The sequence below is a fragment of the Mugil cephalus genome, chromosome 23 (assembly GCF_022458985.1).
Source record: "Mugil cephalus isolate CIBA_MC_2020 chromosome 23, CIBA_Mcephalus_1.1, whole genome shotgun sequence".
In the NCBI taxonomy this organism is placed as follows: Eukaryota; Metazoa; Chordata; class Actinopteri; order Mugiliformes; family Mugilidae; genus Mugil; species Mugil cephalus.
In genome coordinates this window covers 12,897,148-12,969,236 of record NC_061792.1, presented here as the reverse complement: position 1 = coordinate 12,969,236, position 72,089 = coordinate 12,897,148, and the positions used below count along the sequence as shown (strand labels likewise).

The following is a 72,089-nucleotide window of genomic DNA, read 5'->3' as shown; positions in this document are numbered from 1 at the left end:
TATGTGAACAGATGTTACACTGAAAGAAACACTATGTCAGCAGAGACTCATGAGTGTGAACTGCCCTTCATTATTTATTATTATCATCATATATTTGTCATTATTAAATTCTAACTGGAAACTTTATGGCATTGCTGTTCGCGTAAACTCCTCCCTGAGAACTTCGATTTTAATTTTCACTTTCACTGATGTGGTGGAGTAGAAACTCTTTTCTAAGCTTTTTCTCAGCTCAAACGTCCATCTGAAGGTAAGATATGCACTTTCTAATGTTTTACTCTTTATTAATATCAGATGTCAGCAGCAAGTTTCAGCAGAAATCTGTTTGATAGTTCACATTAACTGAGTCAGAGCTGAAAGTCTAAGATCAGGACGAAGCAGGCATCAAAAAATCTAAACCAACTTCCTTGAGTTTTTACACTAGTCAGTTTCTGATGTGTCTATTTAATCATCCACCTCCTTTAGAACTGAAGAAGCTACTTGGACGAATTGTCTTCAAGAAAGTCCTCTTGTCCTTGTTTCAGTGTTTTTGGATAAATCATGACCTGGATAACTGAGAACTTTCACAGACGTATCTAGAATGTTGTTTTCTCTGGTTTTCTAAATCCATGTGTTGGTGAAACTTTGTTAGCACAGATTTTAACTTTGTTTGGTTAAAGACAATAACTACAATAAAAAGTCCTTCACTACAGGCTTCCTGACTTCATCTACTGATAATAGAAGAACACAAGCTGATGGCAGCTTCTCTGTCTCTGCGGTCTGACTTCACATGACACTGATATGAAACAGAAAATAAGAACCATTTTGATTTTGTGGGAAGTGATTCTATAACAGTTATTTGGAAACAGAAACATATGGGAAAATATCTGATGACTAAGACATGTGGACTTTCTGTTATCCTCAGTCATCAGGTTTAGAATTGATCAGTGGTTTCTGTTTCATCTCTTTATTAATGTCACAGTAGAGATTATTCTGATCAGAACATTCACTACAGAAAACACTATCATTAGAGGTGGTATATAAGTCAGTGATTAGACATATTTAAGGTCTGTACATGGACAACAACTACTTTCCATCATCTCCATGCTGCTCTTTGTAGACCAGTGGACTGTCAGTCTGTCCAACATGGATCTGATGTTTGTCTCCATGATTTCAGTCTGGTTGTCATTCAGAGAGTTTTCTGTTCCAGCTGCTGGAGGACAACATTGTCACTTTTGTGAAGAAGGAGCTGAAGAAGATTCAGATGGATCTGAGTCCAGATTAAACCCAGAATGCTTAGAGAGTCAGAGGGAGGATGAGGAGGTGTTGGAGGGTGAGGATGAAGAGCAGAGGAGGAGCAGCAGAGAGGCATTTGTGAAGATCACACTGAACTTCCCGAGAAGAATGAAGCAGGAGGAGCTGTCTGATCGTCTGGAGAACAGTAAGAGGATTTCTATGAACATTGAACCTGATGAATAAAATTAAACATTTTACTAATTTTCTCAAGACATGGAACAAGACACAGTATAAATGCTTAATGTGGGAGATGCATTTATTGATCTTATTTTTGTTTGTCCATTCAGAACATTCTACTGCAGTTTGTCAACGTGAACTTAAATCTGGGTCTGAAGGAGAATTTTCCAGTGTGTGTTTGAGGGGATTGCTAAAGCAGGAAACTCAATTCTTCTTAATGAGATCTACACAGAGCTCTACATCACAGAGGGAGAGACTGCAGAGGTCAATGATGAACATGACATCCAACAGATTGAAACGCATCCAGAAACTAGACAGACCAGAAACAATCATCAGACCAAAGACATCTTTAAAGCCTCACCTGGAAGACAGAAACCAATCAGAAGAGTGATGACAAAGGGAGTGGCTGGCATTGGGAAAACAGTCTTAACACAGAAGTTCACTCTGGACTGGGCTGAAGACAAAGCCAACCAGGACATCCACTTCACATTTCCATTGACTTTCAGAGAGCTGAATGTGTTGAAAGAGAGAAAGTTCAGCTTGGTGGAACTTGTTCATCACTTCTTCACTGAAACCAAAGAAGCAGGAATCTGCAGCTTTGAAGAGTTCCAGGTTGTGTTCATCTTTGACGGTCTGGATGAGTGTCGACTTCCTCTGGACTTCCACAACACTGAGATCCTGGATGATGTTACAGAGTCCACCTCAGTGGATGTGCTGCTGACAAAACCCGATCAGGGGGAAACTCTTCCCTCTGCTCGCCTCTGGATAACCACACACCTGCAGCAGCCAATCAGATCCCTCCTGAGTGTGTTGACATGGTGACAGAGGTCAGAGGGTTCACTGACCCCCAGAAGGAGGAGTACTTCAGAAGAGATTCAGAGATGAGGAGCAGGCCAGCAGCATCATCTCCCCACATCAAGACATCACGAAGCCTCCACATCATGTGTCACATCCCAGTCTTCTGCTGGATCTCTGCTACAGTTCTGGAGGATGTGTTGGAAACCAGAGAGAGAGGAGAGCTGCCCAAGACCCTGACTGAGATGTACATCCACTTCCTGGTGGTTCAGACCAAAGTGAAGGAGGTCAAGTATGATGGAGGATCTGAGACAGATCCACTCTGGAGTCCAGAGACCAGGGAGATGATTGAGTCTCTGGGAAAACTGGCTTTTGATCAGCTACTGAAAGGAAACCTGATCTTCTATGAATCAGACCTGACAGAGTGTGGCCATCGATATCAGAGCAGCCTCAGTGTACTCAGGAGTTTGACACAGATCTTTAAAGAGGAGAGAGGACTGTACCAGTACGCAGTGTTCTGCTTTGTCCATCTGAGTGTTCAGGAGTTTCTGGCTGCAGTCTACATGATCCCCCTGTTACACCAAAAAGGAAAACAGAGGTGCTGGAGGACTTCCTGGGACAAAACTACAATGACTCAACTCTGGATGTCTTCCTGAAGAAGGTCATGGAGAAATCCCTGCAGAGTAAAAGTGGTCACCTGGATCTGATGGTTCGCTTCCTTCATGGCGTCTGTCTGCAGTCCAACCAGAGACTGTTAAGAGGTCTGCTGGGTCAGACAGAGATCAGTCCAGAAATCATCCAGAGAGCCATCAACAACCTGAAGGAGATGAACATGTCCAACATTTCTCCTGACAGAAACATCAACATCTTCCACTGTCTGATGGAGATGAACGACCTCTCAGTTCATCAGGAGATCCAAGAGTTCCTGAAGTCAGAGAACAGATCAGAGAAGAAACTCTCTGAGATCCACTGCTCAGCTCTGGCCTACATGCTGCAGATGTCAGAGGAGGTTCTGGATGAGTTGGGACCTGAAGAAGTTCAACACATCATGGGAGGGACGGCAGAGACTGATTCCAGCTGTGAGGAACTGCAGAAAGGCTCAGTGAGTCCAGATGTGATTAATATTATAAATCAGTTTAGATTTCAGGTTTTGATGTTCACTCTGTAACATTATCACCCTATGAAACGGTGTTTATGCAAATATTACATGTGGTGGCAATCTTTTAAAGGTTTGATGGAGGCTTGATGGAGGTGACTCATGGTTTCAATAAATAAAGCACTCATTTGTTAAAGATAAAGGACAACAAAAATTCATCGCAGTTGACTTTACTCAAACAACATTCAAAAGCTTTATGTATTACTATTCTGACATCATGAGAGGTACTCTGAGTGAAAACAAATCTAAGTTTAAAAGTCTGCAGGTTAAAGAGAAACTGATGAGAATTATTGTGTCATGACAGATTTTCTGACTGTGAACTCTCAGAGAGTCACTGTGAAGTTGTGGCCTCAGCTCTGAAGTCCAACCCCTCCCATCTGAAAGAGTTGGACATGAGTTACAACAACTTCCTGCAGGATTCAGGAGTGAAGCAGCTGTGTGATGGACTGAAGAGTCCAAACTGTAGACTGGAGACTCTGAGGTCAGTTCACTCAATGTTTTTATCACATTAAACAGTTCTCTTGTCAGGATTGACAGATAGAAAATGGACCAGCAACAGTTGGTTTAAATGAAGGAGCATCATGTTGTTAATATCAGCAGGTGTCTCCTCAGTCATCGGTGGTCGGTCTGAAATCAAATCAGGACCAGTCTAGTGTTCACATGTACATTTAAAGAGTTATTGGAGTCAGGAATCATTCTTTCTGCTCATTCTCCACTGTCTGTGGAGAAACTCATCAAGTAATTTCTTCCAGTGTAGTTGTGTTAGGAAGAGACCACTTCACAGTCAGCGTGGACAGTAGGAATTCTAAGAACTCTGTAATGTTCATCTGACATGTGACTGTTGTTTGAAGACAGACTTGAAAATATGAACTTGTCCTTTAACATTTTAACGACACCAACCTACTGAGATACCAAATACAGGAAGAAGAAGGTCATGGAACCAATGAACTAATGAACAGTTTGTTTTCAACATGTGTGATTTGATATTGATCCTGTAATGAAGAGACTTGACTGAGGTCAGCAGCATGTTATTGTTGTGTGTTGACATGAATAGTTGTCTGAATGTTGTGTTGATGTTTGGATGATGTGTGTAGAAGGCTGACATGATGATGATCCACAATAACACAAGGACAAAGTCACTCTACTCATTTTAGAGAACAGCTCATTGATTAGGACGTAGTAATGTTGATCTGAACATTAAAACCTAACACATCTGATTGATTATCAATGATTTTATTAACATCTTTTATTCTTTATCCAGATTGAAGGGCTGCAGGTTGTCAAAGACCAGCCGTGATTCTCTGGTCTCAGCTCTGAAGTCCAACCCCTCCCATCTGAAACATCTGGACCTGAGTGAAAACAACCTGAGGGGTTCAGACGTGAATCATCTGTGTGGTTTTCTGAAGAATCCAGACTGTAGACTGGAGACTCTGAGGTCAGTTCACTGAATGTCTGTTACTATTGTGGATCTGATTTGTTTAATCTGAACTTTATGTTCATATACAACTTCCACCCATAAAGATTTACATTTCTTCCTGCTCATAGTGTCAGATAGGGGGTGTTGAGGTGAGAACCGAGGTGCAGGACAAATGATGAGGCATGCAGGGAATCCGGGGAAAAGTTTCTTTTTTTTTTTTTTTTAAATGAAAACAAGCAAAAAGTGCTGCATTGAGGCAGGGAGTTCCACAAAATACAAAAATCAAAAAAGAACCATGACATGGCATGGAGACAAGGACCGTGGCATGGAGAAAACATTAATGACAAGACCAGGAACAGAAGGCAGGGCTATAAATACACATGAGGGCTGAAGGATGACAAGACACAGGTGAGACAGATGAGGGCAATGACACCAGGTGAAACCAACAAACAATTAAGAGACAAGGAGGCTCAAGACAGGAAATCCAAAAACTTACAAAATAAAACAGGAAACACAACATGACACAGACAGACATGACAAAACCACAAGGAGGCACAAAAGACAGGAAACTAAGAAACTTGACAAAATAAAATAGGAAACTCCAGTAGACAACAAAGTAGTAGACAGATACAGACCATGACACATATTTTTTATTTCAAAGATTTCATTTCAAAGATGAGTGTTAGTTGAAAGTGTAGAAGGCTGACATGATGAAGATCCACAATAACACAAGGACAAAGTCACTCTTCTCATTTTAGAGAACAGCTCATTGATTAGGACGTAGTAATGTTGATCTGAACATTAAAACCTGAACACATCTGATTGATTATCAATTATTTTATTAACATATTTTATTCTTTATTCAGATTAAGGTACTGCATGTTGTCAAAGATCAGCTGTGATTATCTGGGTCTCAGCTCTGAAGTCCAACCCCTCCCATCTGAAACTTCTGACCTGAGTTACAACAACCTGCAGGATTCAGATGTGAAGCAGCTTCTTGATCTTGTGAAGATCCAGACTGTAGACTGGAGACTCTGAGGTGAGTGGAGGGTTGGAGTCAGTTCATTCTTCTTCCAGTAGTTTTGTACTAGACACAGAATCTAAAGTGTTTCCTGGAAACCTGCTGCTGTTTTCTTCAGTGATGCTGTCAGAGGAGAATGGAGACAGACTGGACAGAAAGACAGAGACAACAGTCAGACAATCAGATCATCCTGAAGCTTGTTGTGTTGATGTTTTCAGGAAATAAATGTGGATTCCAGCTGACAGCCTTACTAGATGAATAGAGACAGTGGTCCTCATTCATCAGATCTGATCTCAGAATCTTTGTTCTCTCACCTCAAAACTAAACAACTGATCAGTTTCATCTTTGTCACAGCTCTGAGATCAGTCTGACTGAAGCCTGTAAATCACAGAACCATCATTACATTTAGTAACCATGTGGTCTTTCTACAGAGCAGAACCTCTGCTGAGGTCCAGTCATCACATCTGTATCTCTGTCATTAGTTTCATCAGATATCTTCAATGTTTCTTAGTCAGCTGATGCTTCAGAAACACATGAGATGTTCATCAACACACTCAGACTCTTTATTGAAATGGAACAGCTGGAAATCCATCACTAAAGTGTTTGTGCAGTAATGAAGCGTTGATGACTCTCAGCAGTTTATTTTCCTCTGTGGACTTGAGAGAAATGTGCAGAGGAAACAGACTTGATGCTAAAAGTCTGTGCAGGTCTGTGAGCTTCCAGCTCCAACACGTTAACATGAAGCTGAAGGAAGCTGGCTGAGCTCCACAGCTGCTCTGAACAGGACTGAAGTCCCTGCTGCTCTTTATACTGGATGTGCTGCATCACTGACTGACACCTGATGAAAAGAGTCTCTGGAAACACTAAATCAACCTCCTCTCTTCTTTCTTCTTCTCTCTGTAGCTGTGAGTCATTGTTCGCAACATGGGAGAGTTTGCACAGAGAGAGGATGAGCTGAGTCCTGATGATCCAGAGGTTGAATCAGCAGCAGCTTGTGTGTAGAGAGACTCTGACTGGACCATGTTACTGGGAGGTGGAGTCAAGAGGAGAGCTTCATCCACATGTTTCTCATTTAACATCATCAACAGAGCTGAAATCAATCTATTCTAACAGAACCAACAAATAAAGTCCACTTCCTCTTGAATTATTCAGACACATAAATATATTTTTTTTGCAGTTATTATTTTCAGATGGGGCCAAAGTTCCACTAATGGCCTATATGAAGTCATGGATAAATGCATATTATTATCATTGTTGATAATTGTTATTAAATATCATGCAAAGTAAAGGTGGGAAATGTTCTTATGATTTTACTATAATGATTAATACTTTCCTGTTATCATTAGTTTAATATTTTAATGTCAGGCTTTAAGATTATGCTTATTCATCTCGTATCATCATATAACCATGTCAACACTTCAATGACAACACATAAATTTCAGGTCATCTGGCCAGAAGTGGGCAAAAGGAAAGGTCCCCAGGTTTGTTTGAATACTTTGGATTTGGTTTAATGGAATGTTTATTTGACTGGTAGACGAACTGTCCTGTGTTGTTTCTTTTGTTAGTTAATGTGTTAGTGTTTTATCTGTTCCCTTTGTGTATACTTGGCCTGATCACTACTATATAAGTCCCCTTTGTTCTCTGTTCATTAGGTCAGTTGAGTTTTGTTAGGGCAGTTGGTTTGTCAAGTTGCTTTATTATTATAGCCTGAGTTCAGTTTTGTTATTTGACCTCTTGTATGGGCGCAGAACTTATTTGTATTTTGTGAATTGTTTTTAAAATCTACCTGTGACTCCTCATGTTTTGCAGCTCGGTCCCTCACAAGGACGATGATTAAGTGAGTTAGTTTATTTCAAACGTGTACAACAAAACACACAAAATAATCATACATGAATGGACACAAGAAACATAATTAACTGTAAATGAAATGAAACAAAACATTGTATCACTTGAATAAATGGAGTAACTTAAGTGGAGCAGATGAAGCAAATAGTTAAGTATTTGTGATTATGAGAAAATAATTATAAAGAAAAGATACTATTTTTAAGGTAAATTATGTGAAATCGCATAAATTGTGTGTATTAGCCAAACGTTGTACGACTTTAGAACAAAATAACTTGAATGAATGTATTAATTAATTTACATTGATGCATTTTAGTGTTGATTCAAATGTTATTTGGAGAAAATATGAGATTCATTGTGTTTTTTAGTTATTTCGATGTAAATAAAGAATGAAAAAGTACGTAGAGGGTCACAGACTTACGTAATGACGCACTGTACGCGTTACGCAGGGGGCGTGGCCAGCGGCTGTTGTTACTGCGGCTTCATCCAAAGAGAAAAAGAAAACTGAGCGAAACAGGGCGACACTCTCCTCACAATAGTTGTGTTTTTGGTCAGTAAGCGGGTATTTTGTGACAGCACGCAGCCGAGCCGGTGAGTTTTGGTTTATTCATTCAAAGTAGCTCAAAGTGAGAGGACACATGTTCGCGGCTCCTTTTAGAAACACTGCTGCTGCTATTACGCAACTTAATCAGGAACATTTTTTGCAAACATTTATTGCTGTGTCACGTTTTTCTGCGTCCTTGCTTTATACTATGTCAATAATATCCGGTTCCACACTCATCCTGGTCCGTTCACAGTGTCATTTCTAAGAGCGTGTAGTTATATGTGGATATATTTACACATATTTCTATATATTTCTCATCCAGTTTAAACTTTTACTTTAAAAGTGGTTGTTTTCCAAACTAGGCCTTCTCTGTTGGCAGGAGGACAATGATTAAGTGATTTAGTTAAAGCAAAGGGAGTCGTTTGAATGGTCACAGCATCTTAAATGGAAAGATTTGTTAGTTTACTGCTTTATTTAGCTGTAACTTTAATAACCTAAATGTTCAGCTTCAGAAAGAAATCAATCATTTCCATTGGTAGCAGCTGTGAGGTGTTGGGTCTACAGGTTGAGCATCAGTTCAAATGAGGTGAATATAAAGGTCTGTTCTTATTCATCAATTAGTTTCTCTTTAAAATGAGCAGAAACTGGAGAAAAACTACTTTTCTGATTTCCTACAGCTGAAGGCAACATGTCCAGATCACTTCTTTTGTTCCACCAACAATTTCAAACTGGAGGAAATTCAGTTGATGAGAAAGAAAAGTAGCAGATATTCACATTTTAAAAGTTGGGACTGTTGATTTAGGCCTTGATTGGTTGTTAATCTCCTTCAGCTGAATACGTTTAGAGTGAGAGATGAAGCACTAAATCATCTCCTCTGTTCTTTCTTCTTCTCTCTCTCCAGATGTTGGCCATTGTTCTAAACAGGACGGTATGTGAGCTGAGAGAGGATGAGCTGAGTCCTGATGATCCAGAGGTTGAATCAGCAGCAGCTTGTGTGTAGAGAGACTCTGACTGGACCATGTTACTGGGAGGTGGAGTCAAGAGGAGAGCTTCATCTTCTCTAAAATAAGCCGCGAGTTCTTCAACACATACTTCAAAATAATTCTCTTTCTTTTATTTCACTGATTGTTTTAGTCATGCATTGATGTCGATGGTAGCATATTAAAATTGCTAAACGGACAATAGAACTTGCGAAAGTGCTACAGATTTAGTTTATCTTATAAAATCCTAAACTATGAGAGGAATGCGATTCGTACTGAAAAGTTGTGGAATAGCGTTAATCCGAGGTGTCACTTATGTGAAATGAAGTAGTTAAATAGAGCAGACACAGAAAATCCGCTGTAATTAGCATCAGCTAACCTAGCCTAGCCTGTGGCTCTCACTCTATCATGTCTATGGACTCACATACAGACAACGAGTGTTGCTGCCCTCTAGTGGACAGAAACTGTCATTACACGTGAAGCGTTAAGTTAATTAAAATTAAATACGGACAGTACTTCCGGTTAACATTCAAAAGTAAAAGTCGAAACACCTGTGTGCTGTAGTGAATGAAAATAAAGTACCACTTATAAATGAAACTTTTTCAAGAAGGACTGTTATTATTTTTTATATTCCATTTAAATATAAATGCTTTTAAAATAGAAAAATATTCCATGCATATTGGTACTTGAAAATAAAAATATTTGAACTATGAACTCCAGTGCAGAAAGACTATGGAAATAATTTAATTTTAAATTTAATTTTTAGTATTACATTACTATGACATGGAATTGGTGTTCACTTGATTTACACTTGTATAGATGTAATGATTGTGTGTGTAATTTCTATCTTTTCATGTGACTTTTTAAATATGTATTTACTTCAGATTGTGTTGATTGAACACTGCGTCTAAAATGCCTTGAGCATCCTGACTGTAGGGTTGAGAATGTTAAAATAATAAAAGTCAAATCTAAGAAATATATAAATAAACAATAAGATAATGTACGAATGCATAAAACTATATTTTCCCCTTTTTTCATTTTATAAAACCAAAAGTACACATATATCTCTCATGTTTGGTCTCTGTGTATTGTAAACGAAACCATATTTATAATTCTTTGATTTGTGACCATTGTGTCGGTTTATATCAGTGGTAAATAATATATATATTAAGTTTTACTTTATTTTTAAGTAGGAGATTTTATCCATGGTTGGGTCCTGAGAGACACAGTGGTGTCATTGAATTGTTGCTCTTTTTGGCAAAACTCTGCAACATTTCTATGTTAATAATTACAACAATTATGACTATGACAATGAAAACAATAAAAGATATTTATTTCACCTTGTTGGCATTTTTAATGAGCATGTATTTCCATGTCAAAGTTTCTCTTAGCCACAGCCTATAATTAGGAAAATATCAATAAATTCTCCTTGTAGTGATTATCAATTTCCTTTAGTTGGAATATTTTAATAATTTATAAATGTCCCTGAAGATAATTTCAGGTGAAAAGGCTGAATAATATTTAATTGAGAACGATGAATAAATACGATTATATATGATAATTGTGGTTGATTGATGAGGTTGTTTGTTCACTGCCCTCCGGTGGCTACAGTTTGTAACTACACCTACGTCTCTGAAGTCGTTACACCCGAAGTATTGGGGTCAATAACTGTATAGAAATGAAAAGAATATTTTAAAATTATACCAAAACATTATAGGATCAGACCTCAGCTCTAATTAATTATTCGTTACAGATCTAGTTAGATACAGTCCACGAAAAACAAATCTATAACCAGTTAATGTCCAAACACAGAGCCGTATGTTAAAGTCAGGCCCTCTTGTGGCCGTAAAGTGTAACTACAGCCAAGCTAGTAGTAGAGCTAACCATCGTCCCCATTGATACTGGCGGTGTTTTCTTTAAAATAAGGGGCCAGTTTTCAACACACAGATCAAAACAATTCAAACACATCATCAAATATCTATTTTATTTCACTGATTGTTTTGCGTTACTGTCGATATTGTTTAATTTGATGGTAGCGGATTAAATTTACCAATCGGGAACATGTAACTAGCACAAATGCTACAGCTTCAGTTTACTGTAAGACTTATTATAAAACAAGAAATATATAAATAATGAAATGCGAAACTATGAGAGGAATGCGATTCGCATTTAAAAGTTGTGGAACAGCGTTAATCCGAGGGGTCATTTATGTGAAATAAAGTAGTTAAATAGAGCAGACACAGAAAATCCGCTGTAATTAGCATCAGCTAACCTAGCCTAGCCTGTGGCTCTCACTCTATCATGTCTGTGGACTCACATACAGACAACGAGTGTTGCTGCCCTCTAGTGGACAGAAACTGTCATTACATGTGAAGTGTTAAGTTTAATATATTGCATACGGATAGTACTTCCGGTCTGTGAAATTAACCTAAAAAGTGAAATATATGCACTGATAAGAGGGAAATAACTACTCAGGATTAAAATAAACTATTCTTTACGAATGATATTTTTTCGAAGCGCTGTTATTATTTTATATTACAATTTAATATTTTAAATAAAATTCTATTAAATTAGAAAAACAATCCATATTTCTACATCAAGATAAATAATATTTGAACTATGAACTCCAGTGCATCAACACGATGGAGATAAATCATTTAATTTCATTATTACATTTTTATACAATAAACTTGGTGTTTACTTGATGCACAGATGTACAGATATAACACAGTGAAATCTGTTAAAATGATGACCAGTTGTATATAATTACTTATTCGTTTTTTAATATTTTAATATCAAGTAATACATATTTTAGTTAAGTATCTCAGACTTCAACTAAAACACAGAATCATCTCATATGTAGAAGTTCACACGTGACACTACAGGAAAATACAAACATAAAATCTACTTGTAGTCATTAATGATTTATTTTTATTTTATTTGGAAATATTTTAATAATTTATAAATGTCTCTGAAGATAAGTTCAGACGATAAAGCTGAATAATATTAAATTAAGAAGGATAAATAATAAAATTATATATGATAATTGTGGTTGATTGATGAGGTTGTTTGTTCACTGCCCTCCGGTGGCCACAGGTTGTAACTACACCTACGTCTCTGAAGTCGTTACACCCGAAGTATTGGGGTCAATAACTGTATAGAAATGAAAAGAATATTTTAAAAATTACACCAAAACATTATAGGATCAGACCTCAGCTCTAATTAATTATTCGTTACAGATCTAGTTAGATATAGTCCACGAAAAACAAATCTATAACCAGTTAATGCCCAAACACAGAGCCGTATGTTAAAGTCAGGCCCTCTTGTGGCCGTAAAGTGTAACTACAGCCAAGCTAGTAGTAGAGCTAACCATCGTCCCCATTGATACTGGCAGTGTTTTCTTTAAAACAAGGGGCCAGTTTTCAACACACAGTTCAAAATAATTCACAAACATCATCAAATATCTGTTTTATTTCACTGATTATTTTAGTCGTGCGTTGCTGTCGATATCGTTTAGTTTGATGGTAGCGGATTAAATTTACCAATCGGGAACATGTAACTAGCACAAATGCTACAGCTTCAGTTTACTGTAAGACTTATTATAAAACAAGAAATAAATAAATGCGAAACTATGAGAGGAATGCGATTCGCATTAAAACGTTGTGGAACAGCGTTAATCCGAGGGGTCATTCATGTGAAATAAAGTAGTTAAATAGAGCAGACACAGAAAATCCGCTGTAATTAGCACCAGCTAACCTAGCCTAGCATGTGGCTCTCACTCTATCATGTCTATGGACTCACATACAGACAACGAGTGTTGCTGCCCTCTAGTGGACAGAAACTGTCATTACACATGAAGTGTTAAGTTAATTAAAATTAAATACAGACAGTACTTCCGGTTAACATTTCAAAAGTAAAAGTCGAAACACCTGTGTGCTGTAGTGAGGGCCTCCTATGAAAATAAAGTACCACTTATAAATGAAACTTTTTCAAGAAGGACTGTTATTATTTTTTATATTCCATTTAAATATAAATGCTTTTAAAATAGAAAAATATTCCATGCATATTGGTACTTGAAAATAAAAATATTTGAACTATGAACTCCAGTGCAGAAAGACTATGGAAATAATTTAATTTTAAATTTAATTTTTAGTATTACATTACTATGACATGGAATTGGTGTTCACTTGATTTACACTTGTATAGATGTAACGATTGTGTGTGTAATTTCTATCTTTTCATGTGACTTTTTAAATATGTATTTACTTCAGATTGTGTTGATTGAACACTGCGTCTAAAATGCCTTGAGCATCCTGACTGTAGGTTTGAGAATGTTAAAATAATAAAAGTCAAATCTAAGAAATATATAAATAAACAATAAGATAATGTACGAATGCATAAAACTATATTTTCCCCTTTTTTCATTTTATAAAACCAAAAGTACACATATATCTCTCATGTTTGGTCTCTGTGTATTGTAAACGAAACCATATTTATAATTCTTTGATTTGTGACCATTGTGTCGGTTTATATCAGTGGTAAATAATATATATATTAAGTTTTACTTTATTTTTAAGTAGGAGAATTTATCCATGGTTGGGTCCTGAGAGACACAGTGGTGTCATTGAATAGTTGCTCTTTTTGGCAAAACTCTGCAACATTTCTATGTTCATAATTACAACAATTATGACTATGACAATGAAAACAATAAAAGATATTTATTTCACCTTGTTGGCATTTTTAATGAGCATGTATTTCCATGTCAAAGTTTCTCTTAGCCGCAGCCTATAATTAGGAAAATATGAATAAATTCTACTTGTAGTGATTTTCAATTTCTTTTAGTTGGAATATTTTAATAATTTTTAAATGTCCCTGAATATAATTCCAGATGAAAAAGACTGAATAATATTAAATTTAGAAGGATAAATAATAAAATTGTATATGATAATTGTGGTTGATTGATGAGGTTGTTTGTTCACTGCCCTCCGGTGGCCACAGTTTGTAACTACACCTACGTCTCTGAAGTCGTTACACCCGAAGTATTGGGGTCAATAACTGTATAGAAATGAAAAGAATGTTTTAAAAATTATACCAAAACATTATAGGATCAGACCTCAGCTCTAATTAATTATTCGTTACAGATCTAGTTAGATATAGTCCACGAAAAACAAATCTATAACCAGTTAATGCCCAAACACAGAGCCGTATGTTAAAGTCAGGCCCTCTTGTGGCCGTAAAGTGTAACTACAGTCAAGCTAGTAGTAGAGCTAACCATCGTCCCCATTGATACTGGTGGTGTTTTCTTTAAAATAAGGGGCCAGTTTTCAACACACAGATCAAAATAATTCACGCACATCATCAAATATCTATTTTATTACACTGATTCTTTTAGTTGTGCGTTACTGTCGATATAGTTTAGTTTGAGAGTAGCGGATTAAATTCGCCAATCGGGAACATGTAACTAGCACAAATGCTACAGCTTCAGTTTACTGTAAGACTTATTATAAAACAAGAAATATATCAATAAAAAATGCGAAACTATGAGAGGAATGCGATTCGCATCTAAAAGTTGTGGAACAGCGATGGTCCGAGGGGTCATTCATGTGAAATAAAGTAGTTTAATAGAGCAGACACAAAAAATCCGTTGTAATTAGCACCAGCTAACCTAGCCTAGCCTGTGGCTCTCACTCTATCATGTCTATGGACTCACATACAGACAACGAGTGTCGCTGCCCTCTAGTGGACAGAAACTGTCATTACACGTGAAGCGTTAAGTTAATTAAAATTAAATACGGACAGTACTTCCGGTTAACATTCAAAAGTAAAAGTCAAAACACCTGTGTGCTGTAGTGAGGGTCTCCTATGAAAATAAAGTACCCCTTATAAATGAAACTCATGCAAGAAGGACTGTTATTATTTTTTATATTACATTTAAATTTTTTTTTTTAGTTATAGTGTAGTAAACACAGTTTGTCTCAACACAAAGATCCAGTGTTTGCTGTAAACCTGCAGCTGTTTTCCTCTGTGAAGCTGTGAGAGGAGACAACAATCAGCCAATTAGTTCATCAGGAAGCTTGTTGTGTTCATGTTTTCAGGAAATAAATCTGAATCACTTCATGGTCATTGTAACAATCCTCCATATTCAGTGCAATTTAAAAGTATCTATAAACTGTATCTATGGAAAAAAAGGATAAGTAGATAAGAAAAAATAACAACACAATAGGAATATCATAAACCTGCCAGAATCAACAGTCCTTTCTGATGTTTCTCATCGTTGATATTCTTTATTGAAACCATCAGGTGATTTGTTGGCCTGTGTGTCCATAAACTTTAAAAGTTGTCAGGAAAATGTACTTAACATAACAAAAGTAAAAATGTGATAACATTTCATTTTATTTTCACTGATAAAACGTTTTTTCTTTTATTGCTGGTTTCAACCATTTCATTTCAGGTCATAACTGAAGAGGAAATTATTGTGGATCTGTCAATCAATTATTCAGTCTTTGAGTATTTGAATAATTGAAGTACTATGTCATTATTACATCACATATGTTTTTATATAACTGAGCTGGATACATGTTTTTTTTGTGTGGAAACAAACAACTATGTCATTGTCATTGACAACACTGCAGTAAAAGTATTATTGGATGTGAACAGTTGTAGTTACTGACAGTGACCACTAGAGGACAGTGATGGTTATAGTTTCTGGATTCATCTGTTGTCATGTTGTCGACTCTCTTGCAATAACCTTCGATGTCTGGAGTCAATCACTGAATATTAATAAATGAAAAGCATCATAAACTTGTTTTTGTTCTTGTTTATACATATGTTTGTTTATATATATATACATATACACTGCAGACTATGTTTTACTACAACATAGAAATTATCAGACGAGTGTTTCCAGAAGTTTATAATGAAGAGGAACAAACTGAATCCTTCACATCAGACAGCTTAGTTACAGTGAGGATTTATTCACATCATTTCTATTATATTACTTTAGTAAAATCACCACATTATAGTAATATCCTCCAGTCCTGTACTGACAATCTGTATTAACATGAAAATGAACTCAAAGCATCAAAAGTAAAATATTCCCTGTGATATATTATATATGTCTTTTTAGTAATTATTATTAAACTGTCTTAAACTGAAAACTGAACACACTGACATTGAAGATCCTACACATGAATTAATTAGAGACAATTATTATTAACTGACAGTGACAATAATTAAATGAATCAACAACAAACATGTCTGATAAATTGTTATCTTAATGTGAAAATCTACATCCCTCCTACCTGTCCTGTCTCAATTACAGGTGAACTAACCCTGGATCCAGGAAGCAGCTAACTCACCTGTTTAGTGTTCAGGTTGGAGTGGAGTCTTCTTCATCTCTCTGGACTGGTTAAATAAACTGTAAGTTTGATTTGTTTAAAGCTTTAACTTTGTCTTCAGTAACTTTAATGTTTGTTTCTGCTCTGTAATGTTTGTAGACGATGTTCACTTCTTATTTCATTATTAAGTTTGTGTCACTCTGTTTGAAGATCAGTCTACATTATTATTAGATAAATGATTCACTGGAATCAAACACTATGATGATCAGATTAAATTAAATTATTAAATCTTCATCAATCTGGATCCAGCCTCAGATTTAAGTCTAAAGTTATTTTCACTTTTACCACCGTTGTGTCACAGATCTTTTTCTCTGTGTAAACTCTGTCTGAAGGTGTGAAGGTTTATTATGTTTAACTGTTCAACACCAGTAACAACATAACAACACTTCAGAAATAGTTCACTTAACTGAGGCGGAGCTGAAGATATAAAGTCGGGATGAAGGAGGAAACTATAAATCTCCAGTCTCGAAATCAAGGCTTTCGCATTGGGTTGTGAGTGAAATCCATAAGCAGGCACACTCCACACGGGGCCTCGCCACTTCTTGTGCTTTGTGGTGAGGTGCCTCTTTGTTGGAGATTTGTACGGCGGCCTCTTGGTCGACCTCATCCACCTTTATTATGAACCTACTGCATAAATATAGCAGCTGGCACTACATTTGCCGAGCATGTGTTGGGCTCTAGTCAGTAGGACATGGCACTAGGCTCCATGCCTCCGTAACCAGGGCTCTGTTACTGAGTGGCCAGTTGAGACTTCACTTAATTACATGGCCTTAGCATCTTGCGGGGCCAGGGTAGCCTTGGTTGCGTCTTACACCTTGGCTAATGGGGGATGCAATGTCATACCACTGTACAAAGTTACACTTCTTTCCCTTATTTGAGCACATGTGGTAGCACTCTGGTGGCAGTGACGTCTCATTCGAACTCAACTACCATGTTAGGCTCCCGTGGGAGGAGTCTGTCTTGGTTCCTCGCGACGTGTCTTACAGAGTCCCCATATGTATGGAATATGTAGGGTGTAGAGATAGTCTTCAATACAATAGAGAACAGATGGTTACATTGTAACCCAGGTTCTCTGAGTGGAGAGACTATCTGCTCCAGAACATGTTCCAATCAAGGTTAACCAGCGAGGCCACGCATGCATAGGGGCTATATAGCCACAGGTGTAATTAATGAAGTCTCAGGACTGAAATCAATACTTATTCTCTGTGCACCAAATAAATATCCTAAACGTGAGAAATTTTTGCGTGATTTGTGCGTAGATGGACAATCCTTTCCAAAAGCTATAAAGATCCTGGGCTGAAGGAGAGGAAAATATCCTCCTTCGACACCATTCACCTGGGTTAAAATGTAACCACTGTCCTGCCTCAATAACAGGTGAACTGACCCTTGATCCAGGAAGTAGCTGACTCACCTGTTCAGTGTTCAGGTTGGAGTGGAGTCTTCTTCATCTCTCTGGTTAAATAAACTGTAAGTTTGATTTGTTTAAAGCTTTAACTTTGTCTTCAGTAACTTTAATGTTTTCTGCTCTGTAATGTTTGTAGAAGATGTTCACTTCTTATTTCATTATTAAGTTTGCGTCACTGTGTTTGAAAATCAGTCTACATTATTATTAGATAAATGATTCACTGGAATCAAACAGTACGATGATCAGATTAAATTAAATTATTAAATCTTCATTGATCTGGATCCGGCCTCAGATTTAAATCTAAAGTTACTTTCACTTTCACCACTGTTGTGACGCAGATATTTTTCTCCGTGTAAACTCCGTTTATAATGTTTAACTCTTTAACATCAGTTTAGTTTCAGCAGAAAAACTTTAGAAATAGTTCACGGTGACAGAGACGGAGCTGAAAATATAAAGTATACGAAGGAGGCGACTATAAATCTATAAATCTATCCGCCATTTTGTGTGTGTGTGTGTGTGTGTGTGTGTGTGTGTGTGACCAACTCGGAAGTGCGCTTTAATGCGCTTTAATGCGCTTTTGTACGGACATCACTCTGCTTCAGTTTAATCTAGTTTAGATGAGTTATTCGTCATAATAACAACGTGTTTCCCCTTGTTTATTTTTATTGACATACAAGACACTTCACAGTCACTTCATTTAACAAACACTGACACACTTTAAAATGTCTATATATCTCATGCCTGTGATTGCAGATTGGAGATAAGATAAGATTATTTTATTTTTATTTTATTCTGTTTTTTCTTTGACTCTTATTCTTATGTTTATGTCTCGTTCAAATATGTTCTGTTATCTTGGGACTCTTGGACAAAACAATTTCCCTGTGGGCATCAATAAACTGATCTTGACTTCTACAGCTTCATGTCTCCATCTAGTGGACTGATAGTAGAACAACGGCTGATAGTAGAGTCACTGTCTGACTTCATCCACTGACACTGATATGAATCAGAAAATAAGAACCAGTCACTGGAGGAGCAGCTGATGTTTTTACAGCAGAAATGATGTCAAGGATTTGATGTTCAGGTGAATGATTTGTGTTTCCTCTGCAGGTGAAGGTAGAAAGTGTGTGTGAGCTGATGTGAATCCAGCAGCATGGATCAGTGTGAGGACAGAGAGGAGGGAGTCCCTCCCTCTAAAACCACTCTGAGTGGAGAACAGCATTTTAAACAACAACATTTATCTGAGAAAACCTCTTAGTCGACCTCATCCACATTTATTAGGTCCTACTGCATAAATATAGCAGCTGGCACTACATTCACCGAGCATGTGTTGGGCTCTAGTCAGTTGGACATGGCACTAGGCTCCGTGCCTCCGTAACCAGGGCTCTGTTACAGAGTGGCCAGTTGAGACTTCACTTACTTACATGGCCTTAGCATCTTGCGGGGCCAGGGTAGCCTTGGTAGCATCTTGCACCTTGGCCAATGGGGGATGCAATGTCATACCACTGTACAGGGTTGCACTTCTTTCCCTTATTTGAGCACATGGGGTAGCACTCTGGTGGTGGTGACGTCTCATTCGAACTCAACTGCCATGTTAGGCTCCCGTGGGAGGAGTCTGTCTGCTTAGTTCCTCGCGACGTGTCTTACAGAGTTCCGATATGTATGGAATATGTAGGGTGTAGAGATAGTCTCGACATGATAGAGAACGGATGGTTACATTGTAACCCAGGTTCTCTGAGTGGAGAGACGATCTCTCCACCACATGGCCGCTCCAGAACATGTTCCAATCAAGGTTAACCAGCGAGGCCACGCATGCATAGGGGCTATATAGCCACAGGTGTAATTAATGTGCGGCCACCACAGGTGGTGTTGTCTTAAAGAGTAATCCACGTCAGCTGCCCCCGTGGGGGTCAGTCCCCATACATATGGAATATTAGGGTGGAGAGATAGTCTCTCCACTGTTGGATTTTAAGGGGTTAAGTAAGGCCATAGAAACTCACTGACACATGAGAGGCAGTGCTCCTCCCTTCTGGATGGGCGGAGTCTAGTTAGAACGAGGTCACTGTACGTGCTTGAAGGACGGCTTTTGTTTTTTTATTGCCCCTAAGGTGGATTGACTGAAGTCTCAGCGCTGAAATTAATACTTATTCTCTGTGCACCAAATAAATATCCTAAACGTGAGAAATTGTTGCGTGATTTGTGCGTAGATGGACAATCCTTTCCAAAAGCTATAAAGATCCTGGGCTGAAGGAGAGGAAAATATCCTCCTTCGACACCATTCACCTGGGTTAAAATGTAACCACTGTCCTGCCTCAATAACAGGTGAACTGACCCTTGATCCAGGAAGTAGCTGACTCACCTGTTCAGTGTTCAGGTTGGAGTGGAGTCTTCTTCATCTCTCTGGACTGGTTAAAAAACTGTAAGTTTGATTGTTTCAAGCGTCAGTAACTTTAATGTTTGTTTCTGCTCTGTAATGTTTGTAGAAGAAATAGAAACAGAAATAGTTCACGTTAACTGAGACGGAGCCGAAAATACAAAGTCGGGACGAAGGGGGCGACTATAAATCTATCCGCCATTTTGTGTTTGTGTATGTGCGCACATAAACAGGTGTCTTCAGAAGCGCACATCAATTCAGGTGAAGGGACGTTACTCCGCTTCAGTTTAAAAATACCGTGTGAAAACCTTTCTGTCTCATATTGTAGAAATGAATTCAAAACATAAAACACCGTTTAAATAACCTGTGATGGATAAAAGATGAACAACAAATGGTCGATTTCATGAACACGGACAATAAATGTGTGTACATTCATAAAAATGACTCCAGTGGTCACTGTCAGTAATGTCAAACTACTGTGTCACAAAGCTATTATTTGGTTTTAAGTTTTTAAAAAAGAAACTGCATTCAAATGAGGAGATGAAGTCAGAACAATAAGTGCAAGATATGAAGGTCAATAAACATCCGCAGCCCTGCAATAAGAGACAACATCATTCTATCCTTCGTCTCTCCTTTTGAAGATGTTTAAACTTTCCACCTTTGTGCTGAATTTTTGGGTCATCTTGTCATAGACACACTTTAAAAAAAAAAATTCTTATTTTTAGGGATGTGGGGATAAACATATGTGAATACAGATAATATTAAACTGTGTAAAAGTGTTTACTACTCTGATGAGAGGAGGAGAGAGGAGAATAATCGGTGTAAAGCACAGTGTCTTTCTCCTACTATTACGTTTTATTCTGAAAATACTTAGATCATGTCAAATAATATTCTGGTGAATATTAAGAAGGTTCTCCATCAGAAATGTTATAATATATAACACAGTATATATAAATAATCTAAACTGGATTAATACTGTTGACCTCTGTTCCTTCCATTCACAGTTCAGATGTTCAGAGAGAAACTGTGAAGTGAACAAGCATTTCAGCATTTCTAACTCAGTCTGTGGAGTGGGGTCTTGAACTGAACTCTGTGGACTGGTTAATAGCGTAGGAGCCAGATTGTTCATTTTCTGGTTCTTGTGGGTGTTGTGCACATTTGTGCCAATAGTGACAGTATATTTAGGCCTCTGGTTTGCTGTCTATATAATCAGGTTAATTGGCATAGGTGCACACACTGGGGAAGCCATGCGGTTTTTGACCGTGCCAAAGAGTGTAACATGTAGACCGGGCCAAGGAATGTAATGTGTAGTGTTGTGTTTCAAATATATCAGAATAATGAAAATATCTGTCTGTCTGTCTGTCTCTTATGTCTGATAGTAGAACAACAGCTGATAGGAGAGTCTCTGTGTCTGACTTCATTCACTGACATTAATAGAAGAACCAGACACTGGAGGAGCAGCTGATGTTTTTACAGCAGAAATGATGTCAAGGATTTGATGTTCAGGTGAATGATTTGTGTTTCCTCTGCAGATGAAGGTAGAAATTGTGTGTGAGCTGATGTGAATCCAGCAGAATGGATCAGTGTGAGGACAGAGAGGAGGGAGTCCCTCCCTCTAAAACCACTCTGAGTGGAGAACATGAGAACCAGACGAAAGATCAGAGGTGAGATCAACATCTATAACTGTCCATCACTTTTCTACATGTCTGAGCTCTCAACTCAACTCTAATCACTGCTCCTTCATTATTCACTGGAATCAACCTGAACCTGAACCCAGCTACAATTTGAAGGACAGTATCACTGAACATGAACAAAAACTAAGGTGAGTTGTTAGTGTCATGTCAAAAAAATAATGGTTTAATCCACAGAGAATTTAATTAACAATTGAACTAATTTAATCAGGTCCCATAAGAGAGCGGACTCTCTTGAACCTGGTCCCAGCTGTGTGTCCTACAAGAGTGACAATTCGATGGGTCACTATGTTGAATTTAAACAAGAACAGCCTTCTGCTACAAACAGGTAACCATATTTAAATCCGATAATAAATATTAATTCACTGTGTTTTAAACAGTTCTATTAAATCTCTGTACATGTTTAACCTTGAACTCCTGCAGCTTCTGCATTAATCAAATAGCATTCAATTCAACACTGTTTCTTTACAACTGATCTGTAAAAGTAACCAGGACGTTTATTCTGACATCAGAAAACTTTCTGTGTTGTGTTAAAGAACAAAGCAGCAGTTCAGACCAGAGACGCCTGAATCTGAACCTGGTCCCAGCTGTGTGTCCTTCAAGAGCGACGATTCGATGAGTCAATACATTGTTTTTAAACAAGAACATCCTTGTGCTACAGAGAGGTAAAATGTTAATGCAGCAACTTTCATCTCTCTTTCTCTTTGGGTTCAAGCTGTTCTGTCAGTTTGTGAAGTTGTAGAGATTATTCTGATCAGAACATTCGCTGCAGAAAACACTATCATTAACCCACTGTGTTGTGTTATGTTTGTGACGAGAACATACCTTGATTACAGATGGGGGAGACAATGTGAACTAATTGTTGATGATTCATTCACAGAATGAAGCAGCACAGTTTAAATGTTCTCAGTGGTCAGTCTGTTCATCAGCATCAAACACAGCTGGACTCCATATTTAAGGTCTGTACATGGACAACAACTACTTTCCATCATCTCCATGCTGCTCTTTGTAGACCAGTGGACTGTCAGTCTGTCCAACATGGATCTGATGTTTGTCTCCATGATTTCAGTCTGGTTCTCATTCAGATAGTTTTCTGTTCCAGCTGCTGGAGGACAACATTGTGACTTTTGTGAAGAAAGAGCTGAAGAGGATTCAGAGGGATCTGGGTCCAGATTACCCAGAATGCTTAGAGAGTTGGAGGGAGGATGAGGAGGTGTTGGAGGGTGAGGATGAAGAGCAGAGGAGGAGCAGCAGAGACGCATTTGTGAAGATCACACTGAACTTCCTGAGGAGAATGAAGCAGGAGGAGCTGGTTGATCATCTGGAGAGAAGTAAGAGAATTTCTATGAACATTGAACCTGATGAATGAATTAAACATTTGTCTCAAGAGATAGAACAAGATACAGTATAATCACTCATTCTATCGGGGAATTAAATATTGTAAATGTATTCACTAATCTATTTCATGTTTGCCCATTCAGGACGTGAAGCTGCAGTTTATCAACATGAACTTAAATCTAGTCTGAAGGAGAAGTTCCAGTGTGTGTTTGAGGGGATTGCTAAAGCAGGAAAGTCAACTCTTCTGAATGAGATCTACACAGAGCTCTACATCACAGAGGGAGGGACTGCAGAGGTCAATGATGAACATGAGGTCAGACAGATTGAAGCATCATCCAGGAAACTAGACAGACCAGAAACAACCATAAGACCAGGAGACATCTTTAAAGCCTCACCTGGAAGACATGGACCAATCAGAAGAGTGATGACAAAGGGAGTGGCTGGCATTGGGAAAACAGTCTTAACACAGAAGTTCACTCTGGACTGGGCTGAAGACAAAGCCAACCAGGACATCCACTTCACATTTCCATTGACTTTCAGAGAGCTGAATGTGTTGAAAGAGAGAAAGTTCAGCTTGGTGGAACTTGTTCATCACTTCTTCACTGAAACCAAAGAAGCAGGAATCTGCAGGTTTGAAGAGTTCCAGGTTGTGTTCATCTTTGACGGTCTGGATGAGTGTCGACTTCCTCTGGACTTCCACAAGACTGAGATCCTGACTGATGTTACAGAGTCCACCTCAGTGGATGTGCTGCTGACAAACCTCATCAGGGGGAAACTGCTTCCCTCTGCTCGCCTCTGGATAACCACACGACCTGCAGCAGCCAATCAGATCCCTCCTGAGTGTGTTGACATGGTGACAGAGGTCAGAGGGTTCACTGACCCCCAGAAGGAGGAGTACTTCAGGAAGAGATTCAGAGATGAGGAGCAGGCCAGCAGCATCATCTCCCACATCAAGACATCACGAAGCCTCCACATCATGTGTCACATCCCAGTCTTCTGTTGGATCTCTGCTACAGTTCTGGAGGATGTGTTGAAAACCAGAGAGAGAGGAGAGCTGCCCAAGACCCTGACTGAGATGTACATCCACTTCCTGGTGGTTCAGACCAAAGTGAAGAAGGTCAAGTATGATGGAGGATCTGAGACAGATTCACACTGGAGTCCAGACACCAGGAAGATGATTGAGTCTCTGGGAAAACTGGCTTTTCATCAGCTGCTGAAAGGAAACCTGATCTTCTATGAAACAGACCTGACAGAGTGTGGCATCAATATCAGAGCAGCCTCAGTGTACTCAGGAGTGTTGACACAGATCTTTAAAGAGGAGAGAGGACTGTACCAGGACAAGGTGTTCTGCTTCGTCCATCTGAGTGTTCAGGAGTTTCTGGCTGCAGTCTACATGATCCACTGTTACACCAACAGGAAGACAGAGGTGCTGGAGGACTTCCTGGGACAAAACTACAATGACTCAACTCTGGATGTCTTCCTGAACAGAGTCATGGAGAAATCCCTGCAGAGTAAAAATGGTCACCTGGACCTGATGGTTCGCTTCCTTCATGGCGTCTGTCTGCAGTCCAACCAGAGACTGTTAAGAGGTCTGCTGGGTCAGACAGAGATCAGTCCAGAAATCATCCAGAGAGCCATCAACAACCTGAAGGAGATGAACATGTCCAACATTTCTCCTGACAGAAACATCAACATCTTCCACTGTCTGATGGAGATGAACGACCTCTCAGTTCATCAGGAGATCCAAGAGTTCCTGAAGTCAGAGAACAGATCAGAGAAGGAACTCTCTGAGATCCACTGCTCAGCTCTGGCCTACATGCTGCAGATGTCAGAGGAGGTTCTGGATGAGTTGGACCTGAAGAAGTTCAACACATCAGAGGAGGGACGACGGAGACTGATTCCAGCTGTGAGGAACTGCAGAAAGGCTCAGTGAGTCCAGATGTAATTAACATCATGAATCAATTTAGATTTAGATTAGGTTTAGTTATTTAAATGTTAACTGTCATGTATTAGAGCTGTCTGTTTTAATAACATTTAATTAGACATCAATTGCCCATTTGTAATCTTTTCTAAATGTGCCTTAAAGCGACATTTTCCACATTTATATAATTTCAATCATGATGACTTTGTGGAGTCAGACATTAGATCAGATTACACTGACAGACTGTGTTGAAGAAACCTAAATGTAAGTCCATATATCTCCATTCCTTTGCAGATTAAAACACAACAAAATTTAAAGTCTGCAGATTTAAGAGAAACTGATGAGAGTTATTGTGTCATGTCAGATAAGAAGCTGAATCACTGATGTGAAAAACAAAATATCAAATAGGACTGATGGTCAATCAGTGGTTTATTACCGAACAACCAATCGATAAGCCAAAGTAAGAACTTGTTCCCCTTGTTGACTGGCGCTAATATCCCTTCAAACTCTCTCCCATTAGTTATGAACACCACCTTGACTTCTCTTCATTACCTTTGCACTTTATTTCCTTTCTTTCTCACTTTCCTCTCCCCTTTTTACTGTGATTGAGCCTTTCTTGATTCAGGTTCACAACATTAACACAGCACATCTATCTTTTACAGAATATCTGCATAACTTTCATGACAACAAATAGACTGCATTGCATTTATGAAACTATTCAAGTCATTTCACATAAAGTACACACATGAAATTATTAAAACACTAGAAATAACAGCAGTGTTGGCCTTCATGGTGATGAGATGATTTGGAGTGAGTGGCTCCAAACTGTTTGGATCATTCAAAGTCGGCTGTTCACAGAGTGTTGAGCTGAGTACACTTCTGACAGTCCTTATTTGTCGCACCCACCTCCACCTGCATGACTTGAATGTGGTGCATTGAAAATAAAATCACATTTTTTCTTTGCGAGGAAGGTTGTCAGTCTCTCAGCATCAACTTCCTTTAGAGCTGAGTTCAGTTCATTTTTAGCATCTAGTCCCATGATCACATTTGATTTGTCTGACTGTGCCTCTCAACGCAATGAAGCAACGCAGTCTGTTAATGAAGGAATTGGTTGACAGATCATCTAACATCTCCACATGAATTGCACAGGAGCAGAAACATGTAAAAAGCAGTCCATATCTTTTGTTTTCCTTAAGCCCTTGCCTAGTTATGAATGGGCCGAAATAGTCCATGCCATAATACAAAAAGGGAAGGGATGGTTCCAGTCGTTCTTTTGGGAGATCACTCATTTTCTGTCCTCCTACTGGTCTCCTGAGTTTACGACAGATCACACACTGATGAATGTAGGAAGAGACAGCTTGACTTAGTCCTGGAATCAAATATCCGTTGTATCGTATCTCATTTATGGTCAATCCCTTGCCTTGGTGTTTGACCATACCATGGTAGTGAGCGATTATCATTTTGGTGATGTTATGCTCTTTAGGAATGACTACTGGGTGTTTAACTGAGTCAGGAAGAGTTGAACTATGCAATCTTCCTGCAAGTGTCTTTATTTCTTCCTGATATGTTTGTGTTTGCAGATCTTTTATAAGCACAAGCTCTGCAGCTTGTCTTTCACCTACAGTAGAGTGCGTGTTCGTTTTGTCCTTTAGGATTCTGCGTCTGAGGCGTGCTAAAGCACTGACAGCCTTAGCCCAGGATGAAAACTTTGTCAGACGGTCTGTAAGTGCAAAGTTGTAGTCTTTTTAACTTCTGGATCTCCAACTGGACGGTCTTGAATCTCAGCTGCCAGAGGATTTATTTCCCTTTCACATAGAAACTTTGGACCTTTGAGCCAATTGGAAGATAGCAGGCCATCTACCGTTGTGCCCCTAGATGCACAATCTGCAGGGTTTTCATCAGTGGAGACATAAAACCACTGTTTCGGTGTTGTGCTGATGCAAATTCTTTGCACTCAGTTTGCAACGAATGTGTGAAATCTTCTTGCTTCATTATTTATATACCCCACAACAACTTTAGAGGCTGTCCAAAAGAACTCATTAACATCTGTGCAGTTTAGTTCATCTCTGAGCATGTTACTCACCACTACTGACACTGCTGCTGCCGTCAGCTCCAGTCTTGGAATGGTGATGACCTTTGTGGGAACCACACAAGACTTGCCCATGATGAAACTGCAGTGAAAATCACCACCTTTGTTTTTCAGTCTCAGGTAAGTACACTGTCCATAGCCTGTGGTGCTTGCATCTGAAAAATTCCGTAGTTCCCTTTTTACCACTTGTCCAAAATTGGCAGGCACATAGCATCTGTCTATCTGCACTTTCTTTAGATTAATAAGGTAATTTTTCCATTTCTCCCATCGTGTTTTCAATTGCTCAGGCAGCGGGTCGTCCCAACCACTACTGTGCCGACACATTTCCCAAGGAATCATATATTGATGCAACAGTGGATAATATCCCACATCGTGTGGGGGGCTCCTCTATTAGTGTCATGTTAAATGTGAAGGAATCTTTCTCTAGGTTCCAGTGAATGCCAAGTGCTCTTTCCGTTTGCATTTCACTGAAAACAAGGTTCTTTTCTTCGGTGTCCACAGCATGCTCTAATGGTGGTATACTGTTTACAACAGCGCTGCTGTTTGAGAGAAACTTATGTAGCCGAAGACCACCTTCAGCACATAACTGACGAGCCTCATGTGCCAACTGTATGGCCTTTTCCACTGTGTCCACATTCTTGCTATGAATTGAGCACCCAGTGGATAGGCATGACTGTTTTCCTTGGCTAAGTGTTTTAATCCATAATATGCACATCCCGGTGATGATGCTGCACCAAAGAGATGTACTGTCATCCTATATTCTTTTGGTTGCTTGCTCAGGTCTCCATTTTCCCACCATGAGAAGCGAAGATAGTCACAGTCATTCTCTTGCACTTTAAATTGATGAAACATTTTTTACCAAATCACACATCAGTGTTACTTTATGTTGTCTAAAACGTACAAGAATGCCTGTTAAGTTGTTGGTCATGTCTGGCCCTGTGAGAAGGTGTTCATTGAGGCTGGTTCCATTATGTTTGGCTGAGCAATCAAAAACAACACCCAACTTCTCTGGCTTCTTTGGATGATAAATGCCATGATGCGGTTTATACCATGTTTCACCGGGGATTCCATTTTCCTGGACTTCCTCTACATCACCTCTTTTGATTATGTCATCCATGTACTTGATGTTATCAACCTTATATTTTTCATTTTTGGAGAATTTTCTCCCAAGAGCACTGAGTCTGACCTTTGTAAGGTGTCTGTTGTCAGGCATATGTGGCCTCTCCTTAAAGGCTAATGGCATTACACAATATCCCTGTTAATTTTTCTTTATGCCAGCTTTAAGTTTGTCAAGGATGAGGATGAGATCATCTTGAGACTGTTTTGGCATTTTCACTGGCATCCATGAAATCTCTCTCTAATGCACGAACTGCATCAATGGGAGTTACTGGGGGGATGTCTTTTACAGCAATACAGTGACAAAGACTACCTGAATCAGGTGAAGATGCTGTACTGCCAACAATACTCCATCCTAACTCTGTACGCGCAACGTACCTTGTATGGTTTGCATTGGAAAGAGAGCTCTGGAACAACTATAACCTATCAGAAGACCTAATTCACAACTGAGTAGAGGCGGGATTTCATCCACAACTGGCGACAGGTGATCACAGAGTCTAGCTGTTCCACAGTTTGGTATGTGATCTCTGTTAACAGGTATACAGTCTTTTGTGTATGCATCAGGGAGTTGGATACGTGTTGCAGAGCTGTAACCCCTCACCTGCACCTTTGAACTTTACTTCCTTTCTTTCTCACTTTCCTCTCCCCTTTTCTTTGATTCAAGTTCACAGCATTAACACAGCACATCCAGTTCAACAGGATAAAGCAAATAAGACTATTTCAGAATAAAATAACAAATCACCTTAAATATACTTTAACAGTAAACTAAATCACATACTCTCAGTTATGAGTTATAGTCCTTTACAGTCTTCATTCATGTTAACATATTTTATATTTATGTATTATAACAGATTTTCTGGCTGTAGACTCTCAGAGAGTCACTGTGAAGTTGTGGCCTCAGCTCTGAAGTCCGACCCCTCCCATCTGACAGAGTTGGACCTAAGTAACAACTACAACCTGACGGATTCAGGAGTGAAACATCTGTGTGTTGGACTGAAGAGTCCAAACTGTAGACTGGAGACTCTGAGGTCAGTTCACTGAATGTTTTTATCACATAAACAGTTCTCTTGTCAGGATTGACAGATAGAAAATGGACCAGCAACAGTTGGTTTAAATGAAGGAGCATCATGTTGTTAATATCAGCAGGTGTCTCCTCAGTCATCGGTGGTCGGTCTGATCTCAAATCAGGACCAGTCTAGTGTTCACATGTACATTTAAAGAGTTATTGGAGTCAGGAATCATTCTTTCTGTTCATACTGTCTGTGGAGAAACTCATCAAGTCATTTCTTCCAGTGTAGTTGTGTTAGGAAGAGACCACTTTATTTTCAGTGTGGACAGTAGGAATTCTAAGAACTCTGTAATGTTCATCTGCCATGTGACTGTTGTTTGAAGACAGACTTGAAAATATGAACTTGTCCTTTAACATTTTAACGACACCAACCTACTGAGATACCAAATACAGGAAGAAGAAGGTCATGGAACCAATGAACTAATGAACAGTTTGTTTTCAACATGTGTGATTTGATATTGATCCTGTAATGAGAGACTTGACTGAGGTCAGCAGCATGTTATTGATGTGTGTTGACATGAATAGTTGTCTGAATGTTGTGTTGATGTTTGTATGATGTGTGTAGAAGGCTGACATTATGATGATCCACAATAACACAAAGACAAAGTCACTCTACTCATTTTAGAGAACAGCTCATTGATTAGGACGTAGTAATGTTGATCTGAACATTAAAACCTGAACACATCTGATTGATTATCAATGATTTTATTAACATATTTTATTCTTTATTCAGATTGAATCTCTGCAGGTTGTCAGAGATCAGCTGTGATTCTCTGACCTCAGCTCTGAAGTCCAACCCCTCCCATCTGAAACATCTGGACCCTAGTGACAACTACCTGATGGATTCAGGAGTAAAACATCTGTGTGGTTTTCTGAAGAGTCCAGACTGTAGACTGGAGACTCTGAGGTCAGGTTGCTGGATGTCTGTTACTATTGTGGATCTGATTTGTTTAATTACAAACTGAACTTAATTTATGTCCATACTGAACTTGAAGCTTCAGTTTTTAGTTCTAGCTTTATTTCCCTCTAGTTCATATTTTTCTCTTTTCTTTTCATTAATTTAGCCTGAAATCTCAAAATATTGTGTTTTTTTGCAAGAATTATAAAAGAAAAAAAGAAAACAAGTTTGTTTGTCAGTTTGTTGTCTACTAATGTTCATGTTAATCAGTCACATCTGTATCCAGAAACCAACACATACATACACAGATATCCTCACAGCATGGTATTGATGTGTCTTGACATGAATAGTTGTCTGAATGTTGTGTTGATCTTTGGATGATGTGTGTAGAAGGCTGACATGATGATGATTTACTAACATATTTTATTCTTTATTCAGATTGAGTTATTGCAGGTTGTCAGAGATCAGCTGTGATTATCTGGTCTCAGCTCTGAAGTCCAACCCCTCCCATCTGAAACATCTGGACCTGAGTAACAACAACCTTCAGGATTCAGGAGTGAAACATCTGTGTTGTTTTCTGGAGAGTCCAGACTGTAGACTGGAGACTCTGAGGTCAGTTCACTGGATGTCTGTTACTATTGTTGATCTGATTTGTTTGATTATAAACTGAAATTAATTTATGTTCATACAGAACTTCTACTCATACAGATGTAAATTCATCCTTGTCATATTTTCTCTTTTCTTGTCTTAAATTTAGTCTGTCACCTCAAAGATGAGTGTTAGTTCACAGTGTAGAAGGCTTACATGATGATGATCCACAATAACACAAGCACAAAGTCACTCTACTCATTGTAGAGAACAGCTCATTGATTAGGAAGTAGTAATGTTGAGCTGAACATTAAAACCTGAACACATCTGATTGATTATCAATGATTTTGTTAACAGCTTTTATTCTTTATTCAGATTGAGTTGGTGCAGGTTGTCAGAGATCAGCTGTGATTTTCTGGTCTCAGCTCTGAAGTCCAACCCCTCCCATCTGAAACATCTGGAGCTGACTAAAAACAAACTGAAGGGTTCAGATGTGAAGCAGCTTCTTGATCTTGTGAAGAGTCCAGACTGTAGACTGAAGACTCTGAGGTGAGTGGAGGGTTGGAGTCAGTTCATTCTTCTTTCAGTAGTTTTGTACTAGACACAGAATCTAAAGTGTTTCCTGGAAACCTGCTGCTGTTTTCTTCAGAGATGCTGTCAGAGGAGAATGGAGACAGACTGGACAGAAAGACAGAGACAACAGTCAGACAATCAGATCATCCTGAAGCTTGTTGTGTTGATGTTTTCAGAAAATAAATGTGGATTCCAGCTGACAGCCTTACTAGATGAATAGAGACAGTGGTCCTCATTCATCAGATCTGATCTCAGACTCTTTGTTCTCTCACTTCAAAACTAAACAACTGATCCGTTTCATCTTTGTCACAGCTCTGAGATCAGTCTGACTGAAACCTGTAAATCACAGAACCATCATTACATTTAGTAACCATGTGGTCTTTCTACAGAGCAGAACCTCTGCTGAGGTCCAGTCATCACATCTGTATCTCTGTCATTAGTTTCATCAGATATCTTCAATGTTTCTTAGTCAGCTGATGCTTCAGAAACACATGAGATGTTCATCAACACACTCAGACTCTTTATTGAAATGGAACAGCTGGAAATCCATCACTAAAGTGTTTGTGCAGTAATGAAGCGTTGATGAGTCTCAGCAGTTTATTTCCTCTGTGGACTTGAGAGAAATGTGCAGAGGAAACAGACTTGATGCTAAAAGTCTGTGCAGGTCTGTGAGCTTCCAGCTCCAACACGTTAACATGAAGCTGAAAGGAAGCTGGCTGAGCTCCACAGCTGCTCTTTATACTGGATGTGCTGCATCACTGACTGACACCTGATGAAAAGAGTCTCTGGAAACACTAAATCATCTCCTCTCTTCTTTCTTCTTCTCCCTTCAGATGTTTGCCATTGTTCTAAACAGGACGGTATGTGAGCTGAGAGAAGATGAGCTGAGTCCTGATGATCCAGAGGTTGAATCAGCAGCAGCTTGTGTGTAGAGAGACTCTGATTGGACCATGTTACTGGGAGATGGAGTCAAGAGGAGAGCTTCATCCACATGTTTCTCCATTTGACATCATCGTCAGAGCTGCAACTAACAGAACCAACAAATAAATAAATAAATGATTCAGACACCAACATATTCTATGTAGATGTAAAGTTCCAGCATCAACAATTCTTTCTGTTGTTTCTTGTTGCTGATTGTGTATATATTTGTCCCATCTGTATTGTAATTTGTGTCATGTGGTTGTCATTTTACAGTGTATCTTTGTTGTCATATGGTTGTAAAGTAAAATATCTCCTGGTTGTAGTTTTTACACCACGTCTCCTGCCTGTCATTATTACTAAGTTTCATTTCCTCTCTGTAATCATCAGAGAGTAGTAAACACTTTTACACAGTTTAATATTATCTGTATTCACATATAGAGTCATTATTAGACTGATGAACATTAGAGCTACAATACTGCAGTAGATGAGTGAACATCGGTTATTGGATGTGGACAGTTGTAGTTACTGGCAGTGACCACTGGAGGGCAGTGATGGTTCTAGTTTCTGGGTTTGGATCATTGTAAAACATTTATTGTGTGTGTTGATTAAATCTAGATCCTGTGTGACAGTCCGTTTGATCCAGTCCCTCTGACACGTTCCAGGTCAGTAAGAATATCCAGCTAGTCCCAGTGTTCAGAGAGACTGAGGTTGGCTCCTATTTTGGACCTTTTCAACATATTTCCTCTTCTTTGCATTGGCCAAAGAATGTGTGGCTCATTCTGCTACAATACAAACAAAGTGGAAAAGCTCAGAAGTCCTGAGCCTCGTTGTGTGTTGCAGACAGCCTTAATTATGATAAACTCTAATGTACAATTCTGACAACGTTTGAACTCCTACCAGAGGAGTAGTGACAACAATTCAGACACTTAACACTCCCCCATAAGATTCACCTTCCTCTATGTTCCACCATAAACTAAGAACAGTTTGCTCACTCAGAAGCAAGGGGTATGATTCTCACTTGGACTAGGAGAGGTCCTGGGTTCTGATCCTGGACGAGTGCCCATTTATGTTACAACCCCGACTCGAGGGCCACAGCATGAAGTGGAAACACCTGACAGAGTTACAACAATAAGAGTTAATTCATTAAAAAGAAAAAGGTGACAGGTGAGACATAGTGATCATCACCTTAGGCCTCTTCAAGGCCCTTTATTCACATCCTCTCAGGTGAAGCTGGTTAAGATGATTAATCACAAACCACAGAAATAAAACACTCCAGTCCTGCAGAGGGGCTGAACAACTCATTATTTTTAGATATAACACTGCAAACTATGTTTTCCTACAACATGGAAACTGTCACATGAGTGTTTCTAGAAGTCATCAGTTAATCTCATGTGTATTTATGAGGAGGAACAAACTGAATCCTTCACAGCAGACAGCTTTGTTGGACTGAGGATTTATTCAGATCATTTAGTAAAAACACCACATGTAGTAAAATACTCCAGTCCTGCACTGACCATCAGTATCATCAAGAAAATGAACTAAAAGAATCAAAACTAAACGTGCAGGAGCAAATTATTTTATGAGTGTATGTCATAAAACTAGGCTGATCCCTCGTTCCAGTTTACTATCACTTTCACCAGCGCTGTGTCGCAGATCTTTTTCTCCGTGTAAACCTCCGTCTGAAGGTAAAGTCAGCTGTTTCTAATGTTTTCTGTTTGTTCCAGGAGTGGCACTGCAGCACAGGAACACCAAAGTCACTCCCTCAGGTGGTGCTCTCAACTTAGAGGTTCTCACAGGTTCTTTACCAGCCTTCAACACCACACCAAAGTCAACAACTGACAGGTTTCAAGGCAAGAAGACGTCAACAAGGTGCACCACTGCTTCACCTCATGCATGTGCTGCTGTGACCAAGGTTAGAGAGCAGCCACAGCTGAAGCTTTTTGTTGGATTGTGTAGACAAGAACCAGAACATACAGCTGCTGTGACGGTTCCTACCAGGCGAACAAGACTGCAGGCGAAGAGAAGAAGCTTCAGTCAAGATTCAAACGCTTCAGAGCTAAGAATGACTGGAGTCTTGATAAATGCACATCATCAGATGCAGACAGAACCTTAAAGTTTGATGTTTTTGATTGTAGAAGAGCCTTTTATGCCTCTTAGAGGGTCTGAAAATTAGAACTGAATTGTTGTATATATTTATTATGACTTGAATAAAATGTCATTCTCTAGTCTGAAGAATGTGGTGAACTCCTAGTGTTTGAATGTCTACACACAAACTGAAGTCAGTAATCAATGTCTCCTAGAAAGACACTGTTGAAGGACTCAGTGATGACTCGCTGTCTCGTCCTGGCTCCACCTTTCTTCTCCTCTTCAGACAGACTTCAGCGGCTCACACATTTATACAGCTGTAGTTCACATATGAGTGACAGGCAGAAGGATCAATAGTACCAACCCTGAACATGTTCAGTCTGGTAAATTGTGTTTGTCTCCCTCTGGTGGTAAAGTTATGAACTGCATGACACCAGTTCAGTAAACACACTGTATGTAAAAGACATGAGGTATTTATAATCATCAATACTACAGCCCTCCAGTAACTTACAACTGTCCACATCCAATAATACTGATGTTCACAGTGATGTTACATGTTTACTGGAGTATTTTAGCTCTAATGTTTAGTCTGATAATGATGGTCTATATGTGAACAGATGTTACACTGAAAGAAACACTTACAGTATGTCAGCAGAGACTCATGACGTTGCTGTTCTCATAAACTCCTCCCTGAAAACTTCCATTAAAATTTCACTTCAACAAATGTGGTGCAGCAGGAAGTTTTAATCTAAACATTTACATTTTCAAACCTCCATCTGAAGGTAAGATCTGCAGTTTCTAATGTTTTACTCTTTATTAATATCATGTCAGCAGCTTAGTTTCAGCAGAAATCTGTTTGATAGTTCACATTAACTGAGTCAGAGCTGAAAGTCTAAGATCAGGACGAAGCAGCAAACTAAAAGTCTAAACCAACTTCCTTATATTCACCAGAGTTTTTACACTAGTCAGTTTCTGATGTGTCTATTTAATCATCCACCTCCTTTAGAACTGAAGAAGCTACTTGGACTAATTGTCTTCAAGAAAGTCCTCTTGTCCTTGTTTCAGTGTTTTTGGATAAATCATGACCTGGATAACTGAGAACTTTCACAGACGTATCTAGAATGTTGTTTTCTCTGGTTTTCAAAGTCCATGTGTTGGTGAAACTTTGTTAGCACAGATTTGAACTTTGTTTGGTTAAAGTCCATAACTACAATAAAGAGTCCATCGTTAGGAGCTTCCTGACTTCATCTACTGGACTGATAATAGAAGAACAGAAACTGATGACAGCATCTCTGTGGTCTGACTTCACATGACACTGATATGAAATAGAAAATAAGAATCAGTCACAGGAGGAACAGCTGATGTTTTTACAGCAGAAATTATGTTAAGGATTTGATGTTCAGGTGAATGATTTGTGTTTCCTCTGCAGGTGAAGGTAGAAAGTGTGTGTGAGCTGATGTGAATCCAGCAGAATGGATCAGTGTGAGGACAGAGAGGAGGGAGTCCCTCCCTCTAAAACCACTCTGAGTGGAGAACAGCATTTTAAACAACAACATTTATCTGAGAAAAGGTAAGATAATGTTATAAGAAGTACAGAAGTCAGTGAGCGCCCCCTTGTGTTCAGTCAGGTTTTCAGCTGGTCTCAGTGGTCCAGTTGTTCCACAGTGATCTGCTCTTTCTAGTTTTTATAGCAGCTTCAGTAACTGTGAGATAATGTTTTTCATGTTTGTCTCCTAGGAGTCATCACAGAGAAGAATCTGACGACTTTAAACCTGAACCCAGCTGTGTGTCTATGAAGAGTGATCGATCAAAGGATGACCTCATTAACTTTAAAAGACAAGAACCCTCAACTGTGAAGAAGTAAAGAAATAATAACCGTCTTCTGGAGTTTATATGTGAAATATTATGTTCATTGTGTGAAGCTTCAGAATTTGTTGGACTTGTTGAATGTTGATAATTAGTGAATTTCTCTCAATCCATCAGGAAGCAGCTGAAACCTGAACCCAGCTGTGTGTCTATGAAGAGTGATCACTCAAAGGATGACCTCATTAACTTTAAAAGACAAGAACCTTCAACTGTGAAGAAGTAAGTTATGAATTAATGTAAAATTAACATCATGGTCAGATGTACTTCTGAGTAAATCCTGCTACTATAGAGCCACAATACGTCTCTCCTGAACTAACTGTGGAAAATTCATGTTTTCATCATCGACTGGTAAAACAAGCAGCACCTTTAGACTAGGTTACTGTGTGATGTCAGAGGCTTTCTAGGTTTATGTATGTGATAATATTCCAGTTGGACTTTAAGTTAAGTTTCATTTGTTGATTGTTTAAATCTGATAAACTGAGGATTTCTCTTCATCTACCAGGATACAACAGAAACCAGACTCACAAGAACCAAAACATGAACCCAGCTCGAAGAAGAGAAATTCGTTGTTTAATTTTAAAAGGAAATTATCTGCTTCAATGAAGTAAGACATTAATTAATTTACAAAGTCGCTGATTTTGTGGTAAAGTGATAAAATAACGGCTGTTTGGAAAGTCAGATGATTGAGACATGTGGACTTTCTGTGATCCTCAGTCATCAGGTTTAGAATTGATCAGTGGTTTCTCCTCTTTATTAATGTCACAGTAGAGATTATTCTGATCAGAACATTCACTACACAACACACTATCATTAACTCTCTGTGGTTTATGTTTGACAGGAAAAACAAACATTGATTACAGATGGTGGAGACAATAATGTAGACTAATTGTTGATTATTCATTCACAGGGTGGAGCAGCAGAGTTTAAATGTTCTCAGTGATCAGTCTGTTCATCAGCCTCAAACACAGCTGGACTCCATATTTAAGGTCTGTACATGGACAACAACTACTTTCCATCATCTCCATGCTGCTCTTTGTAGTGGACCAGTGGACTGTCAGTCTGTCCAACATGGATCTGATGTTTGTCTCTATGATTTCAGTCTGGTTGTCATTCAGATAGTTTTCTGTTCCAGCTGCTGGAGGAAAACATTGTCACTTTTGTGAAGAAGGAGCTGAAGAAGATTCAGAGGGATCTGAGTCCAGATTACCCAGAATGCTTAGAGAGTCAGAGGGAGGATGAGGAGGTGTTGGAGGGTGAGGATGAAGAGCAGAGGAGGAGCAGCAGAGAGGCATTTGTGAAGATCACACTGAACTTCTTGAGGAGAATGAACCAGGAGGAGCTGGTTGATCGTCTGGAGAGAAGTAAGAGGATTTCTATGAACATTGAACCTGATGAATGAATTAAACATTTACTAATGTCTCAAAAGATGGAACAAGTAAATGTATATTCACTCATTCTTTCAGTAAATGTTGGAAATCTATTCACTGATCTTATTTGTTGTTTGTTTATTCAGAACGTTTTGCTCCAGTTTGTCGACGTGAACTTAAATCTAGTCTGAAGGAGAAGTTCCAGTGTGTGTTTGAGGGGATTGCTAAAGCAGGAAACTCAACTCTTCTGAATGAGATCTACACAGAGCTCTACATCACAGAGGGAGAGACTGCAGAGGTGAATGATGAACATGAGGTCAGACAGATTGAAACAGCATCCAGGAAACTAGACAGACCAGAAACAACCATCAGACCAGGAGACATATTTAAAGCCTCACCTGGAAGACATGGACCAATCAGAAGAGTGATGACAAAGGGAGTGGCTGGCATTGGGAAAACAGTCTTAACACAGAAGTTCACTCTGGACTGGGCTGAAGACAAAGCCAACCAGGACATCCACTTCACATTTCCATTGACTTTCAGAGAGCTGAATGTGTTGAAAGAGAGAAAGTTCAGCTTGGTGGAACTTGTTCATCACTTCTTCACTGAAACCAAAGAAGCAGGAATCTGCAGCTTTGAAGAGTTCCAGGTTGTGTTCATCTTTGACGGTCTGGATGAGTGTCGACTTCCTCTGGACTTCCACAACACTGAGATCCTGACTGATGTTACAGAGTCCACCTCAGTGGATGTGCTGCTGACAAACCTCATCAGGGGGAAACTGCTTCCCTCTGCTCACCTCTGGGTAACCACACGACCTGCAGCAGCCAATCAGATCCCTCCTGATTGTGTTGACATGGTGACAGAGGTCAGAGGGTTCACTGACCCCCAGAAGGAGGAGTACTTCAGGAAGAGATTCAGAGATGAGGAGCAGGCCAGCAGCATCATCTCCCACATCAAGACATCACAAAGCCTCCACATCGTGTGTCACATCCCAGTCTTCTGCTGGATCTCTGCTACAGTTCTGGAGGATGTGATGAAAACCAGAGAGAGAGGAGAGCTGCCCAAGACCCTGACTGAGATGTACATCCACTTCCTGGTGGTTCAGACCAAAGTGAAGAAGGTCAAGTATGATGGAGGATCTGAGACAGATCCACTCTGGAGTCCAGAGACCAGGAAGATGATTGAGTCTCTGGGAAAACTGTCTTTTGATCAGCTGCTGAAAGGAAACCTGATCTTCTATGAATCAGACCTGACAGAGTGTGGCATCGATATCAGAGCAGCCTCAGTGTACTCAGGAGTGTTGACACAGATCTTTAAAGAGGAGAGAGGACTGTACCAGGACAAGGTGTTCTGCTTCGTCCATCTGAGTGTTCAGGAGTTTCTGGCTGCAGTCTACATGATTCACTGTTACACCAACAGGAAGACAGAGGTGCTGGAGGACATCCTGGGAAGAAACTACAATGACTCATCTCTGGATGTCTTCCTGAACAGAGTCATGGAGAAATCCCTGCAGAGTAAAAATGGTCACCTGGACCTGATGGTTCGCTTCCTTCATGGCGTCTGTCTGCAGTCCAACCAGAGACTGTTAAGAGGTCTGCTGGGTCAGACAGAGATCAGTCCAGAAATCATCCAGAGAGCCATCAACAACCTGAAGGAGATGAACATGTCCAACATTTCTCCTGACAGAAACATCAACATCTTCCACTGTCTGATGGAGATGAACGACCTCTCAGTTCATCAGGAGATCCAAGAGTTCCTGAAGTCAGAGAACAAATCAGAGAAGAAACTCTCGGAGATCCACTGCTCAGCTCTGGCCTACATGCTGCAGATGTCAGAGGAGGTTCTGGATGAGTTGGACCTGAAGAAGTTCAACACGTCATGGGAGGGACGACGGAGACTGATTCCAGCTGTGAGGAACTGCAGAAAGGCTCAGTGAGTCCAGATGTGACTAAGATTATCAAATTCAGTTGATGAGAAAGAAAAGTCGCAGATATTCACATTTTAAACATTGGGACTGTTGATTTAGGCCTTGATTGGTTGTTAATCTCCTTCAGCTGAATACGTGTAGAGTGAGAGATGAAGCACTAAATCATCTCCTCTGTTATTTCTTCTTCTCTCTCCAGATGTTGGCCATTGTTCTAAACAGGACGGTATGTGAGCTGAGAGAGGATGAGCTGAGTCCTGATGATCCAGAGGTTGAATCAGCAGCAGCTTGTGTGTAGAGAGACTCTGACTGGACCATGTTACTGGGAGGTGGAGTCAAGAGGAGAGCTTCATCCACATGTTTCTCCATGTCAGACCAGTGGTGTAGTCTATGTGATACGCAGGTAAACGCTGTATATCCACTAGAAAAGCTCCTGAATTGTCGTCTAACCGCTGAAAAACACACAACGATACGTATTAGCCTGGTTTAGTGACACAACTTCACTTTCCCGTTCATAAATGGACCTTCTCTGTGTTACCAAGCGTTCACTTTTGGACCATGGGGGCTTCCGTCAAGCGTGACGTGGACCCGACGTTAACTACCAAGGAAGCAGTGAAGTTGTGCGGCGGGAACGAATCGACAACTTGAACTGGTCCAACGCTCGTCAGTGGAGAAGGAATGTGGAGAAAAAACAATGAGAAGAAAGAAAAGGAAGCCCAGTGACACTATTTGAGATGGTAGGGAAGGAGAGCTGATGACGCTGTCGTCCTACCTGGTAAGTGGAGCTCATGTATGTTAGAATAATAGTCACCACTATTGGAACAGCAGCTGATTGGCTCATTGAATTCTACCTAAAACTAGTCACTGGTGGTTTGTTTGAAATCAAGGAGCTGCTGCTGCTGCTGCTCTGTGTGTGTGTTTGTGTAGATGAGAACTGGACCTGGCCAGCCTTGTGGAGTGAGAGTCAGGAGAGGGAATTTAAAAACAGGCCTCCTTGGTTAGAGCGGAGAAATGGAAAGTTAGGGAAACATTAGACGACATTTAAAGCTGCTAGAAACAGTTTAAATGTACAAAGTTAACGCTGTGTTCAAATGTTAATGTAGTTCATTCAGAAAGTTGTTCATAAAAATGAAGTGAATTCATTGTCGTCTCATTAATTAAGGCCCCATGTTCACCATTAAATGACTGATGTGTTGGATATAGTTGAGTTTTTCCTCCTTTTGTCTAGTTTTCAGGCCTTTTCTTCTCCATGGCTGAAGATTGTAAACAGTTCATTAATAGTTGTGTCTCTGTTCAGCAGGTCTTAATGCTAATATAGATACAAAAAGGACAATAATGGATCATAATGTTCATTACTGATGTTGTTGTTTACCTCCAGGTTGTGTATCTGCACTGCAACAAAAATCCACTGGCGTCCTCACAGAGGAAAGGGCGTCAAACATCTGAGGAGTGGGTGTCCTTTAAAATCCAGTCCTCAAAACACAAACCACAAACAGCTCTAGGCCCCTTTTTCTTTATTTCAAACTTATTTGTCTTGTCACTGTCTGTTCAGTGGTTAATTAAAGCCCAAAGCTGTTTCATGTCTTTTTATACATCTTGTGTTGCTTCCAACACATTTACATTCAGATAATACATAACCAGTCTTTCATGACCTCAGTTATGTGTGGATCCAGACTTTATGCATTAATGAGCCTGGTGGTTCTTGTGTGGGGCCTTTTTTGGAGCAGCGCTGCTCTGGGGGGGGCTGCAGGACAGATGTTGCTCCAGGACGGGGGTGTACGAGGCTGGGAGGGGAACAGTCAGAGTATACCCACTAGAATAAACTAGACTACACCACTGTTTAAGACCATTAACAGAACTATAACCACTTTATTCTAACAGTACCAACACATGAAGTCCAGTTCCTCTTGAATTATTCAGACACATTAAAAACAAAAACAAATATCCTGTTTTAAAGTTGCCAACATCAACAATCCTTCCTTTTCTTTCTTGATAATAATTATGGAAAAAATGGAGCGATACAAGTAAAACTAATCTCAGTCTCTGCCCAAATTCAGTATGTTTATCCCATCTAGTGGCCACAAAGTGTAACTATAGTGCGATGAGTGTAAAGCAAGCTATAGAGAAAAAACAAAACAAATTTTTTCTCTATAGCTCTGGAAACAACCTGAAGGATTCAGATTTTGAAGCAGCTTCTTGATCTTGTGAAGAGTCCAGACTGTAGACTGAGACTCTGAGGTGAGTGAGGGTTGGAGTCATTTAAAATACTTAACACACATAATACCACTCCTAACAAAAAAAAGACAACACAGGAATATAGAAACCTGCCACATCAACATCCTTTCTGATGTTTCCTCATTGTTGGCATTCTCACGTCTGTCTTTACTTGTTTGTCTCCGTTCAGTAGATTCCAGCGTCTTAGAACAGTTGTTTTCATCAAATCATCATTTCAGAAGCTTTAATCTGCAGATGATTAAAGATGATTCATTAATGTACAGCAGGCCAGAGTCATTTTTTAGAGTTGGTTTTTGGTTGTTTGTGTTTTTCGAGGAAATTTTGGTAAATAACAGATTATGTTTTAGGAAATTATGAGTCAGAGTTCAATGAAATGACCTGGAAAACAGATTACTTGTCAAATAAAGTGTCAGAATAAATATAGTTAATTCCAAATAAAAAATCTTTGATATTTCCTTTGGTACAAACTCCAATAAAAAATGTGGAAACAAACAACTGTGTCATTGTCATTGACAAAACTGTAGAAAAATATCAATGTATTATTGGATGTGGACAGTTGTAGTTACTAGCAGTGACCACTAGAGGACAGTGATCGTGGATGCCTTACAGTTCACTTTACCACCACCAGAGGGAGACAACTCTCCATCACAGGTCATTTAAACATTGATTTGAATCTATGGTTTAAGAAGAGAAGATTTTTACTCAAAGAGTCTTATTTAGTTTCTTAAAATAAACATAACCAGTTCCATAAAGGCCACAATACACTATTAAACAAATAAAACACCAAACAACATATTACAACAACAGAAGCTCAACAGATGAACATAGTCATCATCTTACTGTGTCTCCACTTTCACTTCATCATTCAAGGACCGTTCAGGGACAATATGATATTTAAGCTTTTATTTAGACCTTCACCTTTAGCCTGACAGTGGTTCACTGCTGTACACTACGTCTGTTCCTAATATTTTTTAAAAATTTTTCTCCCACTGTATCTACCTGTCACTGACGTCATGTTGTCGACTCCCCTTGCATTTCAACTGTTTAAACCCCCAAATCCCATCAATAATATACTGAAAAATTTTTACTGAATATTTATGAATGAAAGCAAGTTTTTAGATATAACACTGAAGGCCATGTTTTACTACAACATAGAAATTATTAGATGAGAGTTTCCCGAAGCCGTCAGTCAACATTATGTCTGTTTATGATGAGGAGGAACCAAACTGAATCCTTCGCAGCAGACAGCTTAGTTACACTGAGGATTTATTCACATCATTTACTTCAGTAAAAGCACCAGACTGTAGTAAAATACTCCAGTCCTGCATTGACAATCTGTGTTAACATGAAAATGTGGTTATAGTATCAAAAGGGAAGCACTTCCTGTGACATATTATCATAATTATCAGCATTAATGTTGTAATTTGTGTAATTATTATTAAACTGGTATATTCAAACTGAAACCTGAACACACTGATACAGAAACAACAACAGACATGTTGGACGGATAAAAATCTTCTCCTGTCTAACCTGTTCTATCACTGTCACAGGTAAAACCTCACCTCATTCCTGAAGTATAGCTCACCTGTTCAGTTTCCTTGTTGGAGTGGAGTCTTCTTCATCTCTCTGGACTGGTTAAATAAACTGTAAGTTTGATTTGTTTAAAGCTTTAACTTTGTCATCAGTAACTTTAATGTTCGTTTCTGCTCTGTAATGTTTGTAGAAGATTTTCCCACTTCTTATTTCATTATTAAGTTTTATCACTCTGTTTGAAGATCAGCCCTACTTTATTATTAGATAAATGATTCACTGGAATCAAACAGTACGATGATCAGATTAAATTAAATGATTAAATCTTCATTAATCTGGATCCAGCCTCAGATTTAAGTCTAAAGTTACTTTCACTTTCACCACGTTGTGTCACAGATCTTTTTCTCTGTGTAAACTCTGTCTGAAGGTGTGAAGGTTTATTATGTTTAACTGTTCAACATCAGTAACAACATAACAACACTTTAGAAATAGTTCACGTTAACTGAGACGGAGCTGAAAATATAACGTCGGGATGAAGGAGGAAACTATAAATCTATCCGCCATTTTGTGTCTGTCTGTGTGTGAGCATGAAACAGCTGTGTCTCGGGAGCGCGCATTAATTCAGGTGAACGGACGTCACTCCGCTTCAGTTTGATCTAGTTTAGATGATTTATTCGTCATGATAACAACGTGTTTCCCCAATAACATTTCTGATGAAGAACCTTCATAATATTCACCAGAATATTATTTCACATGATATTAAGTGTTTATTTATTCAAAATAAAATGTGATAGTAGGACAGAGACGATCGATTATACTCCTCTCTCCTCCTCTCATCAGAGAATAGCACTTTTACAAAATTATTATTATTATTGTTATATATCATCTGTATTCACATCTTTTTGTCCTAACACCCCTAAAAATAAGAATGTTTTTTAAAAGTTGTGTATATGATAAGATGACCCACAAACTTAGCACAATAGTAGAAAGTATTTGGTTTAATAAATAGAATGATGTTGTCTCTTGTTGCAGGGCTTTATTAACCTTCATATCTTTAAGTTTGTTGTGCACTTATTGTTCCTACTCACTGCTTGAATGTTGCTTATTCTATGTTTCTGTATTTGGATGTTTGAATACTGTTTCTTTGTGTCTATCTACTGTTGTATTCATCTCTGTCTTTCTGTAAAGTGTCCTTGGGTGACTTTAAAGGCGCTTCTTAAATAAAATGTGTTATTATTATAAAATGTATTATAAAGCTCTGACCCTAGAATCTCCCCTGGATGTGATGTAGTTACTGACAGTGACCACTGGAGGCAGTTTAAATAGTTTAAACATATTTATTGTCTGTGTCATTAAATGATCTCCATGTTGTTCATCTTTTCTCCGTCACAGTTATTTGAACAGTCACTGATGTTTTGAATTTATTTCTACAATATGACATAGAAAGATGTTTACACAGTATTTTAATATGACCGAAATATTCTATTAAATATTAAAATACTAAACTAAACATTACAGGTAGTTAACTTCAGTTTATCATTCAGAGAGCATTCAGGGAAAATGGGACATTAATGTTGGTTTTCTTGCTGTTCACTGTTTCAGCACTAAATCCCGTCAGTGACCTGTTTGATCTGGAGTCAGTCACTGAATATTTATGAATGAAAGGCATCGTAATGTGTTTTTCAGCTGCACATTGATGCAGATTGTCTTTTCCTACAACACAGAAACGATTAGACGAGTGTTTCCAGAAGGAAATCAATGAATATTATCTGTTTATGTGATTATAAATGTTTCTAGGTTCAGATCATTTTAAAATCCTTAGATCACCTGTGTTCATCTTATAATTCATTATATAATGTCTCTGTCATCTTTTTGTTTTCTTTTAAATGAAATAAACCATTATTAGTGACAGATAACTCCGTCATCTGTCACCTAATGCGCCTCTTGAGTCAGGTCATAACTGTTATTATTTTTTTGTAAATGTCATCATCTGCTGGTTGTGACCAGAATATTCTGTTAGAAATGAAAATGCTAAAGAAGAACACATCAACAGAGGATGAACAGATGAACTTCTGTGTGTTCAGACGTTTTTGTCATTTTTGTGTGGAGAGGGAATTGTTGGATTTGTTTCAGGACTGGTTAAATAAACTGCAAGTTTAGTTTTAAACTTTAAACTTTGTTTTCAGTAACTTTACTCTTAGTTTCTGCTCTGTAATGTTTGTAGATGAAGTTTCAATCTGTGTTTAACTGCTTTTCACTTCTGCAGCTTCATGACTCAGTTTACTGGACTGATAGTAGAAAAACAACAACTGATAGTAGAAGACAGAAAGTGGACTCATAAGAACAGCATCTGATATGAAACAGAAAATAAGAACCAGTCACTGGAGGAGCAGCTGATGTTTTTACAGCAGAAATGATGTCAAGGATTTGAATGATTTGTGTTTCCTCTGCAGGTGAAGGTAGAAAGTGTGTGTGAGCTGATGTGAATCCAGCAGAATGGATCAGTGTGAGGACAGAGAGGAGGGAGTCCCTCCCTCTAAAACCACTCTGAGTGGAGAACAGCATTTTTAAACAACAACATTTATCTGAGAAAAGGTAAGATAATGTTATAAGAAGTACAGAAGTCAGTGAGCCCCCCCTTGTTTCAGTCAGGTTTTCAGCTGGTCTCAGTGGTCCAGTTGTTCCACAGTGATCTGCTCTTTCTATTTTTTAAATAGCAGCTTCAGTAACTGTGAGATAATGTTTTTCATGTTTGTCCCCTGGGAAATCCATCACAGAGAAGAATCTGACGACTTTAAACCTGAACCCAGCTGTGTGTCTATGAAGAGTGATCGATCAAAGGATGACCTCATTAACTTTAAAAGACAAGAACCCTCAACTGTGAAGAAGTAAAGAAATAATAACCGTTTTTTCTGGAGTTTATATGTGAAATATTATGTTCATTGTGTGAAGCTTCAGAATTTGTTGGACTTGTTGAATGTTGATAATTAGTGAATTTCTCTCAATCCATCAGGAAGCAGCAGAAACCTGAACCCAGCTGTGTGTCTATGAAGAGTGATCGATCAAAGGATGAACTCATTACCTTTAAAGGACAAGAACCCTCAACTGTGAAGAAGTAAGTTATAAATTTAAAATTAACATCATGGTCAGATGTACTTTTGAGTAAATCCTGCTACTATAGAGCCACAATACGTCCTGAACTAACTGTGGAAAATTTATGTTGTCATCATCGACTGGTAACACAAGCAGCACCTTTAGACTAGGTTACTGTGTGATGTCAGAGGCTTTCTGGGTCTATGTATGTGATAATATTCCTGTTGGACTTTAAGTAAAGTTTCATCTGTTGATTGTTTAAACCTGATAAACTGAGGATTTCTCCCCTTTAACCAGGAAACAACAGAAACCAGACTCACAAAAACCCCACAACGTAAAACCCAGCTCTATGATGAGAGATTGGTTGTTTAACTTTGAATGGCTGTTACCTTCCTTCGTGAAGTAAGATATAAATTCATTTAAATCATCACTGACAGATATGAACAGAACTAGTCTTCTATATCTGTCATTTTATGACTCAGAGGAAAACAGTTCAGCAGAGACGAGACGTTTATGAAACTAGTTCATGTACAAAAAAATCAGATGACTGAGACATGTGGACGTTCTGTGATTCTCAGTCATCAGGTTTAGAATTGATCAGTGGTTTCATCTCTTTATTAATATCACAGTAGAGATGATTTATTTATGACACAACACACAATCATTAACTCTTTATGATTGTGAGGAAAAACAAACATTGATTACAGATGGTGGAGACAATAATGTGAAATAATTGTTGATGATTCATTCACAGAGTGAAGCAGCAGAGTTTAAATGTTCTCAGTGATCAGTCTGTTCATCAGCATCAAACACAGCTGGACTCCATATTTAAGGTCTGTACATGGACAACAACTACTTTCCATCATCTCCATGCTGCTCTTTGTAGACCAGTGGACTGTCAGTCTGTCCAACATGGATCTGATGTTTGTCTCCATGATTTCAGTCTGGTTGTCATTCAGATAGTTTTTCTTTTCCAGCTGCTGGAGGACAACATTGTGACTTTTGTGAAAAAGGGAGCTGAAGAAGATTCAGAGGGAATCTGAGTCCAATTGCCCAAAAATGCTTAGAGAGTCAGAGGGAGGATGAGGAGGTGTTGGAGGGTGAGGATGAAGAGCAGAGGAGGAGCAGCAGAGACGCATTTGTGAAGATCACACTGAACTTCCTGAGGAGAATGAAGCAGGAGGAGCTGGCTGATCGTCTGCAGAGAAGTAAGAGGATTTCTATGAACATTGAACCTGATGAATGAATTAAATATTTACTAATGGAACAAGAGATGGAACAAGATACAGTATAATCACACATTCTTTCAGGAAATGGTGGAAATATATTTACTGATCTTATTTGTTTTTGTTCATTCAGAACGTTTTGCACCAGTTTGTCGACGTGAACTCAAATCTAGTCTGAAGGAGAAGTTCCAGTGTGTGTTTGAGGGGATTGCTAAAGCAGGAAACTCAACTCTTCTGAATGAGATCTACACAGAGCTCTACATCACAGAGGGAGAGACTACAGAGGTCAGTGATGAACTTGAGGTCAGACAGATTGAAACAGCATCCAGGAAACTAGTCAGACCAGAAACAACCATCAGACCAGGAGACATCTTTAAAGCCTCACCTGGAAGACATGGACCAATCAGAAGAGTGATAAACAAAGGGAGTTGGCTGGCATTGGGAAAACAGTCCTTAACACAGAAGTTCACTCTGGACTGGGCTAAAAGACAAAGCCAACCAGGACATCCACTTCACATTTCCATTGACTTTCAGAGAGCTGAATGTGTTGAAAGAGAGAAGGTTCAGCTTGGTGGAACTTGTCCATCACTTCTTCACTGAAACCAAAAAGAAGCGGGAATCTGCAGCTTTGAAGAGTTCCAGGTTGTGTTCATCTTTGACGGTCGGGATGAGTGTCGACTTCCTCTGGACTTCACAAGACGGGAGATCATGACTGATGTTACAGAGTCCACCTCAGTGGATGTGCGCTGACAAACCTAATCAGGGGGGAAACTGCTTCCCTCTGCTCACCTCTGGATAACCACACGACCTGCAGCAGCCAATCAGATCCCTCCTGAGTGTGTTGACAGGGGTGACAGAGGTCAAGGGTTCACTGACCCCCCAGAAGGAGGAGTACTTCAGGAAGAGATTCAGAGATGAGGAGCAGGCCAGCAGCATCATCTCCCCCCATCAAGACATCACGAACCTCCACATCATGTGTCACATCCCAAGTTTTCTGCGGGTCTCTGCTACAGTTCTGGAGGATGTTTTGAAAACCAGAGAGAGAGGAGAGCTGCCCAAGACCCTGACTGAGATGTACATCCACTTCCTGGTGGTTCAGACCAAAGTGAAGAAGGTCAAGTATGATGGAGGATCTGAGACAGATCCACTCTGGAGTCCAGACACCATGGAGATGATTGAGTCTCTAGGAAAACTGTCTTTTGATCAGCTGCTGAAAGGAAACCTGATCTTTTATGAATCGGGACCTGACAGAGTTTTGGCATCGATATCAAGCAGCCTCAGTGTACTCAGGAGTGTTGACACAGATCTTTTAAAGAGGAGAGACGACTGTACCAGGACAAGGTGTTCTGCTTCATCCATCTGAGTGTTCAGGATTTTTCTGGCTGCAGTCTACATGATCCACTGTTACACCAACAGGAAGACAGAGGTGCTGGAGGACTTTCTGGGACAAAAACTACAATGACTCAAGTCTGGATGGTCTTCCTGAACAGAGCCCATGGAGAAATCCCTGGAGAGTAAAAAATGGTCACCTGGACCTGATGGTTCGCTTCCTTCATGGCGTCTGTCTGCAGTCCAACCAGGGACTGTTAAGAGGTCTGTGGGTCAGACAGAGATCAGCCCAGAAATCAATCCAGAGAGCCATCAACAACCTGAAGAAAAATGAACAGGGCCCAACATTTCTCCTGACAGAAACATCAACATCTTCCCACTGTCTGATGGGTATGAACGACCTCTCAGTTCATCAGGAGATCCAAGAGTTCCGAATTCAGAGAACAGATCAGAGAAGAAACTCTCTGAGATCCACTGCTCAGCTCTGGCCTACATGCTGCAGATGTCAGAGGAGGTTCTGGATGAGTTGGACCTGAACAATTTTCAACACATCATGGGAGGGACGACGGAGACTGATTCCAGCTGTGAGGAACTGCAAAAAGGCTCAGTGAGTCCAGATGTGATTAACATTATAAATCAGTTTTAGATTAGTGTAGTTCTTTAAATGTTCACACTATAAAATTATCACCCTATTAAACTTATTTACTGCAAACATTACATATCAGTTTTATTTTGTTACAGATTTATTTTAAAGATCTTTATTTTTGACATTTTTTCTTTTGTTTATCTTCCTTTATTTATATTTACACTATATTAGAAATGTCCATTCAATAACATATGTAATCAGACATTAATTTCCTGTTCCTGTTCTAAATGTGTCTTAACAGGATGTTTTCCACATTTTAATCGTTTTAATCATGATGACTTTGTGGAGTCAGACATAAGATCAGATCACACTGACAGACTGTGTGGAAGAAGCCTAAATGTAACTCCATTTATCTCCATTCATTTGCAGATTAAAACACAACAAAGTTTAAAAGTCTGCAGGTTTAAGCGAAACTGATGAGAATTATTGTGTCATGTCAGATAAGAAGCTGAATCACTGATGTGAAAAGCAAAATGTCAAACAGGATGAGTCCAACTGTTTATTATCAAACGCATGAAGTAAATAATAATGTGTCTTCATTCATATTAACATATTTTATACTTATGTGTCATGACAGATTTTCTGCCTGTGGACTCTCAGAGAGTCACTATGAAGTTGTGGCCTCAGCTCTCTGAAGTCCAACCCCTCCCACTGACAAAAGTTGGACTGAGTAAACAACAACCTGCAGATTCAGAGTGAAGCAGCTGTGTGAGGGACTGAAGAGTCCCCAAACTGTAGATGGAGACTCTGAGGTAAGTTCACTGAATGTTTTATCACATTAAACAGTTCTCTTGTCAGGATTGACAGATAGAAAATGGACCAGCAACAGTTGGTTTGAATGAAGGAGCATCATCTTGTTAATATCAGCAGGTCCTCCTCAGTCATCGGGGGTCGGTCTGATCTCAAATCAGGACCAGTCTAGTGTTCACATGTACATTTAAAGAGTTATTGGAGTCAGGAATCATTCTTTCTGTTCATACTGTCTGTGGAGAAACTCATCAAGTCATTTCTTCCAGTGTAGTTGTGTTAGGAAGAGACCACTTTACAGTCAGCATGGACAGTAGGAATTCTAAGAACTCTGAAATGTTCATCTGACATGTGACTGTTTTTTTGAAGACAACTTGAAAATATGAACTTGTCCTTTAACATTTTAACGACAACCAACCTACTGAGATACCAAATACAGGAAGAAGAAGGTCATGGAACCAATGAACTAATGAACAGTTTGTTTTCAACATGTGGGGTTTTGATATTGATCCTGTAATGAGAGACTTGAACTGAGGTCAGCAGCATGTTATTGATGTGTTTGACATGAATAGTTGTCTGAATGTTTGTTTGATGTTTGGATGATGTGTGTAGAAGGCTGACATGATGATGATCCACAATAACCACAAGGACAAAGTCACTCTAACTCATTTTAGAGAACAGCTCATTGATAAGGACGTAGTAATGTTGATCTGAACATTAAAACCTGAACACATCTGATTGATTATCAATGATTTTATTAACATCTTTTATTCTTTATTCAGATTGAATGACTGCTGGTTTTCAGAGATCAACTGTGATTCTCTGGTCTCAGCTCTGAAGTCCAACCCCTCCCATCTGAAACATCTGGACCTGAGTAGAAACAACAACCTGAAGGATCCAGGAGTGAAACATCTGTGTAGTTTTCTGGAGAGTCCAGACTGTAGACTGGAGACTCTGAGGTCAGTTCACTGGATGTCTGTTACTATTGTTGATCTGATTTGTTTAATTACAAACTCAACTTAATTTATGTTCATATAGAATTTAAAGTCTTAGTTTTCAGTTCTTGCTTCATTTCCTTTCAGTTCTAATTTTTTCTTTTCCTAAATTTAGTCTGAAATCTCAAAGATGCGTGTAAGTAAAAAAAGTAAAAAAAAAAATAATCTGTTTGTTGTTAGAAAAAATGTTTGTAATTGATAAACAGTCAGAACTACATCCAGACAACACACAAACACACACATCCAGATCCATGCAGCATGTTCTTGATGTGTGTTAACGTGAATAGTTGTCTGAATGTTGTGTCGACCACAATAAAAACATAAATGAATAAATAAATACCTGCCATAAATAATGAATTCAATAAATAAATACCTAAATATATGTCATAAATACTATTTATTTCTTGGTGCACAACAAAGTGTTATTCAGATGGGGGGGGCTGTCCACACATGAGTGCACGGATAGACTGCACATCCTTTTCACAGCAGCCAGGTAGCTTATTTGAAATAGCGCAGCAACGGCGGGCTGGAGCCGAGGCACTTAGCTGATGTGGCAGAAAGTAACAGTGTCAGCCAGGACTATTTACCTTTTGCAGTGGACCCTGTCTGATAAACTTTTGCATTTAGCATGGTACACCAGCTCAAGCGTCCACCCTCAGATATTTGGAGGAAGTGCTAAAATTGCTTGACCGTGTCTGTCTGCCACACGGCTCCACCTCACCTTTTTAAAAAGGGAATTAATGTGACCAGAACTCACAGGATTCTCAAACTATTTTCCTGCTCTTATCTTTGCTGGAAATGTCAGATATGTGACATACAGGATGATTAGTGACGTTGACAACTAGTACTTTCATACTTTGCATGCATACAGTAGAATTAACAGTAATGGAGTATTTGGAGTCCGTGTCCAGGTACATGATGTTTGTAGTGTATCACATCTTCTCACGCATACAAAGAAACAGTACTATTCAGTTCTTTTTTTTTTTCAGTGTGGACAGCCCCCCTCATCTGAAGAAAATGTTGTGGGGGCATGTGAAGTGGTGCATCAATAAAAAAAATAAAATGGATAATACAAAAAAAAATTTGCATTGAGGTCATTTATTTAGGTATTTAATTATTTATATTTAGAAAATATATTTAGGAAATTTATTTATTGGAATTATTTACTTTTTTTTGTGTCAGAGTTGGTCCTGATCCACAATAACACAAGGACAAAGTCACTCTACTCATTTTAGAGAACAGCTCAATTGATTAGGACGTAGTATGTTGATCCTGAACATTAAAACCTGAACACATCTGATTGATTATCAATGATTTTACTAACATATTTTATTCTTTATTCAGATTGAGTTCCTGCAGTTTGTCAGAGATCAGCTGTGATTCTCTGGTCTCAGCTCTGAAGTCCAACCCCTCCCATCTGAAACATCTGGACCTGAGTAAAAACAACCTGAAGGATCCAGGAGTGAAACATCTGTGTGGTTTTCTGGAGAGTCCAGACTGTAGACTGGAGACTCTGGGGTCAGTTCACTGGATGTCTGTTACTATTGTGGATCTGATTTGTTTCATTACAAACTGAACTTAATTTATTTTCATATAGAATTTAAAGTCTTAGTTTTCAGTTCTAGCTTCATTTCCTTTCAGTTTTCAAGTTTTCAAATTTCTCTTTTCTTTTCCAAAATTTAGTCTGAAATCTCAAAGTGTTTTTTTTTTTGTAGCAAGAGAAATGTATAAGTAAAAAACGTAAAAAATACTAAAAATGAATCAGTTTGTTGTTAGAAATAATGTTTGTAATTGATAAACAGTCAGAACTACATCCAGACAACACACAAACACACACATCCAGATCCATGCAGCATGTTCTTGATGTGTGTTGACATGAATATTTGTCTGAATGTTGTGTCGACCACAATAAAAACATAAATAAATAAATACCTGCCATAAATAATAAATTTAAAAATAAATAAATACCTAAATATATGTCATAAATACTATTTTTTTTCTTGGTGCACAACAAAGTTTTTATTCAGATGAGGGGCTGTCCACACATGAGTGCACGGATAGACTGCACATGCCTTTTCACAGCAGCCAGGTAGCTTGATTTAAAATTTAGCGCAGCAACGGCAGGCTGGACCCAAAGGCACTTAGCTGATGTGGCAGAAAGAAAACGTGTCAGTCGGACTATTTACCTTTGCAGTGGAACCCTGTCTGATAACTTGTTGCATTTAGCATGGTACACCAGCTCAAGCGTCCACCCCCCAGATTTTTGGGAGAAGTGCTACATTGCTTGACCGTGTCTGTCTGCCACACGGCTCCCACCTCACCTGTTTAAAAGGAATTAATGTGACCAGAACTCACAGGATTCTCAAACTATTTTCCTGCTCTTATCTTTGCTGGAAATGTCAGAATTAAACAACAGGATGATTAGTGACGTTGACAACTAGTACTTCAACTTTGCATGCAAACAGAAAGAATTAACAGTAATGGAGTTTTTGGAGTCCGTGTCCGGGTACATGGTGTTTGTAGTGTATCTCACATCTTCTCACGCATACAAAGAAACAGTACTATTCACTTCATTTTTTTCAGTGTGGACAGCCCCCCCCCTCATCTGAAGAAAATGTTGTGGTGCATGTGAAGTGGTGCATCAATAAATAAATAAATGGATAAATACATAAATAAATTGCATCCAGGTCATTTATTTAGTTATTTAATTATTTATGTTTAGATATATATTTAAGTATTTATTTATTGAATTATTTACTTTTCATTGTGTCAGAATTGGTCCTGATCCACAATAACACAAGGACAAAGTCACTCTACTCATTTTAGAGAACAGCTCATTGATTAGGACGTAGTAATTTTTGACCCTGAACATTAAAACCTGAACACATCTGATTGATTATCAATGATTTTATTAACATCTTTTATTCTTTATTCAGATTGAGTCGCTGCAGTTTGCCCAAAGAATCAGCTGTGATTCTCGGTCCCAGCTCTGAAGTCCAACCCCTCCCATCTGGAACATCTGGACCTGAGTCAAAACTACCTGATGGATCCAGATGTGAAGCAGCTTCTTGATCTTGTGAAGAGTCCAGACTGTAGACTGGAGACTCTGAGGTGAGTGGAGGGTTGGAGTTAGTTCATTCTTCTTTCAGTAGTTTTGTACTAGACACAGAATCTAAAGTGTTTCCTGGAAACCTGCTGCTGTTTTCTTCAAGATGCTGTCAGAGGAGAAGGAGACAGACTGGACAGAAAAACAGAGACAACAGTCAGACAATCAGATCATCCTGAAGCTTGTTGTGTTGATGTTTTCAGGAAATAAATGTGGAAATTTCAAACTGACAGCCTTACTAGATGAATAGAGACAGTGGTCCTCATTCATCAGATCTGATCTCAGACTCTTTGTTCTCTCACCTCAAAACTAAACAACTGATCAGTTTCATCTTTGTCACAGCTCTGAGATCAGTCTGACTGAAGCCTGTAAATCACAGAAAGAACCATCATTACATTTAGTAACCATGTGGTCTTTCTACAGAGCAGAACCTCTGCTGAGGTCCAGTCCCTCACATCTGTATCTCTGTCATTAGTTTCATCAGATATCTCAATTTTTCTTAGTCAGCTGATGCTTCAGAAACAAATGAGAAAAAGTTCATCAACACACTCAGACTCTTTATTGAAATGGAACAGCTGGAAATCCATCACTAAAGTGTTTGTGCAGTAATGAAGCGTTGATGACTCTCAGCAGTTATTTCCTCTGTGGACCTTGAGAGAAATGTGCAGAGGAAACAGACTTGATGCTAAAAGTCTGTGCAGGTCTGTGAGCTTCCAGCTCCAACCACGTTACATGAAGCTGAAAGGAAAACTGGCTGAGCTCCACAGCTGCTCTGAACAAAGACTGAAGTCCCGCTGCTCTTTATTCTGGATGTGCTGCATCACTGACTGACACCCCGATGAAAAGAGTCTCTGGAAACAAATAAATCATCTCCTCTCTTCTTTCTTCTTCTCTCTATAGGTGGAAGTTTATGTAAACAGGACGGTATGTGCGCTGAGAGAGGATGAGCTGAGTCCTGATGATCCAGAGGGTTTAATCAGCAGCAGCTTGTGTGTAGAGAGACTCTGACTGGACCATGTTACTGGAAGGTGGAGTCAAGAGGAGAGCTTCAAACCACAAGTTTCTCATTTAAAATCATCAAAAGAGCTGCAATTTAATCTATTCTAACAGAACCAACAAATAAAGTCCAGTTCCTCTTTAATTTTCACCTCTAATGGAGCCAAATCTCCACTAAAGACCTTCATGGAGTCAGGGCGGAAAAATATATTATTATTATTGTTATTAATAACAGTATACGTGTGTTTTAAACATTTAGCACTTCAGCTAAAACAGTTTTTTCTACATGGAAAGCGTTTTTTCTTTGTGTATTTCTTTTACTTTGTGTCAGGAAACATTGAAAATACCACATAAAATATAAAGTAAAAGTGGGAAACGTTTTTATATTAAAGAGTAATTATAGATGTCAGAGTACAGGAAGTCTAACATTTTTCTGAGAAATGTTTTTTTTGCAATTTGTATGTTTTCAATAAAATAAAAAAAATGTGGATGCACAGTTTTATTTCTTGACATCTTTTAATTGTAAATATAAAAGCAGCCATATGCTATAAAATGAGTAATGCTGATGCTGTGTTTGTTAAAGTAATGATGGGAAATTTGACAAATTGTGAGTGTATTAGTAAAACGTTGAAGTACTTTAGTAGAAAAATAACTTGAATAAATGTATTAATTAAATCAGGTTGATGCATTTGAATGTTCATTTAAATGTTTGTAGGAAATATATTTATTGTGTTTTTTTTCTACACATTTAGAGGTAAATAAAACAAGAAGAGTACGTAAAAGTGTTGTCTGTGATTTGTAGACAAATAAAAAGCTTATATTCTTGTTAAAGTCAATATTTTGTACAAATAATGTGATTTTTATATTTTATATATTATTTTCTTTATTGAAACTGTCAGGTGATTTGTTGGCCTGTGTGTCCATGAACTTTAAGAGTTTTCAGTAAATTGTACTTAACATAGCAAATGTACAAATGTGATAATAGTTTATTTTAATTTTACTGATGAAACGTTTTTCTTTTGTAGCTGCTTTTAATCATTTCATTTCAGGCCATAACCAAAGATTAATTTATTGTGGATTTATTTTCTGTCAGTTATTTATTCTTTGAGTATTTGAATAATAAGTACTAAGTACTATGTCATTATTACACCACATTGTTTTTATGATTATCAAACAATTAACTGAGCTGGATACATGTTTTTTTAAGGAGAATCATATTCTTAAAGTGACCAACAATTCCAGATGTGAGACTAAATATAGTTTGTTCAAAATATAAAATCTTTCATATTTCCTTTGGTACAAACTCCAATAAAAATGGAGAAACAAGCAATTGTTGTTTTGCCCTATTGTTCACCCTGAAGCCACGCTTCAATCAATATATGCACATGTGTAAATAGTTCCTATCTTTTATGTTCTGTCCCCAAACCCCTCGACCGGGGCGCAACAATTTACTTCAGTAAAAGCACCAGACTGTAGTAAAATACTCCAGTCCTGCACTGACAATCTGTGTTAACATGAAAATGTAGTTATAGTGTCAAGAGTAAAAATATTCCCTGTGACAAAATATTATAATTATCAGTATTGATGTTCTGTCTTTTTATATGAATTATTAGTTACTGAACACACTGATGATGAAGATCCCACACATGAAATAAATTATTATTAACTGACAGTAACAATAATTAAATGAATCAAGAACAAACATGTCTGATAAAGTGTTATCTTATTGTGAAAATCTACATCCCTCCTTCCTGTCCTGTCTCAATCACAGGTGAACTGACCCTTGATCCAGGAAGTAGCTGACTCACCTGTTCAGTGTTCAGGTTGGAGTGGAGTCCCTTGTTCATCTCTCTGGTTAAATAAACTGTAAGTTTGATTTGTTTAAAGCTTTAACTTTGTCTTCAGTAACTTTAATGTTTGTTTCTGCTCTGTAATGTTTGTAGAAGATGTTCACTTCTTATTTCATTATTAAGTTTGTGTCACTCTGTTTGAAGATCAGTCTACATTATTATTAGATAAATGATTCACTGGAATCAAACAGTATGATGATCAATTAAATTAAATTATTAAATCTTCATTAATCTGGATCCAGCCACAGATTTAAGTCTAAAGTTATTTTCACTTTCACCACCGTTGTGTCACAGATCTTTTTCTCTGTGTAAACTCTGTCTGAAGGTCAAGTCAGTAGTTTATAATTTTTAACTCTTTAATGTCAGTTTGGTTCCAGCAGAAATACTTACATACAGAAATAGTTCACGGTGACAGAGACCAAGCTGAAAATTGAAAGTATAGGAAGGAGGCGACTATAAATCCATCCGCCATTTTGTGTCTGTGTGTGAGTGCATTAATTTAGTTGAACGGACGTTACTCCGCTTCAGTTTAATCTAGTTTAGATGATTTATTCCTCATAATTTAAAAACGTGTTTCTCCCCAAAAACATCTCTGAAAAACTTTCTTAATATTCACCAGAATATTATTTGACCTGATCTGCAGTATTTTCAAAATAAAACGTGACAGTAAAGGACAGAGACTGTGCTTCTTTATTCTGATCATAGGCTATCTCCTCTCCTCCTCCTCTATCAGAGAAGCATTTTAACAGTTTAATATTAAATGTATTCACATATGTTTGTCCCAACATCCCTAAAAATAAGAATGTGCTCTATGATAAGACGACTCAAAAACTCAACACAATGGTAGAAAGTATGTGGTTTAAACAGAGACTAAGGATGGACTAATGTTGTTGTCTCTTATTGCAGGGCAGCGTATGTTTATTGACCTTCATATCTTTAAGTTTGTTTTGCACTTTTTCTTAATTCATCACCTCATTTGAATGCTCATGGAAAGATGTAGTTACTGACAGTGACCACTGGAGGCAGTTTTAATCATTTAAATACATTAATTGTCTGGATTCATTAAATTGACGCCTTGTAGTTCATCTTTTCTCTGTCACAGTTATTTGAACAGTGACTGATGTTTTGAATTTATTTGTACAATATGACACAGAAAGATGTTTACACAGTATTTTAATATGACCAAAATATTCTATTAAATATTAAAATACTAAACTAAACATTACAGCAACAGAACAGAGGATGAACAGATGAACGTTGTCACCATCTTACTGCTGCGTTCAGGGAAATAGGGGCATTTAAAGTTTCTGCTGCTTGGTGACTACTGGACACTGGACTGTTCCTAATAATCTGTCCTCCCAGTAATAATGAGCATTAGGACAGTTTCTCCATTGGGACATTTGATGACCCACTAAAGGAGGAAAAGAAAGGTTTTATTTTTCTATCACTGTAGCTTCATGTCACGTTGGTTTTCCCTTTCTGTTCACTGTTTCAGCACTAAATCGCATCAGTGACCTGTTTGATCTGGAGTCAGTCAAAAGAATATTTATGAAGGAAAGGCATCGTAATGTGTTTTTATATAATAACTTTGTCTCTTTACACGAGTTAATGTCACTTGGAGATTTTTAAAACTGTCTGAAGGTGTTATTATTATTATTATTATTATTATTATTAACAGAAAACCTGTCATCAGAAGACCTTTACACCTGTAGCCCACCACACTGAACACATGTCAACCATCTCTGTGGTTCATCCTCTTAAACTGTTTGTTTTGTTTATGTTTTAATTTCTACAAAGGTCTCATAATGAGAGAGAATACCTGATCAGAAACCTTTAAATGTTTATTGTTTTACCACTGATCTACTGTGTAGGCCCAGATTGTTCATTTTTTGTTTCTTTGTGTGTGTTGTGCATGTTTTGCGCCTAGGTGACTATATGTTTAGGCCTATATTTAGGTTGTTTAATCAGCGCAGGTGCACACACTGGGGAAGCCATGGGGTTTTTGTGACCGTGTCATGGAGTGTAGACGAGTACTGTTTTCACTAAGTTTATTCAAACGAGTTATTAAAGTCCCTTTAAATAAATCGACACAAGACCTTCATACCAATATGCAAAGAAAGTGACAAAGGAAGCCACTATATTAGTCAAAAACACGTGATGTGACATCACAGTCAAAACCCTCGGCTCTCATTGGACTCGTTGGGAAGGCAGCAGTTGTGGTTTCTGTGGGTCTTTGCTGTGTCTGGAACGCCAGGTGGAGGAGATCACGGAGGATCGTGTTTGGATTCGTCTTGGTTTTGGGTGGAGTTCGCTGTGGATCATAGAGCCACTAGAAGAGAGTCCCTCCCTTGCAACTAGACATGGCCGCACCAGTTTTTTTGTCTCTGATGTGTTAGTTTTTGTTGCATTTTCCGTGTTCACACATTTTTCCTGTCGGTTGTTCTGTTTGCTGTAGTTGAATAGTTGGACGGCCCTCTTCATGCAGGCGTCACATCCCGAGTCAGTGTTGACAGCCTTTTCCATATGGTCTTGTTTCAAAGGGAACAGTTTAAACATCCTTGTCTTATGCCCTTCTGTCCTCTAATGACTGATCCATCAGATGTGGACACTTGTGGAAGCTGATGGGGTCATGGCAAAGCATGCACAGGGATGAAGATTTGTTTTGATGGGTATTTGTTCGTCCCCTGTGTACATCTGTTTTATAGACACCTCGTTTCTGTTGCTGTCCTTTAGATTCCTTTTGTCAGAGTTTGAGTCTGAAGTACGAAGAGCACTGGGTTGCATGAAACTTCTGCTTCCAGAAGCAGAAATGCAGAAAAAAACAAAAAACAAACATAAAACCGGGGAACTCTTCTCCTTCCATCAAAGCTTTTGTCGCCTGGTGCTTCCATCTTGTAGCTGCCCGGTCTGGCAGTTTTTGAGTGAGTCCTTCCCTGGGAGCGAGTTTGTTGATCTTTGTGGAGTGGAGTGACCTCGTGTGGCAGGGAGGGCAGGGAATAGAGGGGGAGAACAAAGGACAGAGAAGATGTGGAAGGATGGACAGAGGAAAGAGGCATGTGGTGCTGGTAGGGCCTGGTGGAGTCCAGGGGGGTTCTGTGTTGATCTCTGGAAAGATGGGACAGTCCAGGAGGGTAAGGGTATCCCAAAAGAGGAGCTAAGTCAACGATAGGGCACATAGTGGTAGAGTGAAAGAGCAGTCCAGCCCTTTTAGGCCCACCTCAAACAATCCCTTTTGATCCGACCAGGTGAACACCACACATGCCATGTCTGGCCCTGTCTGACTCCAAGTCCTTTTTAACCTGCAGAAAGAAAACGAAGGAGGCAACTATAAATCTATCCACCATTTGTGTCTGTGTGTGAGTTTATTAATACAGGTGAATGGGGGCCACTCCGCTTCAATGCCAAATATTGTTTTTAAAAGTCGGTTGTTTGGCTCCATAATTTTCACAGACTGGTCAAAGGTCTTTATTTATTAAAGTTACATCTCAGGTGAAGCCTGACTCGTTCCAGGAAGTAGCTCACCTGTTTTCACAGTGTTTAGTGTCCAGTCTCAGTTTATGGCTCAGCTCTTTGGACTTAACTTCATCAATTTTGTCATGTTACTGTTTGTTTCTGCTTCTGTGGTGTTTGGGCCACATCTACTTTCTCCCTTTTTTTTTCTTTCGTTTATTTAAAGGGACAGAGCAGTTTAAAGAAAAAAACATACATCAATGTATACATGCTGGATTACAGCAGAAATGCTCATTTCCATCCGTAGTCCCTGTTATTATTAGATTATTGATTGACTGGGAAACAGATAACATACACCCACTGACTGACGGAACGGCTTTTGGAGAGGGGGAGTAATGTGAAATACCTTGGGGTCCACACTGCTGGGACCTCCCCTCATCCTCCAACAAACCCCAGCAAATCATCAAAAAAACTCACTTTGCAGACTCAAGGGAAACCGGCCTCCCCACCTCACATCTCCTCCCATTCGTCAGAGGTACTGTGGAAAGCATCATCGCCTACAGTTTCACCTCCTGCTTTAGCAGTTGCAGCTAAAAGGAATAAAAGCAGCTGAACAGAACTGTGAAGGCGGGGCCCGCAAAAATCATCACACTCAACTTTCCTCCTTGTTGGAATCATACAAGCAGAGCTGCATCATAAAGCCACCTCCATCATTAAAGCCTCACGTCCATCCCCCCCCATCACATCTTCCTCCCTACTCCCCACAAGGGAGAACACATGCAAAACATTATCTGTAAACATCCATTCCTCAGGGTGTGGGGATGATCAGTGGACTGTCCACCCTTCCTAAATTAACATCCTCATTTAACCTCCTTCAACCCGTTAAACCATGGATGAAAACAGTATTTCATTGTGTACACAGAGAGAAATGACAATAAAATAATCTTGAATTAATGCCAGACACAAGTACTGTGAAACCTTAAAAAACAAAAAACAAAGATGAAGTATCAGAGTCGGCACTTGTGTAACTGCTCTTTACTTTTACAGTTTAAGAAAAAACAGTCACTGGAGGAGCAGCTGATGTTTTTACAGCAGAAATGATGTCAAGGATTTGATGTTCAGGTGAATGATTTGTGTTTCCTCTGCAGGTGAAGGTAGAAAAGGGGTGGGGAGCTGATGTGAATCCAGCAGAATGGATCAGTGTGAGGACAGAGAGGAGGGAGTCCTCAGAGAGGAGGACGGTATCACTGAATATAAACAAAAACTAAAAGGGGAGTTGTTAGGATGACGTCAAAATTAGATCATTTAATTCACAGAGCATTTATTGAACAACCAAATTAATTTAATCAGGTCCCATAAGAGAGCAGACTCTCTTGAACCTGGTCCCAGCTGTGTGTCCTTCAAGAGCGACGAGTCGATGGGTCGCCTCATTGTTTTTAAACGACGACAATCTTCTGCTACAAACAGGTAACCATATTTAAATCCAATAATAAATATTAATTCACTGTGTTTTAAACAGTTCTATTAAATCTATGTACATGTTTAACCTTGAACTCCTGCAGCTTCTGCATTAATCAGATAGCATTCACTTCAACACTGTTCCTTTACAACCGATCTGTAAAAGTAACCAGGACGTTTATTCTGACATCAGAAAACTTTCTGTGTTGTGTTGAAGAACAAAGCAGCAGTTCAGACCAGAGACGCCTGAATCTGAACCTGGTCCCAGTTGTGTGTCCTTCAAGAGCGACAGGTCAATGGGTCGATATTTTGATTTTAAACAAGAACATCCTTCTGCTGCAAAGAGGTAAAATGTTAATAAAGCAACTTTCATCTTCTCTTTCTCTTTAGGTTCAAGATGTTCTGTCAGTTTGTGAAGTTTTGCTGTCATGGATTTTACAGCTAGTCTTATATAGGCCTCCATGTAAACAAACCCATGATTATTTTATTTAGCTTTGTGTGTTTCACTGCTGCTTTTTATCTTATCGATTCTTTCTCAAATGATTCACAAGATAAACAGAGACAGACAGTAGATCTACTATACATGTGTAGAACAATGATCTACTGGTATAAACCTTATAAGACGTACAAGGCAAACAATGTTTTATTAACATATATACAAATGTACAGCTTTTGCAGTTGTAGTTTTGGTAAGTTTGGTGGGTTTATTAGGACATCTCATTTATCCATGAAGTAATTTTTCCAATAAATGTTTCCAGATTAAATTATACTATAGCACACTTCCAGTAGGATGGAAATTTACATGCACCTAGCTTTGAAAACCACAGAACATTATGTCATAACGTTAGAAGCATCTTGACTAATTGGCATCATTTGGGTGGACTGGAGGTGCACATGTGTAAATAAATAAAAGAATCCTCCTGTGACTCCACGTGGCATCCACAGAATCATTTTCTGGAAGCAAAGAAACAATGGATGACTGTTGTTGAGAACAAGTAGTTAATTATTAGTAGATAATTATTGAGATAATTATTGCTCACATAATCAATCAAAGAGAGTCTGGGAATGTTTCTGTTTCAGTTCAAAACCACTGACAATGGCCTGGGTATCACTCACTGTGGACTGATGAATAAAACATTTATCAGTGTTTTATGATATTTTAAATATATTGTCAAGGACATGTGTCATGTGTTTGTCAGGAGGAAAGCTGGAAAATCAAACCCCACCTGAACCCAAAGCCAGCAGGGCGTCTAAGAAGAGAGGATGGACTGAGAAGGAAGATAAGATATCAAGGAAAAGGAGTCACTCTGTGGATCGGATGTAAGGATTTAAAAGTGACGCTGAAGTAAAATAGTTCCTTATATACATACATACATATATATACATACATGAATACAGTGGGTAAAATAAGTATTGAACGCATCACAATTCTTTATAGTAAACATATTTCTAAAGGTGCTATTGACAACTTAATTTCTGAACGTACTTGTTTCTTTCTGTGTGTGGATTACTTGGATTGTTACCAACATCTGATGAAAATGTCATGTCAATAACATCTTTAGAAATATGTTTAAAAATGGTGATGTGTTCAATACTTATTTTTCAAAATGTCACTGACTGAAGATGTTTGCTGAGCACTAAATATTTTCAACAACACTCTGATGCAAACAGTCAGTCAAACACATTCCTGCTGTGAGCTGCAGAGTACAACCAGTCTAACTTAACCAGACACTGAGGTGCCTCTTCCAGGTCACTTCAGCACAGAGGGAAATCTGAATGAATGTGCTTGGGAATGCTGCAGGCTGTACTGTTGATTCTCAGTGGGATAGTCAGGACTAGTAAATATTTACCACTCCAGGAAGCCAAATGATTGACTGTTCACTTTAAATATGGCTTCATGGGTCTTTACCTATCTGAACAGACACAATTAAAACTAATAATCCATGACTCATTCACAGAGTGGAGCAGCAGAGTTTAAATGTTCCCAGTGATCAGTCTGTTCATCAGCATCAAACACAGCTGGACTCCATATTTAAGGTCTGTACATGGACAACAACTACTTTCCATCATCTCCCCTGCTGCCTTGTAGACCAGTGGACTGTCAGTCTGTCCAACATGGGGTTTGATGTTTGTCTCCATGATTTCAGTCTGGTTTTTCATTTCAGATAGTTTTTCTGTTTCACTGCTGGAGGACAACATTGTGACTTTTGTGAAGAAGGAGCTGAAAGAAGATTGAGAGGGATCTGAGTCCAGATTACCCAGAATGCTTAGAGAGTCAGAGGGGGATGAGGGGATGTTTTGGGGAGTGAGGGTGAAGAGCAGAGGGGGAGCAGCACAGAGGCATTTGTTGGAAGACCACACTGAAACTTTCCTGAGGAGAATGAAGCAGGAGGAGCTGGCTGATCGTCTGGAGAGAAGTAAGAGGATTTCTATGAACATTGAACCTGATGAATGAATTAAACATTTACTAATGTCTCAAGAGATGAAGCAAGATACTGTATAATCGCTCATTCATTCAAGAAATTAAATGTTGTAAATGTATTTACTGATATTATTTCTTGATTGTTACTTCAGAACATTTTCCTGCAGAATTTTGTCAACGTGAACTTAAATCTAGTCTGAAGGAGAAGTTCCAGTGTGTGTTTGAGGGGATTGCTAAAGCAGGAAACTCAGCGCTTCTGAATGAGATCTACACAGAGCTCTACATCACAGAGGGAGAGACTGCAAAGGTCAATGATGAACATGAGGTCAGACAGATTGAAACAGCATCCAGGAAACTAGACAGACCAGAAACAACCATCAGACCAGGAGACATCTTTAAAGCCCACCTGGAAGACATGGACCAATCAGAAGAGTGATGACAAAGGGAGTGGCTGGCATTGGGAAAACAGTCTTAACACAGAAGTTCACTCTGGACTGGGCTGAAGACAAAGCCAACCAGGACATCCACTTCACATTTCCATTGACATTCAGAGAACTGAATGTGTTGAAAGAGAGAAAGTTCAGCTTGGTGGACTTTGTTCATCACTTTCTTTCACTGAAACCAAAGAAACAGGAATCTGCAGGTTTGAAGACTTTTCAGGTTGTGTTCATCTTTGACGGTCTGGATGAGTGTCGACTTCCTCTGGACTCCACAACACTGAGATCATGATGAATGTTACAGAGTCCACCTCAGTTGGATGTGCTTGCTGCAAAAACATCATCCCGGGGGAAACTGCTTCCCTCTGCTTACCTCTGGATAACCACACGACCTGCAGCAGCCAATCAGATCCCTCCTGAGTGTGTTGACATTTGGGGACAGAGGTCAGAGGGTTCACTGACCCCCAGAAGGAGGAGTACTTAAGGAAGAGGTTCAGAGATGAGGAGGGAGGCCAGCAGCATCATCTCCCACATCAAGACATCACGAAGCCTCCACAAACATGTTCACATCCCAGTCTTCTCTGCTGGATCTCTGCTACAGTTCTGGAGGATGTGTTGAAAACCAGAGAGAGAGGAGAGCTGCCCCAAAACCCTGACTGAGATGTACATCCACCCTTCCTGGTGGTTCAGACCAAGTGAAGAAGGTCAAGTACGAGGAGGATCTAGACAGATCCACACTGGAGTCCAGAGACCAGGGAGATGGATTGAGTCTCTGGGAAACTGTCTTTTGATCAGCTGCTGAAAGGAAACCGGGTCTTCTATGAATCAGACCTGACAGAGTGTGGCATCGATATCAGAGCAGCCTCAGTGTACTCAGGAGTGTTGACACAGATCTTTAAAGAGGAGAGAGGACTGTACCAGGACAAGGTGTTCTGCTTCGTCCATCTGAGTGTTCAGGAGTTTCTGGCTGCAGTCTACATGATCCACTGTTACACCAACAGGAAGACAGAGGTGCTGGAGGACTTCCTGGGACAAAACTACAATGACTCAACTCTGGATGTCTTCCTGAACGGAGTCATGGAGAAATCCCTGCAGAGTAAAAATGGTCACCTGGACCTGATGGTTCGCTTCCTTCATGGCGTCTGTCTGCAGACCAACCAGAGACTGTTAAGAGGTCTGCTGGGTCAGACACAGATCAGTCCAGAAATCATCCAGAGAGCCATCAACAACCTGAAGAAGATGAACATGTCCAAAATTTCTCCTGACAGAAACATCAACATCTTCCACTGTCTGATGGAGATGAACGACCTCTCAGTTCATCAGGAGATCCAAGAGTTCCTGAAGTCAGAGAATAGATCAGAGAAGAAACTCTCTGAGATCCACTGCTCAGCTCTGGCCTACATGCTGCAGATGTCTGAGGAGGTTCTGGATGAGTTGGACCTGAAGAAGTTCAACACATCAACGGAGGGACGACGGAGACTGATTCCAGCTGTGAGGAACTGCAGACAGGCTCGGTGAGTCCAGATGTGATCAATATTATAGATCAGTTTATATCAGTTTAGTTCTTCAAATGTTGTCAAGCAGTATTTAACTTGTTTATTGCAAACATTACATGATAGTTGTATTGTATTACAGATGTTCTCCAGCTGTTTGAAACTCTCTTTATCTTCCTTTATTTATGTATGCAGTATATTGGAGCTGTCAAGTGAATAACATTGTCAAAACCGGGTAGGCGGACTCAGGAGCAGGGAAGGAGGCAGAAGCAGAGGTTAGGTGACAAGAGCGCTATTGAGCAGAGTGGTATGGCAGGGAGACTGGCGCCGGCAGAGGAAGGCAGATGGGCAGGCTGGTGAAGAATGAGCTCAGGCTGGAGTCCGGGTGGAGAGTGAAGCTGGTGTGCAGAAGAGAGGTCAGATTAGTTTTCAGGAAAAGCTCGAATAACAACAAGAATTCAGGCAGATAGTGTAGTGAGCTGGAGACGTCACTAACTGGTAGCAGTGTCTATAATCCAGCGCTGACTGACTGTGGTCCAGGACCTTAAATAGCCAGGTTGATGACCAGATGATCAGCAGCTGAGAGGCCTCGGCTCCAGCACAGCAGTCCCATCAGTAATCAGGCCTTGTACACACACAAACTAGGGAGCAGGGGTAGAGGGCATTACAAATATACAGTCCCCTCCAAAAGTATTGGAACAGCAAGGCAAATTCCCATGTTTTTGTTGTTCACTGAAGACATTTGGGTTTAAGATGAGTATAAGACAAGAGTTCAGAATGTGTTAAACAACTCGGGACATACCACCCTTTGTTTACTCCACAGCATTTTTAGGTGAGCAAAAGTAATGGAACATGTGACTGACAGGTGTTTCTTGTTGACCAGGTGTTGCCTTTAAGGTTGATTTTGTAGTGTCATTTTAAAGCCTGTGATGTGGTAAGAAGAAGATAAATGAAAAACACAAGCAGATGACAATGATGCCATGTTTGATTATAATGTTATATTGATTACAAAGATATCTCTGATTATAATGCCATTAGATTGGTTATAATATGATGTTTGATATGATGGGCCTTCGCCAGGTATGTGCTACTAGAACACAAAGGGAGAGCACTGAAATCAAAAGTATATCTACTGTATTCCTCACAAGGGCATGTGTGTAAGGGCACATAATATGTAGAAGATAGTTGCACTTAATACACTTTGTAAAATTCACCGTTTGTTTGTAAGAAACTTTATTATTTTAAAAATAAGCGTAAAAGTGAAAATAAGGGTGTAAAATGGGCAAGAAAGCGGGAACCTTGGGGAATTCTGAAGCTTTTGGTGTAATGTAAGTAGATAAGCCTTGAAAAAAATAAAGGGTAGTGGATAACATCACAATGATGAAAAACGATGACCATAAGACGTTAATAGCCACACGCTCCAGCAGATAAGACGAAGCCACCTGGATTTCAAGGTCCCGAAGCCTCAGCAACAGTGACAGTGACAATTTCTAATTCTTTTTCAATTTCTCATGGTGTGATTGGTTAAAATGAGTGGCTGGTATAAGGGTGTGCCCCAAATGTAGGGGATGGACAGAAGGTGTGACCTGTGAGATCCCAAAAATGATAAAAGATGAGATCAAACACCTTTACATTTTAGAGTAGGATTGTGGTGAACTTTTGTGCACTATAAGACTGCTCTCCTTTGATGCTGGCAATACACTCTGATGCTCTGAATGCGGACTCCTGATGATTTCTTCAAGAGAAGACTCCACCAGGCTGAATTAAACAACTGCCAGGGGCTTTCTTTGATAAAGGTGTCCTATTTGACACAACAATTGTTCAGACACTAAATAGCTCTGCATGACTAGTCTACTTTTTGGCCTGGGTTGAAACCTGTAAAGTATGCAGCTCTTGCTAATGAGGATTAAACCAACATGAAGACCAGAGAGCTGTCTATGGGAGAAAACTGAGCCATTTTCAAGCTGAGAAAAGAAGGAAAATCAACCAGAGCCATTGGACAAACATTGGCCATAGCAAGCACAACAATCTAGAGTCCTGAATAAGAAAGAAACTACTGGTGTACTGAGCAACAGACGTTGAACAGGTCGGCCAAGGAAAACAGCAATAGTTAATGGCAGAGATATTGCGAGAGTTGTGAAGAAAAACCCCAAAACATCAGTAAGTGGCATCACCAACGAGTGCAGGGATGAAGGTATCACAATCCACTGTTGGAAGAAGACTCCGAGAGCAGAAATATAGAGGCCATACCAAAAGATGCAAACCACTCATCAGTAGTAAGAATCGGAAGGACAGATTGAAATTTGCTAAGAAGTACAGAGCTGAGCCACAAAAGTTCTGGGACACAATCTCATGGACTGATGAGACCGAGATTAATCTCTACCAAAGTGATGGAAAGTGTGGAGAAAGAAAGGAACTGCTTATGATCCGAAGCATACAAGCTCATCTGTGAAGCATGGTGGAGGTAATGTCATGGTTTGGGCGTGCATGGAACAGGCTCATTAATATTTATTGATGATGTAACTGATGATGGTAACAGCAGAATGGATTCTGAAGTGTACAGAAACATTTTGTCTGCCGATTTGCGGAGAAATACATCCAAACTAATTGGGAGGAATTTTATCATGCAGCAGGACAATGACCCAAAGCAAACAAAGGACTTCATCAGGGGAAAAAGTGGAATGTTTTAGACTGGCTAAATCAATCACCTGACTTTAACCCAACCGAGCAGCATTCACCTCCTGAAGAGGAGACTGGAGGAAGAAACCCCCCAAAACAAACAAGAAGTGAAAGAAGCTGCCGTAAAAGCCTGGAATAGTTCACAACAGTTTGGTGACGTCGAGGGGTCGCAGGCTTGAGGCAGTCATTGCAAGGAAGGGTTATGTCACCAAATATTAAATGTTATTTACTTTAAGATTATTTGTTCCATTACTTTTGTTCACCTAAAAATGCTGTGGTGTAATACAAATGGCGATATATCCTATGTTGTTTAACACGTCTAGATGTAAATACCAGGAAATAAAAGCTGACATTCTGAACTCTTGTCTCATACTCATCTTTTGATCTTGTCTTCAGTGAACTTTAAAAACAAGGGGATTTGCCGTGTTGTTCCAATACTTTTGGAGGGGACTGTATTTAATTAGTTGATATTGTATTTAATCTGTTTTATCATTTTAATCATGATGACTTTGTGTAGTCAGACATTAGATCAGATCACACTGACAGACTGTGTGGAAGAAGCCTAAATGTAACTCCATTAATCTTCATTTATTTGCAGATTAAAACTAATCAAAGTTTGAAAGTCTGCAGGTTTAAGAGAAACTGATTAGAATTGTTGTGTAATGTTAGATAAGAAGCTGAATCACTGATGTGAAAAACAAAATGTCAAACAGGATGAGTCCAACTGTTTATTATCAAATGCATGAAGTAAATAATAAAGTGTCTTCATTCATATCAACATGTTTTATATTTATGTGTCATGACAGATTTTCTAGCTGTGGACTCTCAGAGAGTCACTGTGAAGTTGTGGCCTCAGCTCTGAAGTCCAACCCCTCCCATCTGACAGAGTTGGACCTGAGTTACAACAACAACCTGAAGGATTCAGGAGTGAAGCAGCTGTGTGATGGACTGAAGAGTCCAAACTGTAGACTGGAGACTCTGAGGTCAGTTCACTGAATGTTTATATCACATTAAACAGTTCTCTTGTCAGGATTGACAGATAGAAAATGGACCAGCAACAGTTGGTTTAAATGAAGGAGCATCATGTTGTTAATATCAGCAGGTGTATCCTCAGTCATCGGTGGTCGGTCTGATCTCGAATCAGGACCAGTCTAGTGTTCACATGTACATTTAAAGAGTTATTGGAGTCAGGAATCATTCTTTCTGTTCATACTGTCTGTGGAGAAACTCATCAAGTCATTTCTTCCAGTGTAGTTGTGTTAGGAAGAGACCACTTCACAGTCAGTGTGGACAGTAGGAATTCTAAGAACTCTGTAATGTTCATCTGACGTGTGACTGTTGTTTGAAGACAGACTTGAAAATATGAACTTGTCCTTTAACATTTTAATGACACCAACCTACTGAGATACCAAATACAGGAAGAAGAAGGTCATGGAACCAATGAACTAATGAACAGTTTGTTTTCAGCATGTGTGATTTGATATTGATCCTGTATTGAGAGACTTGACTGAGGTCAGCAGCATGTTATTGATGTGTGTTGACATGAATAGTTGTGTGAATGTTGTGTTGATGTTTGGATGATGTGTGTAGAAGGCTGACATGATGATGATCCACAATAACACAAGGACAAAGTCACTCTACTCATTTTAGAGAACAGCTCATTGATTAGGACGTAGTAATGTTGATCTGAATATTCTGTCCTGGCTGACAGATAGCGAACAAAATGAGAGAGAGACAGTAGATTGGTCTGGTCTGGTCACTTTACTGACTCTTCTCAACTACCGTTTTGTAAAACTGTAATACAAATCAAACACAACATGTTTCAGTTCAGATCCATAAAACATATTTAACACTCACTGCATTACAAGAGACACAACACAGCAACAAAAATGCACCAACGGAAGACAGACACAATAGAAAATGCACTACCACAATGTAAATTCCCCTACATAAAGCAAATGAAGCTCAACCTTAGCATTAGCATATATATATATATATATTTATTTGTACCTTAAAATAAATTAAAATAAACGGCCCAAACAGCCCCTTGAAGCCCAGTGTCATGAAACAACTAAAATAAAATAACTTTAAAATAACTTTTATACTTACAACTAGTACCACTCCAGGACTAAACAACAAACTGTCTGCAGTGGAGCACTTGTAACCTGTTGGCACACTGAAATGACTTGGCAACAAACTGCAGTAATTCAAACCCACTACCAGGGGGAAACACTTAAATTTGAAAATGTACTGACAGGGGTCAGAACACTGAACATTAAAACCTGAACACATCTGATTGATTATCAGTGATTTAATTAACATCTTTTATTCTTTATTCAGATTGAGTTCCTGCAGTTTGTCAGAGATCAGCTGTGATTCTCTGGTCTCAGCTCTGAAGTCCAACCCCTCCCATCTGAAACATCTGGAGCTGAGTGAAAACTTCTTGCAGGATTCAGGAGTGAAACATCTGTGTGGTTTTCTGGAGAGTCCAGACTGTAGACTGGAGACTCTGAGGTCAGTTCACTGGGTGTCTGTTACTATTGTGGATCTGATTTGTTTCATTACAAACTGAAC

General features: G+C 39.1%; 3 protein-coding genes and 3 long non-coding RNA genes across 6 annotated transcripts; all 6 read left to right on the top strand.

Annotated features, from left to right (window-relative positions):
- Positions 1-3,160: 3,160 nt before the first annotated feature.
- LOC125001225 (ribonuclease inhibitor-like) lies at positions 3,161-4,993 on the top strand. The gene is made up of 4 exons (XM_047577146.1): positions 3,161-3,346; positions 3,705-3,881; positions 4,662-4,779; positions 4,946-4,993. Exons 1-4 carry the CDS (start codon positions 3,261-3,263, stop codon positions 4,991-4,993), a joined length of 429 nt encoding a protein of 142 aa, XP_047433102.1. The 5' UTR covers positions 3,161-3,260.
- Positions 4,994-8,183: 3,190 nt separating this feature from the next.
- On the top strand, positions 8,184-10,543 carry LOC125001052. Its single transcript, XR_007111458.1, has 2 exons — positions 8,184-8,271; positions 9,126-10,543. It is a non-coding gene; the product is annotated as an uncharacterized LOC125001052 (long non-coding RNA).
- Positions 10,544-25,291: 14,748 nt separating this feature from the next.
- On the top strand, positions 25,292-32,910 carry LOC125001035 (NACHT, LRR and PYD domains-containing protein 12-like; the record flags this gene model as incomplete). Its single annotated transcript, XM_047576948.1, has 6 exons — positions 25,292-25,335; positions 29,384-29,560; positions 30,335-30,508; positions 30,938-31,111; positions 31,463-31,636; positions 32,494-32,910. Coding segments are annotated over 6 exons (762 nt in total), but the record flags the coding sequence as incomplete, so codon positions are not given.
- Positions 32,911-36,178: 3,268 nt separating this feature from the next.
- On the top strand, positions 36,179-37,469 carry LOC125001089. Its single transcript, XR_007111501.1, has 3 exons — positions 36,179-36,236; positions 36,404-36,526; positions 36,650-37,469. It is a non-coding gene; the product is annotated as an uncharacterized LOC125001089 (long non-coding RNA).
- A 252-nt stretch (positions 37,470-37,721) lies between these two features.
- Positions 37,722-41,255, top strand: LOC125000994 (protein NLRC3-like). The gene is made up of 5 exons (XM_047576862.1): positions 37,722-37,893; positions 38,046-39,831; positions 40,023-40,226; positions 40,366-40,598; positions 41,202-41,255. Exons 1-3 carry the CDS (start codon positions 37,857-37,859, stop codon positions 40,039-40,041), a joined length of 1,842 nt encoding a protein of 613 aa, XP_047432818.1. The 5' UTR covers positions 37,722-37,856; the 3' UTR covers positions 40,042-40,226; positions 40,366-40,598; positions 41,202-41,255.
- Positions 41,256-62,374: 21,119 nt separating this feature from the next.
- Positions 62,375-64,506, top strand: LOC125001086. The gene is made up of 4 exons (XR_007111497.1): positions 62,375-62,493; positions 62,702-62,830; positions 63,684-63,804; positions 64,443-64,506. It is a non-coding gene; the product is annotated as an uncharacterized LOC125001086 (long non-coding RNA).
- The last annotated feature ends 7,583 nt before the right edge of the window (positions 64,507-72,089 follow it).

Excerpts from the sequence above, each read along its gene's own strand:
- LOC125001225 (XM_047577146.1), top strand. The coding sequence starts at position 3,261 with ATGAGTTGGGACCTGAAGAAGTTCAACACATCATGGGAGGGACGGCAG. Across the intron at positions 3,347-3,704 it reads AGGAACTGCAGAAAGGCTCA|ATTTTCTGACTGTGAACTCT; the intron begins GTGAGTCCAGAT and ends GTGTCATGACAG. Across the intron at positions 4,780-4,945 it reads ACAACCTGAGGGGTTCAGAC|TGTCAGATAGGGGGTGTTGA; the intron begins GTGAATCATCTG and ends TCCTGCTCATAG.
- LOC125000994 (XM_047576862.1), top strand. The coding sequence starts at position 37,857 with ATGAACCAGGAGGAGCTGGTTGATCGTCTGGAGAGAA. Across the intron at positions 37,894-38,045 it reads GGTTGATCGTCTGGAGAGAA|AACGTTTTGCTCCAGTTTGT; the intron begins GTAAGAGGATTT and ends TTGTTTATTCAG.